Consider the following 60,948-nt stretch of genomic DNA (forward strand, 5'->3'; position numbering starts at 1 on the left):
GTCACGTTCATCTTCCCACCAGCAAAAGAATAAACCCAGAAAACAATCAGAGCTGTCAAGAATAGACGAGCATCGAATCGCTAAGGTCACGATCGCAATCGTCAAAGCGACGTCGTACGAGGATGAGCCGGCGAGCGAGAAGCACGTCCGTGAAATACCGACGTTGACGTCATCGTCCCGGGGCTACATCCACGCTTTCTGTCGGCCGTGTCGAAGCGTCTGCCGTCTGGTCCATCGCCTCCTGAACGATGGTGATCCGGTGTTCGTGAACGAGATCTCGTATGCAACCCGCAGGGTCTCTTTACCTATCGGATTTCATGGACGCACAGTCGAGATAGTTGAAAGGCAGATTGATGGGAGGGCATAATAGGAAGAGCAAATGTATTCCTGATTCCCTCACCATCCGGGAATTCAATTACCTCATCTATGGAGGGAGTCCAATTCCTCCAATTTGAGGAATTGAATTCCATTTTTCTTGTGGGTCCCATAAACTTTTGATTCCTCCCGATGTCAGTAAACACAAGAATGAACTGTAATCGGAATTGGATTTCTTGTTTTCATTCCGATTACGGGTTAGTAAACACTCCCTCACTGAATTTCAGTCATCAAGTAATGTGTGCATACGATTTAAATTTGATTTTAGCGAAAATCGAATATGAAACTAAACAATCATGTAATTTTAGAGCACAGGTAAAACGCAATCAAGCCTGGTAGCCCAATACGCTCGGCTTTGTTATTCCTTTATTTTCTTTAGGCCCAAAATCAGGCCCTGGAAGTTGGGTTTGCTTAAGTGGGCTATTATTAGTGTTGGATCCAATCCAAGTGAGCCCGAATGTTAATGTAATGGTTGATTCGTAATATCACTGACATGAAGGGGCTTTCCATAGTATAAGTCACAAACCCTAAACCTATAAATTCCAGTATTTAAACACAACCCTGCCTTGCCTTCGCTGCAGACGCGAAAACAGAATAGTTCCCAGCCTCCCAGCTTCCTTCCGTCTGCCTCCTCCTCTTTCTCTCTGCTATTTTTTTATTTTTATTTTTATATTTTGGTTCTTTTTTCGTGATAAAAATGGAGGAAAAGAATTGTGGTGAGTGCTATCGTGCGCCTCTTGATGAAGCCCGGATCCCATTAATTTGGATTTTAGGGTTTTATGTTCTTAATATAAAGAACGAGGAGGCAAATTTGGTGCAGGAATGTTGAGTCGCTTTGCCTTTGAATTCTTACCGGGCTCAGTGAATAACACCCTGCCAAATCCCCTCTTCTTTTTCTTTATTCTTTTTTCTTTTTTCATCCGGTTTTATTTTATTTTTTTGTTTCGTTTTGCATCTGATATTTTATGAAACGGATTTTATTGAAGAATTTTGATATGCGTTTGTGTGGGGGCTCCGATGATGGATTAAATCTTTGAGACCTGATCATCGAATGGATGACAACTATAAGCATGGTTTCTGAGGATCCCTTTTATAATTTTATGCAATTTAATTTAAATAAATTTATAGAATTTATGAGTATAAATGATGAAGTCAGCACTGGGCTCTGAGTACATTTGATGCACAAAAAATGCAGCCTAGAAAGCTATTTCTGATATAATATATATATATATATATAAACACTTTTCTCTTGTTCCAAATCTCTCACTTGTCTTTGTTCTTTTTTATAGGAACCCAAAAAAAAAAAGAAAAGTACGTTGCAGACCTTGGTTATTTACAATGGAAATGGATTGTCTGCCTTTCCCTTTCCATACATTTTTCATGCTCTCCTGTTTTGTACGATTATGGTTAAGTCTTATCAATATTTTATATTAATTTTTTTATAAAATAATAAAATAAAAAGTAAATATTGACGTGACTTAACAGTGACCATACAAAATAAAAAGTTATGAAGAGATAAAAAGGTGACCATACAAAATAAAAAGGTATGAGGAGATAAAAAGGTATGAGGAGGGGAGCCATTTACAACTGCTGGACAAAAGCGAAGATGTAGGGAATATTTAAAGATAATTAAAAATAATCTGAAAAGCGAAACGTTATTTGGATTGAAATGTTTTAGAACGAGAAAAACAGCAGAATGGTTAAAACATAAAACCCAAATGACATGTCTACTGATATGTAACAAAAGTGAGGGGAAACTGAATCAGAGGGTTTACAATTACATGCGACGAATACATCACTACTATGTCGTCTAGTGTAAATAACGAAATAACCTGTGTAAATTTTTGTCGACATTACAATGTACCAAATGTGCACAAGACGCCATTGATAAAAAAAATTACATATTTAATAAGTTATTTTTGGGGCAAAGATAGTTTTCTTAAGAGCAACTCCATCAGGACCAATAGCCTAATGGATCTGCGATTTTTTTTTACCAAATAGTCCCAACTCCTTGCTCCAGCCCCATGATTGGCCTGAGTGAGAGGCCCGACTCAAATCGGTGGTCTGAGAGCCTGAGGCCAAATGATGACGTCAGCCACGTTACAAAAAAAATTTGCATCAGGCGCATGTCGCACACATGTGTTGGGGGCGCATCACTGACAACTTTTCAGTTAGTGGGACAAGCAATGCACACGACTGAAAAGTTACCGTTGGTGGGCCACGTGGCACGTTCTTGCCCGTTGGATTTCAACGGTTACTTTTTCTGAACCGTTGGATTTCCAACGGTAAAAAAAAAATTCAAACCTTTTGCAATATCATCCATTGGATTTGAGATCAACGGTCTACGTTATTCGTCTTTAAATATTTTTTTTTAAATTTCACATTAAAAAATTCAGATATGTTACCGTTATGCCACGTGGCACAATCTAGAGGGTTGGATTTCAATTTTTTTAATCCAACGGCAGAAATTAATTAAGTTGATAAAAAATCCGAATTTTTTTTAAATTAAAAAAAAATTGATTTTACTTTTCTATAAATACCTTCTCGTTATTTTTTACCTTACACCACAATTTCATATTTTCTCAAATACTTTCAACCACATTCCAGTATTTCTCTCAAAGTTTCAATCTAAAGTTTCAATCTAATTGGTTTCCAACAAAATGACTAATGATGCAGGTACGAATTGGTCGCTTATTGAAGATGTTACGTTGTCTTCTATTAGGTTGAAGTTACTCATGATCCGGTTACGAGCAATGAGATGCAGTTGCGAGAAATATGGAGTCTTATTCATACCTTTTTTCTTGAGAAAATTGGTGGAAAAGAATGAAAGAATCGATGTCCAGTCGTTGGAGAATACTTAGCCAATCGTTTAGTCTTTGGAGAGACGCCTTGGCACAAGCTAGTAGTAATCTTCGAAGTGGGAAAAATTTAGTGGATCAAGTAACAATATATTATTTATTTGTTTGTACTATACCCAAATTTACATTAGCTACTTTGATTATAATTATTTCTTCTACCGCATTGTGTAGACACTTCAAGCACAAGCTTGGTATAATGCCAAAACTAAAAATCAAAACAAATCATTTACCCGGTGGGAATGTTGGAATATTGTCAAAGATTGTCCTAAATTCAGAGTTGTGCCTGTTGGTCCAGAAGTTGTCATGAACATCACCCTTCTACACTCTACATCCAATCATGCCTCACATGTTCATAAAACCGACACAGAAGAAGTGCCGGAAACGCCCCCTAAACAAGGGTCGGGGTCGACCCGTTATTCAATTAGGCCTCAAGGTAAGAAGGCTTCAAAGAGAAAAGGGAGTGCTTCCAAGAATGATTATGCAAAGTATATGGAAGAACTTGCTCACCAAGGTGAATTGACTTTGGCGCAGGAAATGGCTAAATTTGAGGTTGATAAGGTTAAAGATAAGGCAAAAGTTGCAGCTGTTGAGAGATTATTTCAAGCTAATGGAAAAGAAAGAGAGATACTTAGGTAAGAAAGGAAGAGCTTAAAGAAGAAAGAAAGGCTCAACAAGATCGTGACATTATGAAGGAGCCTGTTCTAAAGCGATCGTGGTGCGAATGAGGTGTGCAAGAGAAGCGAGATAAAGAGGAGATGATCATAGCACCACAAGAAGAGATGATCCTAGCACCACAAATTGGTTAGGTGATGATTTTCCATCCATGAGGGACTAGGGAATTTGTTTTTAATCGAAGCCCATAAATTTCCAATCACTTTGGATTGTAATTTATTATTTATTGCATAGAGTACTTTATGTTGTTTCCAATTTATTGAATTTAGTACTTTATTTAAACTAAGAGTATATTTATTTAATTTGGTAATTTATTTAAACTAAAAGAATCTTTATTCAAATGACATAAACATACCAAATAAAATTACAAACACACCAAATAAATAAATAAAACTCACTAAATGAACTTAAAAAACACACCAAATAAAACTAAATAAACACACCTTTTGATGCACAAAACCGGAGATCTTGGAACAACGTAAATCCGACCGTGAATTTGCAAGTAATGTAAATAACACAAGATGTATCGTGGTTCACCCCAAAGTTTGGGCTACGTCCACACTAATTATGTATTTCTGAGGGAGAGAGTACCTCTGTAATGTGAGAGGGGATCTGAGAGGATGAGGGAGCCTAAGGCCTAAGAATTGGCCTCTCCTAATTGTGAGGGTGATGAGTCATTTTATAGAATAAGGGCTCTTCGCTTATTACATATTTGCCCCTTCCTTTATCACATAATTACATTTAAGTCCCCCGAGTATTTGTACGAGATCTAAATACGAGGCCCTAAATATTGTATAAACAGTAGTCCCCCAAGTCTTCAGTCAAGAGAGTCTTTTGGCTGGAGACTTGAAATTTAGTCCATGTGTGGGTCGAAGTAACTAGATGTCGTCTAAAACTGATGCTCGACATGAGGTGATGCCTAATCTGAAATGATGCTCAATTAGAAGTAGCACATGTTGCGATGCTGCTCTGTTTGTGGCTTATGTTGCCTTGGTTGTCTCGGCTTATGGCGTTTGAAGGTGAGGGAGTCCTCTTTATAGAATAAGGGCTCACTCCTAAATACATAAATGATGGGCTAGAGTTGATGCTCGCGGCGAGGCGGTTGCTCTGTAGGCGGCGATGCTTTCTAATGAAGGTGAGGGAGTCCCTTTTATAAAATAAGGGCTCGCTCCTCAGTACATGAGTAATGGGTGCTCTCTAATGAAAGTGAGGGAGTCCCCCAAGTCTTCGGTCAATAGAGTCTGTTGGCTGGAGACTTCAAATTGAATCCATGTATGGGCCGAAGTGGCAGTTGTTCAGAGGCGGTATTTGTATACCCTGCACTGAAGCTTTGTAGGTGAAGCTTTGCAAGTGAAGTTTTGAAGCTAGAGCTCTGTAAATGAAACTTTTGAAGCTGGAGCTTTTGTAAATGTAGCTTTTGAAGCTAGAGCTCTGTAAATGAAGCATTTGAAGCTGATTGACATGAGTGATGCTCATGAATGTTTATGTTGATTGACATGAGTGATGCTCATGGATGTTGTCATGAGTGATGCTCATGAATGTTAACATGAGTGATGCTCATGAATGTTGACATGAATGATGGTCATGAATGTTTATGTATGATTGTCATGAGTGATGCTCATGAATGTTTATGTATGAATGACATGAGTAATGCTCATGTATAATTTGGAGTACTAGGCATACTTTTAATCACCTGGTTGGTGGCATGAAGGAGAGTACGGGTTGTACATTTCATCACCTGGTTGGTGGCATGAATGGCTAGTTGCCAAATGATATTTAGAGTACGGGTTGTACATTTCATCACCTGGTTGGTGGCATGAATTGTACATTTCATCACCTGGTTGGTGACATGAATGGCTAGTTGCCAAATGATATTAAAGTACGGGTTGTACATTTCATCACCTGGTTGGTGGTAATAGCGGCAGGTTGCCGAATAATTTTGGAGTACTGGCGTACTTTTGATCAGGTTGCCGAATAATTTTGGAGTACTGGGCGTACTTTTGATCACCTAGTTGGTGCTATTTTGGGCTTATGGGCCTTCGCCCTCTACACAACATTCCAGCCCATTTATTTTGGGCTTTGCCATTTATTTTATTTTATTTTATTACTATTACCCTCTGATGGGGTTTATACAGATGTTTCCGAAAGATAGGAAAAATACATTATAAAAATAAGAAAAGTAAATCATATCATTCTGGTGGGGTGTTTACTCATTGCTTTTGCTTTCCTTTTTTTTTTTTTTTTTGCTTTCTCCTTTTTTTATACTTTGCTTTTGCTTTTGCTTTTGTTTCTGTTTCCCACTGCGTTTCTTTGCTCAAGTAGAAATATCCTCTGGGCCTTCAGAAAGTGATTTCACATGGCTACCACCCTGTAAAGAAGATGCTCCTTGAAGCAGGAAAGCAAGAATGTTGTTCGGATATGGGCACATGCAAGCTTTGCATAGTTGCAGCAGATAATTGCAGTGGAGATAATATATATAACAGGTGAGTGCATGGTTGGAGTTTATGGAGGACCCGTTGGTGGTGCCTGTGCCACTGCTAGTGGATGATTGCTTTTGCCTGTTTTTTTATGATGGTGTCTCTTTCTTTTTGAGTTGGTGATCAACACATTAATTCGTCAGATTAAAAATTCTTATCTTCTTTCATCAGCTTTCTCTGTCCACCACAACATTGAACCTCAGCTCCATGATATAGGTCCGTCTGAAAAGCAACTTGGGATTGATTGTATGATCCGAAAGCTACGTCGTTTAAGTTGTGTGAAGCTTAGCGACGTGAACTGGATCGGAGAATCTGGGAGTTGAGGAGATCTGAGCAAGAGTTTCTGAGGGCGTGTAGATCAGAGATGTGGCGTAGATTCGGTATTTGAGTCGGGTTGACCCGTTGGATGGGTTAGACTTGGACGGAGGGAGAGGGTATATGCTGCACCTGCTTCATATATGCAGATCAGAGACACGAGATCAACTTCTACTTCAGGATCCTCTTCCCCCGACGTTGGAGGAACCTTCAACCTCGAGATCAACGCTACTATTTTCCATTGAGTAAATCAGATTTGAGTGGTTCCTTTGTTGAATTAACTGCTTCAAGTTTACGTGCAATCTGATCAACAGTTTGCTGGTCCTCTGAAGTGGCCTCGCGCCTTGATTGAGCGAAGCAATGACGTCAAGAAGCTCGTCCTTGATAGGCTAAGTGTCTTTGCGTTTGTTCAAAAATGCAGGAAAGAATGAAACTTTGGCTCTCCATTTCTGATAACTTGAACTACAGCTGAAGAGTGTGTGAATGGTGGTGGTGGTGGGTTTCCCAGGCCATAAAGAACATAGGTATCAAGACGCCGCCATCTGGGATTGCGACTACTTTGAAGGAATGTATCAAAATTGCAAATGAGATTGGGTTTCTCAGTGCAGTTATTCACAATCTCCTTCAAGCTCTGTACCATCTTCCGAGATCCCACCAGTATGTCGGAAATCCCAGTATTACCCTTGCCATTGCTGGCCACTCCTCCGCCGCCTTTCCCGCTCATTCTCTATCTCTTTCCCTCACTTTGTGAGAAAACCCTTATTAGATCTGAGACTGCCGATACGGCGTCGTATTGGGTTTATAGTTGTTCGCCTCTCTCTCTGTGGTTCCATCGCTGCTGCCAAACAGAACGAACAAGGAAGAAAAAGAAGATCATACATAAACAGCCACAGCTCACGGGGATGGAAGAAGCATGAGGCTTTTTCTAACTAGCTGCTGCTGTATGGCGCTGACGTTGCTGGTGCGCGGTCGACGAGTTATCGACCGTCTGATTAGGTTGGACCTCCATAGCTCACGATGATCAACCGCCTCCTGATCAACGGTTGCTATTCAATATCTGATTTAACGATTTCTAGTAGCGGTGGTGGCGGTGAGGCTGTCTTTTTGTTTTTTGTTTTTTGAATGGCAGAGGCATAAGAAGATCAGAGAGAGCAGAATGGAGAAAACCACTGCAAGCCTCAGCGTGAGAATTCTTTTTTTGCTAAAAGATTCTCTGAATTTTTGCCACACAGTAGAGAGAGAGAGAAAGCTGAGGAGTGTTTGAGATTTGGATCTTTTCTGTTTCTGGGTTTTTTGTGATTTTGCAAATTCATGATGGGGGTGAAAAAAATGAAAGAGAACCGACACAACTTTTCGTATCGATTCCCACAGACGGCGCCAAATGTTGATGCACAAAACCAGAGGTCTTGGATCAACGTAAATCCGACCGTGAATCTGCAAGTAATGTAAATAACACAAGATGTATCGTGGTTCACCCCAAGGTTTGGGCTACGTCCACACTGATTATGTATTTCTGAGGGAGAGAGAACCTCTGTAATATGAAAGGGGATCTGAGAGGATGAGGGAGCCTAAGGCCTAAGAATTGGCCTCTCCTAATTGTGAGGGTGAGGAGTCCTTTTATAGAGTAATGGCTCATCGCTTATTACATATTTGCCTCTTCCTTTATCACATAATTACATTTAAGTCTCCCGAGTATTTGTACGAGATCTAAATACGAGGCCCTAAATATTGTATAAACAACACCAAATAAAAATAAACACACTAAATGAACTTAAGTTTCTTGAGCTTGTTTCAATTCCTACTGGTGCTCTATCAAGTCAATTTGCCTGGCATTGTGCATATATGGGTCCTGAAGTGAAAAATCTTATTGAATGAGCTTTTCATTATAACGTCAATCTTTTTGTAATGGCTCATGTTGCACGGGTTTTTCGGTGGAATCATGAGCACAATATATTTGTGTTCTAGAATTGTTCATCGTATTTGGCTCATATTCATCAACGGCATCATAATCGTACTCATCTTCCACAATCATGTTGTGAATAATGATGCACGTTATCATGATGGATCAAAGCGACTCTAAATCAAACATTCTGGCAGTACCCTTGACAATCGCCCAACGAGCTTGGAGGATACCAAAACAACACTCCACATTCTTCCTACACCTCTCTTGATAGCTTGCAAAGTGTTTTTTCTTTGCACTTCGTAGACGTGGCACTGTTTTGACAAACAATGACCACCTTGGATAAATGTTGTCTACTAGGTAGTATAGCCCGTAGTACTTATGTCCATTAACCCAATAAGTGACTCTTGGTGCTTTTCCTTGCAGGACATCGTTGAACACTGGGGATTGGGCAAGGATATTGAGGTCATTTTGAGCTCCCGAAACACCAAAAAAAAGCGTGCCAAATCCATGTATCAAATTATGCCACCGCCTCCAAAATGATACTTTTTGCTCATTTTCTATCCCCATAAGCTCATTGCCATGCATTTGGACAGTTTTTCAGTCGATGCTTCCAATCATCCCAGGAAAACCTCGCATCTTGCCCTTCTTCAGAAGCCTTTGTAAGTCCATCTCAGTAGGTCTTCGGAAGTACTCTATGGTGTAAATAGATTCAATTACGGAGCAAAACCTAATCAGGGACTCAAGAATGGTTGATTTCCCCATCCTCACTATCTCATCCACTTGGTTTGCAGATGCTCCATATACAAGCATCCGCAAAGTAGCAGTAATTTTTTGCTCAGGAAGAAGACCCATAACACCAAAAACATAATTCTTTTGCACAAAGTAAGAATCATGGTTGCAAACATCAATCATGATTTTGTTGAACAAATGTCGTGTCTAAAGTACGTATCAGGGAATACACTGTTACGGACAAAATAATCGTCGAAGAGATCCGTAACTCATAGTTGCGGAACGGCTGGGCCTGAAGATCTGAGCCATAACTTCGATAACTTGACAGGAATGTGATGCTCTTTGGCTTTTTACTTCATCATCTTTCCTTCTACGTTCCTCATAGTCTTCCTCTTCCATCTCATTTTCGCCCACCTGAAGATTGAACATTTCTTCCTCTTGCTTAAATAATTATTTCTCTTGCTCATCGATTTCCCACAACATCCTTGAAGAAGACATTGTAAGAAGATAACAGAAATTATGAATAATGATAGAGATTTTGATTTTGGTGTATGATTTCTTAGGATGGATGATGGGTTATAAGGAGGAAAAAGAAAGGATTAGGTTGTAGATGATGCCCGTGGCATGCCATCATTCATTAAAAATCTAATCGAAATCTATCCTCAAAGATTGTAACAGATTGTGACACATGGTGCGACTTGATTGGTTAAAAATCTTATCAGAAATCTATCCTTAACGATTCTGAAAAGATAACGACACGTGACACGACAACATTGGATAAAAATCTTATCGAAATCTATCACCAAAAATTATCTTTTTGGATAATGACATGTGGCGCAACGAAAACGATTAAAAATCTTATCCGAAATTAGAAATAAAATTATTTTGTATTATTTTATAAAATAAAAAATACTAATATTTTATTGCATATTACCATGACTATTGAATTAGAGATGAAGATGCAAAAGACAATTACTGTTCATTAAAGGCAGTTACTGTTAACTAGAGGGGATTGAATAGGAAGTTGCCCTATGAGGCTTTTGTCACGCTAGAGTTGCTCTAATATAAAATTTGGAATTTAAGTACAAAAATTGAAGAGTTTCAAATAACTTATGAACTACGTGTATTGTTTGACTGAAAATCAATATGGTGTGCAGTATAAAGAGCACAAGTAAAAATTGAGAGAGAAATTGTGAAAACTTACCAAATACTTTTGACACTATTTTTATGCTAAAAGCGCATTTACGAATACATTTTACAGAGCACCTAATTGTTTCATAAAAAAGCTGATCCCTCTCATAACACAGCATAAACAATTTTTTTTAAAAGCACAGAAAAATACCAAACTTGCCCTAACTTAGTCCAGATGAAGTGGTGCAAAAATTTCAAGGTATCATTCTCCGCCTTGTGTTCCTTCTCCATTTTCCTGTTCTCGTGTGTCCGAGACATCTGTGCCTCAGGATTTGATTTGTAACCACTTTAGCATAAGGATTTGAACTAAACTCAGCGTACAGGATTTGAAAAGAAAATGACCACGAAATATACAACGAATCCGGCAATGAGAATCCCCCCGTAGATATAGGTTTGAGATGACTGCACAGGATACTTGTACTCAATATCGCAGCATTTCATCTTTTCCCTCTCAGTCGCCAGAACATGGTCTACATACCTGCACCACGCAAATGATTAAAATTTTGAGAAACCTGCTCCACAGATATACAGTTCAACAACCAGCTGATGATCTTTTCCTGCGCGGTAAACTTATAGTAAAATACCGAACTAAACTTTTGCAAATATGGAAACTTACTGCTGAGTAAATATGGAACTCTGGAGAATCTCTGAACTGTTTAGATGTGCTTCTTGTAAGCGATGACCATACAGTGATGAAGACAAGTCTACAAGCTGTTCCTCAAGGTTCTGTTGTTTAGATGTCTTAGACGTGTTAATTAGCTTCAAGATGTTTGCCAAACACATGAATTCTACAAGTAGGAGTGACTTACATCCAAGTAGTTCTCTAATCTCTCCACTAATACATGCGGGAAGGGTTCGGGCAAGTTTGTTGTTTTTTTGTAAAACTTCTCCACCCACAGTTCAGTGGTTGATTTGTTCTTCTTGCCCTTCACTGGTTCACCAAGGGGAGTTTTCAGATACTCTGCGGCAAAAGTTTGTACAGTCTGCAGAGGATGATCGAAACCATATAAGCACAAAATCATGCGACAAATAAACGGCCAAAAAAGACCAGAATTACCTCTGATGTTTCGCGAATTTTGCGGAGTGCAGAATCTACACGTGCATATATTGTGTTCCTCTGCCAAAAAGATAAACAAATACTTTAGATATCACAATGCTAAAAAATATGTGCGTACATTTATATCTGTTTGCGTGTGCCACCTAGTAAAGAATATGTGCATACATTTATATCTGAAGTATTATATATGATAGTGCACAATTTGGCATCATAAAACTAGCCTTACCAACGCAACATCCTGAAGAATTTGACTGACTTGAGAAGTATTAGAGAATGGTCCAAATGGATGACAACCAGCTGCCCAAAGCCAATTTACAACTGGCCTTTCATGTATATGAGAAGCCTTCTCATATGGTGCACTCAACCCACCAACAGCGGAGGCAAGCCCTGCCAATATATGGCGTTGTGCCTGAGAAGGAAAGTTGTGTCTTCTCTGTGTTTCTGAAACATAACTGCCCGCCAAGACATTTCAGCAACACAGTAAAAATGTGACTTCTTAAGGAACATAGGGAGGTGAAAGGAGAATGCCATCAAAATCAATTCCAAAAGAAAGTCATAAAAATATGAGAGGCATACTCTTTTATTTTTACCCATACACATGATACATGATGTACCAAAAACATGTACTGTTTTATATCTTTTTCCATAGTTTTGACCAACCAGTACACTGTAAAGAATGAACAGAAACAGTACATGTTCAGTGATGCTACGATGATGAAAGCCCAGGAATATTATATTGTTTCCTTACCTAAGAGGTATCTTCTCATTTTGGTGCTCAAGTACAATCACGACATCTTTGCTTGTCCATACAAGACTTTCGTCTTCCATCATAAGTTGTGGATCCACATCAGCCAATGATAGCACAAAGCTGTGGAAAAAGATATAAAACAAAAATTTACAGCAAACAATACATAATGATTTTATGAGTGATGCAGTAAAAAAAACGGGTCATGACACGAAGCATTACTTACAAACTTCTAGCTACTGCAGCTAGGTGACCATATATGTCATAAAAAAACCGAAAGCAAGCCCTAGAAGTTATATGCAACGGCTATCTGATGTAAATATTCTTAACTACAAGTTTCAATGATCATATTTTTATGCTAAAATTCTGGGTAGCACACTATATACTTAAGAAGGCAGATGTAGTTAAGCAAGACGAACTCAAGAAAAGTATCTTAGATGTAAATGTATGAAATAAGAATGAAGATGCACTATTATGAGAATAATACTAAAATTAAATACTGCAGGCAACTCAAGATGGCATGCTCACACAGGAATCACTCTTGTTCCATAAGTCCGGTAGATATCTCCTTGTTTCCTTTCTACTTTCTTCTTTTTCTTGCCACGTTTTGAGTCATAAGTAGTCCAAAGAGGTTTATGCTTTAGTATAGAATCACTTGAATTTTCAGTTCGATCTGCCCAATGCTGGCGGACGAAAAGTACAGATTAGGACATTGAAGACAAGAAGGAAAGAGAACTCAAATATACTTTAGAGCTTCCATAACAGAAGAAAAATGTCTCAGAAAACAAAAAAGAGACACTAAACATGTACAACTGTAGAAGATTTAGACAAACCTGGCGGATGAAAAATTTACTTGAAAGAGATGGGTCAGCCACTTCAAGTAAACCAGCAGCAAGCACATCGGCAGAACGTTCCATCTCCTGGAATGAGTATTTCCAAGTGGAAAAAAAAAATTAGAACGTAGATATAGCTTCACTTAAGTTCCATCTGATGTTAAGATGAGGAAAGAAGCATGACTTTTTAACTTTTTGACTAAAAAATGATGACATCTATTATGTATGGCCCTAAAGAAAAAGAACTGGGTAAAGAAACACATCCGTGAATATTTAGACAGAGAGTCTTTCACCAAAAATCTGGGAAAAGGTATAGAAAACAGAAACCCATCATTTGACACTAAAAATACCAGGACGAACAGTAGATAAATGAAGAAGTACCCACTTCTTTAAGAATAGCACCATCCAGATAAGTCTTGGTATGAACATGGAAGCGTCCATCATTCTTAGTTTCTTGCAGCGAATGGCTTCGCATAGCTTTTGAAACAGCAATAGACAACTTCTCATGGCGATGCAATGAATGTGAACCCCCAATGATCACAACTTCTTGGCCAACATGAACCATTTTCTTCACCTGAAGAGGGACAGATTAAACGATCAAACAAACATGGAAGTGATTTTGGGTTTATGTATCTCAAAGCACAACAATGCAATTACTATAGGAGGAGAGGGTTGCTGTAACGGAACAATCCTAAAAGTGCCTCATTCTTTCTTCACATAGTCATCATAGGCAATCTAAAGGTGTTTGAGTTATTCCAGAAAAAAAAAAGAAAAAAAAAAAAAAACTTACCTCTGCCTCAATTGCTTCAATATTTATGCTGTAGTTGTGGCCTTTGTCTATTATATTGTACCGATTGTGATTTTGCAGGACAATTATTGGTAAAAGCAGCCTTGTTGTCAAGTCAACAGTTTCAAATCTGAGTTAAGAGCATAAATAATAGTTAAAGACCACTAATAAAAAATGTATAAAAAAGGTCGTACCCAGTGCACAAGGCTCCCGCTTTACACAGGGTCTGGGAGAGGTGAATGTCGGCTAGCCTTACCCCCATTTATGGAGAGGCTGCTCCCAAGTCTCGAACCCGAGACCTACCGCTCATGGGCGAAGGCACTTGCCATCGCACCAAGTGCGACCTCTATAATAAAAAATGTATGAAGTATTAAAAAAAAAAAATAGCAAGCTTGTTGTCAAAGAAAAACCATAGTCCTGATTTAGTACGTTCTACTTTGTGACGTACAAAAAGACCAAAAAAATCAAGGAAAGAGTAAAATAGTCCCAGTTTCAAATCAACATGTCAAAAAAATACACTTATTACCTAACATCTGGAGCTATAACATGCTCAACTGTGGTGGACACTAAAGACGCAAGTTGTCCAACAAATACATCATGTGTAGGATGATCACTAGCTGCACCCAAACCTCTTGGAACCATCACATTGCGAAGTCGTGGCAGTGACCTAGAACTGACGGTTCCCTCTTCAGTTTCAATCTTTCCATATGTGCATGGGCCTGCTGAGAGATCGATCACAACAAATCTGACAGCATATGCAGGAAATTAGTCCCTTTTTTTTTCTCAATGGAAAAAAAAATACCATAGTCAGATATAGAGAGCATAAATTGGTAACAATACATAGTCCCAAAAAAGCACAAAATTGATCATTCAATTTGATACCGTCAAAAGCTAGAGTACCTAGCAAAAACGTGGATTAAAGGAACGTTTCTAACCACCATTAAACTGCAAAGCATAATGCCATTTTTATTCATATTCTATAACACCAAATAACAACTTTCCTACATATAAACTACTACCTCCTACAAATAACTCCGCAACAGAAACAGATAACAGACGACAAGGTAACACACTAACCATAACTCAAAACAAGCCTAAAGACTTCGAGATAACCTTTGTAACATACTAACCATAACCTCACACGTTCAAGTACACCAGTCCATGTATTTGAAGTATACTTGCTACATGTTCACACGTTCACTAATCCACGTTACTCCATGTACTTTCAGGCTAGGCTTCCCCCTCCTTGTGGTCTAACACAGAGCACACTGGATATGTTCGTAATAACTACATGGATATCTTACACCCCTAAAGTAGTGTGTAACTTATTCTAGCATTTGCTCTTGGAAAACTAAAAGGAGGTTTAATCTACAAATAATACTATGTTAACTGTACCTGCCAGAGCCAAGCCAAACTTGAGAGGCACCTCCTCCATTGTATCGATAGCGATAAATGTAGTCTCCCTCTTGGTTTTTCATATCTTCCTCAGTTAGCTGGCTAAGTTTTCCATACATTAAGCTGTCAAGATCAATGTCCTTATTCCTAGGATCCATCCTTACCTGTAAAACAAATATAAACACCCAAATATAACAAGTACAGTTGAGAGAGACAATTAACGACTGGTTTGAGAAATATTAGCAAGCACATTCCCTTCATGTATGCAAAATCATATGGTAAAGGTAAAGTACCATGCAATTAAATGACTAATGTTGAATACAAACAGAGACTAAGAACTGTGATGATTTCAGACCATACCTTATCGAAATTGACGATAAATATTGCACTCGGAATTTGCCGATCCATATTCGCAGCAGAATTAGCAGAATTCTCTATGTCAAATATGTAGGAATATAACTTCTCAAACATCGGCTCCACTACAGTTGCGTCCACTTCATACAGAGGTACTTGCCTTCCAAAATCAGTCTAAAATATTGAAGAACGATTTAAACCTTAATTCAATGACAAAATGATACTTGCAACTTTCTCAAAAGACAATGTACAGCATACAAACAATGGGAGTCACCTCTCTTGCATTTCCTGCAGCAACCATAGCTTCTTTCAGTGCCTTCTCAAGAGCTATTAGTTCTGGCTGCCCAGCCTGTAATTAGAACAAACACAAAACCCAATCACCGGACAAAAATGTAGCCATACATAATCAATTCAAACATCATCGAACACACACATGTACATATTATGTATATTGAATGCACACAATTCAAACAATGTAAGAATATAAAAAAGATAATGCTACGGTTGGATATGAAGCATACCGGAAAGGCATTATAAACAATTTGATGCTCGATATCGAGAGGCTCTCCTGTCTCAAGGCAGGAAGGCCTGTGCGATGGGAAGCTGATTTTTAGAAAATCTTCCAATTTGTGCGAATCGACGGAGTACCTATAGCCTCCATCGCCATTGAAGCCAATAAGAACCACATTCACTTCGAGAGGAACCTGAAACGGCACCTACACGCACACACACACACAATCACTCCCAGTCACGATCACACTAAAGTTTAAACCACATGTAAAAGAACAATTTCTCAAAAATTAAAACCTAATTTCGGAATTTTGTGATTTATTTTCGTTTTTCTCGGCAACCAAACGGAATTTCAATTACTTTTAACGAAGAAATAGACAAGGAGGAAAGTGAAATTACCTCGGCGCGAGAGTGGAGCATGCGGCGGACATCGGATCGAACGCTATCTCGAACGTCGTGGAAGGCGCCGTGGTGCCACTGGGGGTGACCGGGATCTCGCCGGAAAGCCTGAGGCGCGGACTCGGATTGAAATACGAGCAGGCTCAGTGCAAAAACAAAGGCATGTAATATTGGTGTTCGATTTGATTTGGCAGCCATGGCTGCAGCTCGGTTCGGAGAATCAGGTAAACAAGAAGGAAATGAGAATTGGGGGCGAAGAGTGTGAGAATTACTACTGGTTGAACTTGGACTTGGGCATGGCCGGGTCAGCTCGCTGAGACTCGGAGAGAGACTCTCACACTGAGAGAAGCAAAGAGAAGAAAATGCTGAATTACGTTAATTTTTCAAAACTGTCACTGTATTTGAGCGTAATTGCGGTAGCGGACCCTCGAACCGTGATTGGGTCAGAGGAGCTAACACAAGTTCAGTTCATGCTACCGCCAATCCCTCGACACATGTCAAGCCCACCAAATTATAACTTATTCCAATTCTTCCAAGCCCATTGATAGCAGGAGGACTTACACGCCACCGTTATATACGTTACGTTCTAATAATACAACGACATATTATATATGTAAGTTCTTTTCTCACCTAACATTGTATTTTTGGCAAGATATGCCGTCTGCATTATGTAAATTGTTCTCGTTAGTAAAAACGTTGTTATCTCTTTTCTTATAGAGTGCTAGTTTGTTCACCCATCCTTTCTATTTTTTGAATAGATACGATATTAAATACATTACTCTTTTTATAACGAGTCATTCATCCTAAACTGTAAATATGAATGATCCTACGGTGCAACACGTTGTATATTTCCCTCTCTCCCTCATAGGTAACTAGGTCATTAGATAGAAAAAGAAGAATATACCATCGTATACACCAGATTTTGCCCTAAACCAGGGAACGAAGAAGCTGGTGAATTTTATTTTTTGGGGTAAAGAAACAGAGAATACAACCAAAAACTAACTCGCAACATCAGAGGAAACAAAGCGAGTTTGAAAGACTCCAGCAGTATCATCCATGAGCGATGATCCAATCCAAACAAGACGCTGATATCCATATTAAAACTCCAGTTTACCAAATAATCTGCCACACAGTTCTTCTCTCTAGTGAAATTTGTGGAGTAAATGAAATCGTAGGTTATGAAAGTGGTTTTGTTTACAAGCAGTCATGCTGTCACCAGAATTCCCTGGGAAGCTAATTCGATAAATAAACCCAGGGGGGGTGCAGCTGTAGTTGGGAGTTTTGAAGAAAAAATATATATAAATAAACATGGCAGCTCTCGCATTCTGTATCTGGGACTGGGAGGCAACAAATTACAACGTGCTTTTAAATATGACATAACGGAGAATTACACGACTCCGTAAATACAGTAATCTCTTCTAACATTAAAATTCTCAAAGCCTCTTCAAAATCAAGCATTATCTCCGGATCCGGTGGTTTGTTATCGCCTAGTATGATCGTTCACGCGTGTATCAAAATCAGGGGCAGGCAACCGAGACATGTTTGATGTCGTAAACTTATCCTTGGTCACGGGCACTTTTTATTGAGACTGGGGGCTCTTCCACTCTCCCTCTGGATATTAGGTCATGGTTTAAGAATAAAACAATGACAGTTATATCATCGTGAAAATGGCGTCGGACCTTCTTGTCAATTTTCCGAAGATCTGAATATCGCATCTCTCTTTTTCTTGCAGCTTCTTGGAGAGCCGTCTTAACAAGCCGCTTGGCGCTTCCCTGCAACACGGGTACTAATCAGCACCAGAGATCAAGAATAGAATCTCACTAAAAAGAGACAAAATAAGCATCAGATACCAGAACATGTTTAAACCATTGGCTCTAAGCCAATGCTTCATTTTTCTTCCCTAAGTTGCAAATTAAAAGGCCGAGTATTTATCCTTAGATCTATATTTCCCTTGATGGGCAATGCTAGGGAGACCAACTCAGAGCAAATTTTGTACACCATATGACATGGTTGTTGATGATTAGATTATTACTTAAGTGTTGATTAATGTGCTTTTATCCGATTGGCATCACATGGTTTGTAAATTCGGTCTAAAATGTTGGCCTACCTAGCATTACTCTTCCCTCAATAGGTATTCAAAACTCAAGTCAGCACAATCACCAAAAATCTCTTGTTATCAGACAAAAATGTGGCAGTGATGAATAAAGATAAATATTATCAAGAATACTGAAACCTAAATGTTTCGTCCGGATATCCAGTCAAATATATTTCTTCATTTGCGATCGTTCTTTAAGGTCATTTGATCTACACCAAGGCAGTTAAGTAATTATGGCACGAATGTGAATGCAAATAAGAGTTGCTAAACATGAATAAAAACTGAAAAGATCAGAATCTTACCGCATGTGGATGATTGTGGACAATTTCAACAGCTTGTTCATTACTCAAGTGTTCCCATAGACCATCAGAAGCAAATATAAGAAAAGAATCATTTGGATGGAGAGGATGAGAAAGAATGGTTGGTTCGGCAGACAAGATAGGCATGGTCATTGGTTCGGGAAGTCTGAATTTTGCACTAATCGGCTCCCTGTTAAACCTTGCATGTTTCATATATGCGTCACCTATAGATTTAGATACCTACATCAAATAAATTCAAGGTGTTATCGCAAGACATCAACTATTTAAGAATGAAAAAAGTATGAAAATTTATAAGGAAACATTTCATATTATATCCCAAAAATCTCATTCAAGAAAATTTCTAGCAAAAGATAAAAGGCTTATGCAGACCTAAGAAAATGTGAAGTATTTATACATTTAACTTCCTTTATAAGCATCTAAAAAAAAACTTGGTACCATGGAAAATTTTAACTTGAGTCTTCTTTAAACAAATTAACAGCGTTTAAGTTCATCATCTCTATCAGACAAACAACCAAATAATACATGCAAGTCAGGGAAAAAGTTAACACTTCAAAAATAACCACAGCAACCATGATTTCAATTAGACCTTGCAAAACAGTCCATTTTCCTCACAACTTGGTTTAATCAGGTAAAACCATAAAATCAAACTATTGAAGCTATTCCGAATCAGCAAGGGTATCTCAAGTTAACCCTTGTAAACAGAGCTAGAAGCTAGTGGATATATTAGACTTCTATCTTGGTTCAAAACGCTTATCAAAGGGCTTTCTAAACCTTCACAATTATAAGTTTTCAGTAATTCTTATAGCTGGACCCTAAACGGTACGAGCATAAGATGCAATACAGCACTGCATATGCATGACAGACATAGGATAGAAATGCTCAGACTTTACACTACATGCACAATACCGATAGGCTAGGACTGGGGTTCTAGCACCCTTTCAACAAATATTGGCTTCATAAGTAACAGGTAGGAGAACAGAAACACCAATGACATAACTGTAGGTAGTTACAGATTAATGCACACCTTAATTAATGGGCTTTTAGATGATGTAATTAAAAAATACCTGGATAATGCCTTTTACTCTCCAAACTCCATGCTTTAAAACGACAATTTGAGGATCATGTGGGTGCAAATCTTTCAGCTCATGCCTAACCTCCTCGAGATTTGCATTGTGTTCAGTGGATAACTGGATCGCAGCAACTTCCCCAGTGTTGCCCACTTTCTTTCCCAACACACAACGGGAATCTCCCAGGTTTGCCACAAATAGGGTCCCCTGACATATAACTCCAACCAGACAGCACGACCCAACAGTTGCTACTTGGGGTCTAGTACCCCACAGCTCCGAAACAAGGGCGATAAACCCTTCCTCTGTTCGGAGAAAAGCATTTTGAATGGTCTCCGCTGTCACAACACCTTTGGACTCCGCTGATATTGCTGCATAAACACAATGCCTAAGATAGCCAACATAAGAGCTGCTCATTCTTCAATAGTTAAACAGAAAACCGACCCCAAAAACACCCAACTATAGTAAAATAAAAACGATAGGAAACGAAAATTGTGCATTACAACGAAGAACCCGGCCAGTGCCCCACTATTTTTAACTCGAAGCACGATTAGCAAATTATATGCACAGGGATATATTCAATTTTCTGAGGCATTGTATGCAGAGATAATCCATGATCCAAACTCAAAGACCAATTAAAATCACAACTTTAACAAAAAGCTCACAGCTTTAACAAACATCACGACTAACAATTCCAATCCACATATTAACAATCACACATTCTACACCGAAACGTGGCGAATTCGAAACCACGCCATCCAAATCCAAAAAGCATATATATATTTTAAGAGGGTTGGGGATCACGAACCTTGGAAATGTTTGAATAAATTGTCGCAAACGTATCGAGCGGTCTCCGGGCCGCCGTGTCCGTCGTATACGCCGACGAAGGTCCCAAAGGGTCCAGACTCGATCTGGCTCTGATCCTCGAGCACCTGATTGGCCTGGACCACCGCCATAGAGAAATCGCCCCACGCGTACTTTCCAAAATCTCGGAACCAAAGCAAGTTATCTTTGCCATCTCGCCCTCCTCCGCCGCCTCCGTTATTCGCAGCGCCGACGATTCCAACAGAGCTGAGTCCCTCACCGTCGCCGCGCCCAAATGGCCTCCAGCAAAGAGAGAGCAGATTCATCAATGCCTGAAGCATCCCACATCTCTCAAAAACCCTAACCCCAAAACCCAAAGACCCTTAAGGACTCCGAATTTGGGGGAAGAGGCTGGGAGAAGAAGCCTAGGATTTAATGGAAATTGGGAGGGGAAGGTATGGGGGAAGAAGATGCGCAGGATTAGGGGTGGGGCGTAGGTTACGAGGGGAGGCGTAGGATAGAGAGAAGTAATGGGAGGGGGTTGTGTTCGGTGGTAGAGGAACAGGGAAAGACTCGTCCTCGGCTGTCTTGTGGGCAGAAGATGGTGTGGGGAAGCATTTTGTTGGGTGTCACCCCTTAATGTCCTTTTCTTTCTTTTCTTTCACTATTTTTTAAAGTAATGTTACATTGGTTTTTCCACTAAGAAATTAGGTAAATGTTTGTAAATGTTTCTTTTTTAAAGAAATTAGGTAAATGTTTGTAAATGTTTCCACTAAGATGTAAACGTCATAAGTCATTGACGGAGCTACAAAGGTGGCATTGAGTGCCCATTATAATAAGTGCAATAACAATTAATATTTTGTAAGTGATCTTTAGAGCATTTTCAAATGAAATGCTAAAAAGTTTATATTAGTAATTATAGTTAAAAAAATATATATTACTAGTGTTTTCCAATCAAATGACAATTCCTATGTGGCATGACATGGAATGGCAGCTGGGGAAATTGTTGTCAAATTTTATAGCAGTTTCAAATCTATTTTTAGTAATTAATAAATGTTTTTCATAATTCTATTCTTATCTTTTGTTTTAAGGATACTAATTACAACTATAAAAAGTAAATCATGTAATAGATAATAATTTAAATTTGACATCTCAGTTGTAGAACAAAATTTAATAAAAGATCAATGTGCTACATAAGCCTTCAAATTTAAATTTTATGTTTAAAATTTGACATCTCATTTGGAGATATTCTTAGCATTGTTTGGTCACCCTATGCCACTCCAAGCTTATTTAATCTCAATAGTTCTTAGCACAACAACTCCTTACTCTTATCTCTTCTTCTCGAACTTGAATTAAATCTCAATTAAACACAATACTTGAGCTAAATTTTATGATTTATCTTAGTGTGAACTTAGTCTCCTTTTGAACCTTGTAAGAACTAAGAAAGAACGTACAACATGCTACATTTTTATTTAAGGGGTATTTTAAAATAACTCTCCATCTTTGACAAATGATTTCCTGTGTTCTTCTTTGTTGTCTAAACTCTTAGTTTCTCTACATTTGTCTTTTGGTGTAATATGACGTTTCTAAAATATAAGAACACATTAGTAACAATACAAATGAAAGTGTAATCAATTTTTAGGAACTTATATTATGACCCATTATTACAAAATTCTGATTCTGCCACTATATTGACTTAAAAAAAGAAAAAAAAAAGAAAAGAGATATGCATATCTTTTATCTGTAAAACTTTTGATCTCACATTTAGTCATTCATTCATTCATTTGAGACATGTTATACAAAGGTAAAGTACAATTACGCATGTGATACTACTCAAACTATTAGAAGCACAAAATTTCATAAAGTTCCAATTCAAATGGTTCTAAATATCGTTGAAATGGTGTCATGCTTGCATACTGACATTATTTTTGCCTAAAAATTATAAAATGAGTAATTCTACTATTTGAGTTACAAGCTCTTACAAAATACGTTCTAGTCATTTACGTTTGGTTTAATTTTCACATATTGGGCAACTTTATATTTGTTGCTTTCTTTTTGAACAAAAGTATTTTGTTCCTTTACACTTATTTTTTGTCCTCTCCTCTAAACGTTTGAGAATGTGGATTATTTCTAAGAGGCAAAAGTGTGTATTTTTCTTTGGAAGAGTATGTACCTATGCGATTTATGTACAACTTAAGTTCAATTTGTCTTTTCCCACAATGTATAGCCCAACCATAATGATATTCACACATTACTGATAACATATTAAGATCGAACATTTGATCTATAATCAGGCTAGTCCTATGTAAAAAAAAACGAAGAAATATCACTACACTAACAACTTGGGAGCTTGTCTTACACATTTTGCAAGTGGAAGAGTGTTTCCTATAGGAATGTTCATCAATTGCCTTCGCTTTCTGTCTAACTGTGGCTGAATATGAGGAGACATGATAACCAATTGTAAACTCCACCATGCATAATACTCCAAAACCATCGTGCTATGTTAATCCAAATTTCTCAACATTGCATGTTGCAACAAAACACCGCATAGCGATGCGAAAACTGGGTCCGATTCGATAACGGTTAGGGTAGCAAAGTGTCAATCAAAAACAAAATCTACATGGCTGATATGGTTCGAGGTGTCATACGGAATTCGTTGTGGCCGGACATATGTCTTTCGAGTGGCTCGGTATGTTTGTTGCTGGTCTGGTCTGTGGTAACCATGGGAGCCCCTACCTTCTAGCATGCATGTTAAGATATTACCAAATAATGAGACATTAGCTAGCCCCGCTTTCAACACTTGCAGAAGATTGTGTACCTGTAATTAATGTAATCGTGTTGACCTAAAAAATTATAGGAACTTGTGTGACACGCAACCGAGTAACTATTGAGCTAATTACATCATTCTTGTAAATGTGGGTGTGCCAACTCGCGACCGAGCTCGTTCGGATGAGTAGAATAGATATGGTGGGGGTGTCGAATACGCTGTTGACTTCTACACTTGAGCGACTACGATAGAGGAAAAAAACACGTCTCGGCCTTGGGTTCTAGAACCTGAAGAAAATGTTGCTTAATTCATTGTGAAGTTTAGGATCTTGTGCACCTGATTCGGTTGCTTCGACTATATTCGTGAGAATATAGGTGCGTCTAATTGGTTTTAGGCTATAGTGGGAAAGGTACTCAAAGGAGATGAGTGTCTTTATGATAAATGTGGTTCGATTGTTTGAATGTTGAACTATGAAGTGCATATTAAAGTAACCGATCATAGAACACTTAATGAAGTGCCCTCTTTAGGCAAAAGAATTAAGAACTCTTCGTTGGCCGAGACTTGAATAAATAACCAATTGACCAGGAACAATGTTGTTTACTTGATTTTCTCATAGGCGTGAGAAGGTTTTTCCGTAGAACGAAAATTTTTGCGTAGAGCATTTTGAGTTGTTTGCTAAGTTGAACAGGCCTTTCGTGTTGAAAAACCTCTTCTATTTATAGGAGTGGGACTCGTGATAAACAGATCTGCCAAGATAGAGTTCTGATATGACTGACCTAGATATTCCCTCATTATCCCTTCATTAGCGGAAACCCAATCTCTTTATACACTTGATTCGTCCTCATTTGATCAAGCATGAATTCTGATTCGTAGAATAATTCGCATCTCATCAAAACTCATCATGATCATTGACAATTCTAACTCACCTAAGACTCGAGTGAGCCACGCTTGAGCTTGATCCTTTCACAATCCTACTGCTATAGGGACTTGATCGGATTAGTGCTTTTTAGGAGGATGAAAAAAGCCCACTGGCCTGCGAATTATGGCTTTCCAACTTGGGTTACTCATCCTCAGCCCAAACCTTTATTTTAGACCCAAACAAATTGACTAACCAATTGACCCAGTTATTTGTCACATCTTTTAATAACCTGTTATTGCACATCAAGCATCTAGGCCGAAGCTTGCGTTGGTCTATGATCCTGCAATGAAAAAGGGAATTTTAACGAAAAGCACCCGGTACTATTCATTTTAACGAAAAATCATATTTTTACACTAAAAAGTCAATCCTGATACTATTCATTTTACCCTTTATTTTGTCTTTATCATTAAAACTCAAAGTTTTCAAGCCCTTTTAATTAGTTTTCCTAATGAAAAATCATACAAGGCAAGAATGTTGATAAAGAAATCATATGATATAAAACAATTATATAAATCTACCCATGTTTTTCTTGGGTTTAAGCATAATTCGGTCTGCTGAATGTTATATATCAAATGTTGATGATGACTTCTGATTTAATATGTTACATTTCTTTTTTCCTACACAAATTTGCAGGATCATAGATCAAATATTTGGTTCAAGGAAAACAATCTAGCTACCTAACACCTCATGTTTTGTCTAAAATACGAGCATGGAAGCAAGAACAATTTCACTATTTAAAAAACAAATTATATACTAGCTTTTAATTGTAATAAAAAAAATAGTCAGAGAATAAAATGGTCAATTTCTGAAACACAAATGTATGCTAGGATTGTTTAATAATCAGATATTAAGATTCCTACCTTTTTTAGTGCATCGTACGATAGAGCTGAGTAGCTTTTATTTATTTATTTTTTAGGTGTTACATTTATCATATTTTTCATCATATTTTTTAAATTAATATTTGTATCGTCTTTATAATAGAGATACCATTCACGTTTATTGATAGGCCGTATAAATTTTAAAGAAGTGGTACAAATATGATAAGTGTATGCCCCGCTGCGATCAGCTACCTCACCACCTCAATGGAGAAATTTCTAGACACCCACATCGATAAGCAATAAAATGGGGGTTACGGGTTAGGGTAGAGATTCATTTAAAACCCACGAGCAAATTCTGGGTTTCAGAAAATACAAATTTAAAGAACATCAAAGTTCATTACCACAAGTAGATTTTGGGTCTGAAATTGATTTTAGGTCGCTCACAACATTCCTTCTATATCACAACACAGAGATCGGGGCGTTTCATTGGTTTTGGTTGCTGGGTAGCATTTGGGGGGCTTATAGACAGAGATTGGGAAAGGGATGAGGCGGTGGGTTTGGGTATCAGTGGAGAAGGAGATTGAAAGGTGGTGGTAGCTGATGGGTTGCGAGTTGAGGTGGGTGGGCAGCTGCGGTTTGGTTGCTGCCAGTGACTGGAAGTGAGTCGTGGACGAGTTGCCGGCGGTGGAATTGGGTGGTTAGGACGTGGGGGAAGAAGAGAGAGGGGGGAGGAAGCTGCGAAGTTGACAAGGCTAGAAGTTGATTTTTAGAAAACTGTAGTGCAAGAGAACCAAAATTTTAAACTAATGATAGGTCACTAATAAAAAATAAGTACTTTAATAAATGTTTAACTAATAATTTAATCATCAATAATCATATTATTTGATTTGTAAATTTGATTTATATTATAGTGTCACCAATAAGAAATTAGCATTATTTTTAGTAAAATCGATTCTAATTTTTTTTTTTAACAAACGGTAGTATCTACACTAAGACCTATTCTAACCCTTGAAGCAAAACTTAAATTTTAGGTTCTAAACTTACCCTAACTTGCTTTAATCCTTGGGGAAAATATGAGTTAAAACCCAAAACCATTTATGAGTTAAATTCATTGAATCCAACGGGTAAGATCTAATTTGATCAAATTCAACGGTAAAAAAAAATATATCTAAATGTCCAAATTTAAATTTAACGGCTAAAGTAATTAATTAATTTTTTTTATCTTATGTGTTTCATATTCTTTTGTAGTGTTCTACGAGTTTCATGGTACTGGTTTAGTAATTTTTTAATATTTATCTAAATTTAAATATTTTAAGTTATAATGTTAATAAAATTAAATTAGGATAATCTATTTAAGACCTTTCACTTACAAGTGAGTGAATACCACTAGATTGTTGTACTTAATGACAAGTTGATTCTAATTATGTTTGGTCCCAAATTTACACCATCGGCCTAAGTAATTGAGGCCGTCGGATGATTAGAGATTTTTCTTGACATTACTATTGTTTTTTTTTTTATCATAGTAATTATCTTGAAAATATCCATAAAGTGTACAAAATTGTGATACGCATAAAGCTTCGTGCAGAAGAGGTTATGTGAAATGCCGTGCAACATTAGAGTCCTATCTTGCATGCGAACCACAAGGAACAATAGCACAAGGATGCAATTAATATTGGATGATCAGTATGTGGATATGCCATTTAGAGTAATCAAACGATGTGATGGGATCAGTTGGTTTTGCAGATAATGCAAAACTATCAACCATGATATTTTAATTACCATGCATGCATGGATAAAGCTTGTGAAGAGATGGTGGGATAAGTAGCACCATTGAATATCCTTGGCACAATCTAGTCACACAGATTGCATCGGGTTGCTACAAATCATCTCGACCATTTTGAACGATGGTGATGACGTAATTAGATTGGATCTTTGAAAATGAAGGTCATGATAAAGATGGTGATGACATAATCCCATTTTGGGAGATGGGATTAAGCTTTGATTGATGTGATAAGGCCTAAGGCGTGGACTTAGGTGCATAAAAGATAAAGTCTTAAGAGTTTCATTTATTGTGATTATGTATGGGATAGGTGCGTGGTCAGCAGCAACAATTAAAGATTTGGAGTCACAGTGCAATTGGGATTGTTTTCCATGACTTAGGTATGCATGTCTCTATAAATACTAAGCGGCAGGAAACATTAAAAGGCCCCCTCCAATTCAACACACAAACTACCATGTGCAAACTCTCGCTCTACATGAAACCTCTCAACAACCTTGAGATTTTTTAATTTTCTTTTTCGCCGACACATCTTCAATTTGGATAAACAACACTGTGAAGGTAATCGGCGAACATCTTCAGTTTGGATATAAAACACTGTCGCCGTAGAATAAGCCGACCACGAAGCACCTTTAGTTTGGGTAAATAACACTGCGTTAAGGCCGACTGGTTATCTATCCAAGTCTCGGTCGAGAAGGGTTTTCGAATCCTTATTGGCAGAGGTCATCTCACGAACCTTCTCGGCGAAGTGAGGTGTTACGAATCACCAGACTCGGTGCATTGAACGCTGAGTTATTTTATGATTAGATACTCACAAGTTGGATTTAGAGTTCGGCATTCTGACGACCAAACCACATTTACGATTAAAACATACATCTGCTTTGAATACTTATGTCCATATAGTCTGGTGTCGATTCGACGTGCTTATACTCTTACAAATATAATCATCGTGACCGAATCTGACGCTGATGATTTGTGAACTTCGTAGAACTAGCAGCCTTGTCTTTAGGCTCTAGAACCTGAAGGCCGAGACGTGTTCCTTCCTCGGCTGTAGTAGCGAGATTCAGAAGTCAGCACCGCACCCAAAACAACATTAACAAATTTTACTCACCGGCCGAGCTCGGCCGACGAGTTGGCATGCACCGCATACAACCAAATGACGTAGTTAGCTTATTAGTTACTCTGCCTACGCGCCACGTAGGCTTGGTAGTTTTTAAGGTCAACAAATTATTAAAAGAATAAAAATACAAGAGTTGATCTTTTGGCATGTATATATCAGTTGCCACATTAGATAGCTTAAAGATTTTGTTCAAATAAGTTGGTTTTCGAGATTATGTCTTTGGATTATATTTTGTAGACTAAAGACGTGATGATAGATAATTGCATACCGTTTATAATAATTTAAATTATTATCAACTGTCACATCATATGGTCTATTAAATATAAATTAACTTCGTATATCCAAGACGTTGTATGACTTTAATTGAACTTTAGAGTTAATAAAGTCTTAAATCATAAGATCCTCTTGTAGTGTTCAGCAACCATCCCTCCCACGAGAAATTGAGAAATTTTTAAGTGTGACGGGAACGCAAGTGGTACACCACGTGTTTTAAGAGGAATGGTGGAAATTTTTATTTTTTAGTTATTAACTTTTTAGTACACATATCTCATCATTTGTATAGTGACACGTGATGTACCCAAAATAAACCCTAATAAACCAAATAACCAAATTAAAGAAGCATAAACCAATCCTAATAAATTCCCATTAGTTTTTATATACCCAAAATACCCCTAGAAACAAACAAAAATCTCGAATCTGCCTTACTCAATTCACACTAGCAGCCACTTCAGCATGGCGTTTGGAGCTACTCCCGGCCTTCTTCTTGCTCGTCACTTTCTTGTTATTCTACGATCCACATCCCAAAATATTTTTTCAATTTCTCAATAACCCACCCGACAATGCCACTCTCGTTCCCATCCTTCTGCACGGACGGTGGCGTTTTGGGCACCTCGACTTTCAAGTTCTCGGCTAAACCCTCCAAACAAGCCCCGTTGCTTCGAAAACCCTCAAACAATTGTGGGTACAACAACTTCACCGACTTCCTGAATTTCTTCCTAACCTTCCTCGCCAAACCAGCACCGTTCGCATGACCCTCATTGTAGTAACCCACTGCCACGCGCCCGTTCGCGTACGCGACGCACACTCTCAGTATCACATTTGCTCTTTGCCGAAGGTGTTTGCTGACTAATGCCTCGAAATTTTTGGGCGGCCTTCGCAGCAGCTAGTGCGTTGTTTTGTGAGTCAACACGAACTTGTCCTCGTCGTACTCTCGCGCCACCTTTGCCCAGCGAATGTAGGTGCCGGGGCCCGTGCCCATGCCGGGTTCATTGAAATAGGGCCACTCGTTGAGCATGAGGCCCTAGATCGATACCAGGACCTGGATGATTGTCAACTGAGACGGATCCCACTTCTCCCGCTTCTTGTTATGCTAGGTGTTGAGTAGGCTCAGGCAGACAAACCCACTATCATAGAGATTTGGGTTGACCCTGTTCCCGAAAGAGTGGTAATAGACATGTGGAGGGTGGGTCGAGTAATTTGACGGGAATGCGATGTTGAATAAGAAAAGCGCATCGTGGTAGGGAATGCCAGCGACGCCGACGATAATGGCTCGAAGGAGGTCGATGCGGGTTTCGTAGATACGCACGTAGATGAAGTCCGGAAGGTGCTTCTCGAGAATCTTCCACTCCTGCATTATTTTATGGTGGACCTTGTTACCGAAGCAAACTCCTCCGCCGCTTTTTCAGACGACGTTGAAATGGTGGTCTGAGATGACGTCGAATTGCTTGAACCCGTTGGGCTCTCCTCCGGTGCCCGCCATTGTTTTCTTTCGAGGGCTTTTTGGTTATTGGAAGGACTGTGGGACTCTAAGACCATCTCCAATGGTGATCTAAAACCTAAAAATATTTAGCCTATAAAATTTAGGTTTTAGCCTAGAAACAATTTTTCTGCTCTAACCCTTTTGGCCTAAAATTTTAGCCCGAGATTATCAAAGAATGAATTAAGGCTATTTTAAAAAAAAATAACTTTAAAAAAAAAATTATGTAGACTATCCTAAATTAATTATATGAACATTTTAACCTAAAAATATTTAAATTTTGATAAATTTAGAAAAATCTCTAAATCAATACATGAAAATCATGATAAACCACATAAACTTAATACAAACGACATTTAATAAACCACATAAACTTAATACAAATGACAATTAATAAACCACATAAACTTAAAAAAAAAAAAGACAATTAATAAACCACATAAACTTAATACAATCGAAAACTCATAAACTTAATAATGATATCCACCATCTTGACTTGGTGATGGACTTGGGTGATAGTCTTGAGATGAATCATCATCTTGAAATATACTTCTTATGGCATTCCTTTGTAAAATGTCATTTTGCTTACCACATAAGTATTTCTTCCTCTATAGAGCGTATTTGTCGAGGTCCTCCATCATCAAATTAATTTCGAACCTTTCTTGCTCCTTATCCCCTTGTTCCTTCATGGCCAAATGCATTTGGGCCGAATCTTCTTACCGAGAGATATGATTTTCATTCATTCTTACCATTTCGCTAGCAAATTGTGCACGTATCGAATCTTGGGATTTCCCTTTTCTCTTTGATTCCTTTTGCTTATCTCTACCTGGGGGCCTTGCAAAAGAAGAAGTTGGGGTCATTTGTTCGACACCTTCATTATCAGCAAAATTCACACCTTCATTGACATCATTTGGGGGTGAGGCTTCACTATGAAATAATCTTCCACATTGTTGGTCTGCATCGGTTCCCCACCTCAGACAATCCTTGAGGATGTTCCAAGCATGATGCAACTTAAAAGCTTGATTTTTTGGTGTAGTTCTTATCTTGTAAATTGCCATTGCTTTGTCACCCTATGCAACAAATACATAAAAACAATTAGTTGCAAAATACTATTATGTACATGACAACTAAAATATCAACAAAGAAACTTACAATTTCTGAGGCGCCCCTTCTACTAAGCATGTCAACCGTGGCTCTCTCCAAGCTTCCCTTCCACAAAGTGCACGCTTTGTTGATAATCTTCCACCGATTATAAACACCACAAACTTCCCTTCGACCGGCGTTGAAGTTTTCATGAAACTTATCAATGATTTTACCCTACAAAACCTTTCTATTTTGATTTGTGCTGATGACACCATCTTTGCTGATAAAGATAATACATGAAGTAAATTGATGGATAGTGTTTGTACCATACTTAGGGCCTCCGTATTTAGACCTCGTATAAAAACTAGAGGGACTCAAATGTAATTATGTAATAAATGAATGGGCAAATATGTAATAAGTGAGGAGCCCTTATTCTATAAAAGGACCCCTCACTCTCCTCATTAAGGGAGGCCAATTCTTAGGCCATGGGAAGAGCTCTCTCACCCTCAGAAGCTCTCACTCTCTCATCGTCTCACAAACAGAGAAATACAATATCAGTGTGGACATAGCCCAAACATTGGGGTGAACCACGATACATCTTGTGTTATTTACTTTCTTGCAGATTCACGGTCGGATTTATCTTGTTCCAAGACCCCTCCGATTTTGTGCATCAACATTTGGCGCCGTCTGTGGGAATCGATACGAAAAGTTATGTCGGTTTTCTTTCATTTTTCACCTCCGCCGTGAATTTGCAAAATCACAAAAACCCAAGAAACCAGTTTCATCTTTCTCTCTCACTCCCTCCACTTTCTCTATCTAAAAAAACCAGCGCATACAATTAGATCAAACCCATTTTTCTAATTTCGTATTTGGAAGAGTTGTTGATCTTCCCTGACAGTGTTCGATTTCTGCTGCTCATTTGATCCAACGCAGGAAATGAGCTGAAAGGAGCTTACTTTTTCTTATCTGCAACTGCATATTCATGAGGAATCTCGACGACTTCAGTCCGCCAAACCCTGAAGCGGACTTGACACCGATGGTGGACTTAGACTTAAGGCTGAACTCATTCCTGATAAACCTCGACAGCAAGTTGGACTTACCGATGCTGGAGACGCCGATTAGCATCACCTTGAAAAGTTGGGTCGCCTGGCTTTCTGCCTCTGGGCGTACGTTTTCCCCGCGTCTTCCGTCCTCGTTGAAGAAGCACATCAATTGGATCTAATGGGTGAATCAACCACAACCGCAATCGATGGCAACCAGCTGATCGCCAAGGCCTTTGCCTGGTTCGGCGTCGACCGCATGTTCGGAGTCGTGGGAATTCCCGTCACCTCGCTCGCGAACCACGCGATTTCGCTCGGAGTCTGGTTTATCACCTTCCATAACGAGCAGTCGGTGAGTTACGCTGCCTCTGCCTACGGGTATCTAACGGGTCGACCCAGAGTCCTCATCACGGTCTTGGGGCTTGGATGCGTCCACTGGCTCACGGGTCTTTCTAACACCATGGCCGATGCTTGACCCATGGTGATGATCTCTTGTTCGTGCGACCAGAAAAATTTCGGTCGTGGAGATTTTAAGGAGCTCGATCAGATCGCCGTCGTCGAACCTTTTTCCAAATTCTATGCCAAAGCTAAATCAATTAAAGAAATACCGGATTGCGTGTTTCAATCTCTTGCAAAAGCCGGTTTGGGTCGACCTAGATTCGTGACTCGCTCAAGCAGATGAGTAACATCCAGTTGCAAGAAACTGAGATTTGGCAACATCAGCTGCCTCGACCTATTTCTTGAGTTCCATCATCTTATGGAAATCATCCTCCACTTTGGCAATCCTATTTACAGTTGCATGGAAAATGTAGCCAACAAGCAATGCAATCACAAGGATCCCAATAGAAGTTGTAATGGCTAACCACGGCCAAGGTGGCTTCTATTTGAACCTGCACCGCATCTCATGCATGACAGTGAGGAGCCCTTATGTTTGACGCTATAATAATCGATGTTCTTTTCCAATACCTACTTTAGTACAGGGTGCACATGCATGACAGTTCAGAGATAGAAAGAGAGGAAAATGAAAATAAAAAGCAAAAGCAAATCTGATTTTGCTGTTCCTCAGGCTCGCAAACCATCCTTGGTTCGGTTTTTGGGAGAAAAGAAGAAAGCAAAAGCAAAGCAGAAAACGAAAGCAAAAGCAAAAGCAACGCACCAACGATCTGTAACTGTCGAAGCTTTTGTGTCGAAACCTTTGTTTTGAATGATGTAATTTATTTTTCTTATCTTTCGCAGACATCTGTATAATCAAAGGGTAATAAAAAAAAATGGCAAGCCCAAAATAATGGGCTGGAATGTTGTGTTTAGGGCCAAGGCCCATATGCCCAAAAGAGCCAGGCCCTATGGCTTCAAATTTATTCGGTGCCATGCCGCTATTATCACCAAGCAGGTGATCAAAAGTATGCCCAGTACTCTAAAATTATTCGGCATCCTGACGCTATTATCACCAACCAGGTGATCAAAAGTACGCCTAATACTCCAAAATTATTCAGCACCCTGCCGTTATTATCACCAACCAGGTGATCAAAAGTACGCCCAGTACTCCAAAATTATTCGGCACCCTGCCGTTATTATCACCAACCAGGTGATCAAAAGTACGCCCAATACTCCAAAATTATTCGGCAGCCTGCCACTATTATCACCAATTAGGTGATCAAAAGTACGTCCAGTACTCCAAAATTATACATGAGCATCACTCATGTCAATTATACATAAACATTCATGAGCATCACTCATGTCAATCATACATAAATATTCATGACCATCATTCAACATTCATGAGCATCACTCATGTCAACATTTATGAGCATCACTCATGTCAATCAACATAAACATTCATGAGCATCACTCATGTCAATCAGCTTAGAAAGCTTCATTTACAGAGCTCCAACTTCAAAAGCTTCATTTACAAAGCTCCAGCTTCAAAAGCTTCACTTGCAAAGCTTCACCTACAAAGCTTCAGTACAGGGTATACAAATACCGCATCCGAACAACCGCTATTTCGGCCCATACATGGATTCAATTTGAAGTCTCCAGCCAACAGTCTCTATTGACCGAAGACTTGGGGGACTACACTATGTACCATATATTGGGCCTCATAAAAAATACTTAGCGGACTTAGCCCATTATTTATGTATTGAGGAGCGATCCCTTATTTTATAAAAGGGACTCCCTCACTTTCATTAGAAAGTACCCATTATTCATGTACTGAGGAGCGGGCCCTTATTTTATAAAAAGGACTCCCTCACCATCATTAGAGAGCATCGCCGCCTGCTAAGCAACCGCCTCGCCGCGAGCATCAACTCTAGCCCATCATTTATGTATTGAGGAGCGAGCACTTATTCTATAAAAGGAACTCCCTCACCTTCAACACCACAAGCCGAGCCAACTAAGGCAACATAAGCCACAAGCAGAGTAGCCTCGCAACATGTGCTACTTCTCGTTGAGCATCATTTTAGATTGGGCACCACCGCATATCGAGTATCAGTTCAAGACGACATCTGGTCACTTCGGCCCACACATGGACTGAATTTCAAGTTTCCAGTCAAAATACTCTCTTGACTGAAGACTTAGGGGACTACTGTTTGTACCATACTTAAGGCCTCCGTATTTAGACCTCGTATAAATACTAGAGGGACTCAAATGTAATTATGTAATAAATGAAGGGGCAAATATGTATAAGTGAGGAGCCCTTATTCTATAAAAAGACCCTTCACTCTCCTAATTAAGAGAGGCCAATTCTTAGGCAATGGGAGGAGCTCTCTCACCCTCAGAAGCTTTCACCCTCTCATCCTCTCACAAACAGAGAAATACAATATCAGTGTGGACGTAGCCCAAACATTAGGGTGAACCACGATACATCTTGTGTTATTTACTTTCTTGCAGATTCACGGTCGGATTTACGTTATTCCAAGACCCCTCCGGTTTTGTGCATCAACAGATAGGATTGTGACACTTGTAATGAGATTAGAAAAGTTAGTTATGATAGTTGAGATGTGGAGGTGTGAAGATTCTTGTATATATACCCTTATGATGTAATAGCTTAGATGCTAAGAAAATAAATAACAAGATACAGTTTCTCTCTCTCTCTCTTAACTTCTTTCGAATCCTTTCTTTCTCTCTCTAGAATTTCTGCATTCAAGCATATCATTCTTCTTGATTAACATGGTATCAATCGCCATGATTGTCGCTGCATTTCTCGATCCGTGACTCGGCTTCCGCTCGTCGTCTTCTTCTTCAACTTCGTCTTCTCCGATCGTCTTCTGGTGATCGATGATCGCCTTCACTCAACTTCGATCGCATTGGCTTTCAAGATTTCTTCGTCTTCTTGGTGCTTCTTTTTTAAGTTTTCTAGGGTTTCAAGCGAGTGTTTTTCTTCCAAGATTCTCCACTACTTGCGGTTCATAGTTTGATTTATGCAAAAATGGTAACTGTTTCTCAACTTCAACTCACTCAATCACCCATAACTGCTGTAATCTCTACGATTTCTACGTCTGTTAATGTGAAACTTGATGATTCGAATTATCTCAATTGGCATTTTCAAATGCAATTATTGCTGGAAAGTAATGGTATCATGGGATTTGTTGATGGTTCAATCCCTTATCCTGCACGAATTGAGTCGAATTCTAGTGAATCTGGTCTCAATTCTACCAATTCATCATCCGTCATAGACTCCAATGCATATGTTGTTTGGAAATTGCATGATCGTGCACTAATGAAGCTCATTATTGCCACATTATCTCTGATTGCTGTGTCATGTGCTATTGGGAGCTCTAGTTCCAGGGAATTATGGACTAGACTTAAGGAACAATTCTCTACTATGTCAAAAACTAGTATCTTTCAGATGAAGTCTAATTTCCAAACAGTCAAGAAAGGGTCAGATTCTGTGACACAGTATTTGCAAAAAATTAAAGAAGCTCGTGACTATCTGTCAGCTGCTAGTGTGTTTCTTGATGATGAAGACATTATTATCTTGGCTCTCAATGGTTTGCCTCCAGAGTACAATACATTTCGTATTGTTGTGAGAGGTCGAGAAAATGTCATAACCATGAAAGAATTTAGGTCTCAGTTGCTTGCTGAAGAGGCAATTGTAGACAGTCACAACAATGGTCCATTTCTTTCTGCCATGATTGCCAATTCATCTCCAGCCATGTCTAAAGGGTCTAACCTTTCTGGTGGTGGTCAATCATATCATAATAATGGGGGTCAATTCTATGGAGGGATCAAATCTTTTACCAACAAGAACAAGGGCAAAAATAAATTTCATGCGGCACAAAGATACCATAATCCTCAGCCAATGTACCCTACACAAACACATGTATTACCCACACTTACTCCACATTTCCTTGGTCCTTCTCCAAATCAGTTTGGGAGCCCTTCTGCACCTCCATTGCAGACATGCCAATTATGTAATGCAAATGGACACACTGCACCATATTGCTTCAACAAATCTTCTGATCGACAACAATGTCAAATCTGTGGTAAATTCAATCATACTACATGGTATTGCTTTTACAATGAGAAATGGCTTTCTTATATGGAACCTCAGTTTGCTTCAAAGACAGGTGCTTCAATGCATGACTACTCCTATCATGGTCCTCAAGTGATGTCTCATTCTTAGTCACCTTCAATGCAAGCACTGAGCACTGTATTCCATCCATCTTCTCAACACTCATCACTGGGATCTGTAGCTTCTACATTTCAGTCACCACAAGTATGGCTGACAGATTCAGGAGCCACTAATCACATGACAGCTGATCTTCAAAACCTGTCTTTGGCTTCCCCTTATCCAAACAGTGAAGTTGTTCAAGCTACTAATGGTAAAGGTTTGCAAGTCTCTCACGTTGGCAGTTCTATCCTTACAACTCCTCTTCATCCTATCAAATTAAATTCCATCCTCTATCTTCTTAAACTGACACAAAATTTACTACCAGTTCATAAGATTTGTTTGGATAACAATTGCTGGCTTATTTTTTATGCATTTTGTTTCTGGATTCAGGACAAGGCCACGGGGATAATTCTATACAAAAGGCTATGCAGTAATGGACTTTATCCTATTCACTCACTCTCCACTTGAACTCCCATACCCCAGTCCTCTCAGTCTTCATCAGCTGATTATCTTGGTCAACTTGTTGGTTCCAGCCTATGGCATAATAGGTTAGGACATTCCTCAAACAATATAGTGTCATTGCTACTTAAACAAGCGAATATTACTTGTAATAAAGGCACAACTTCTGCTATGTGTTGAAGTTGTCTAGAGGGCAAGTTTACAAAGTTACCATTTCTTTCTTCTCATACTAAGTCTGCCATACCATTTGAAATTGTCCACAACGACCTTTAGGGTCCTGCACCATGTACATCGATTGATGGTTATAAATACTATGTTACCCTTATTGATGAATGCACTCGGTTTTGTTGGCTATTTCCCTTATCTCACAAGTCAGACTTTTATGATGTGTTTGTCACTTTCTGTGCATTTGTTTCCACTCAGTTTTCAACTTCTGTCAAAACCTTGCAGAATGATGGGGGAGGTGAATACATTAGTCATATGCTTTATACATTTCTTAAATCCAAGGGAATTGTGCATCATAAATCTTGTCCCTATACACCTGAACAAAATGGGTTGGCTGAGAGGAAATATGGACATATTATTGAAACTACTGTCACATTGTTATAGTATGCTAACCTTCCTTCTCAATTTTGGACCTTTGCTTGTCAAACAGCCATCTACTTGATTAATAGGATGCCTACCCCAGTATTACAAAACCAATCACCCTTTCAAGTCCTCTATGGAAGTCAACCAGTTATTAGTCACCTTAGGGTAATTGGATGTTCCTGTTATCCTTTACTTCGACCCTATAACTCTACCAAACTTCAAACTAGAACAACCAAGTGTGTTTTTCTTGGATATGCATCTAAATATAAGGGTTACATATGCTATGAAGTACAGAAAGGAAAATTCTTTGTCTCTAGGCATGTTGTTTTCGATGAAACTAAGTTTCCTTATCTCAACTTACTTAAACTAACAACACAATCTAGTCACCCATTTATCTTACCGTCACCATCACCATCATCTCATTGTCTTACACCAGTTCCAAATGCTAATAATATACTAGTCGTACCTATGTCTCATTATCCCTCTTATTCTCATACTTCTGATATCCCAACTCCAATTTAACCTTCCATCACCTGATGTCCCAACACATGTTGTTTCAACATCTGATGTCTCACTTTCACCCTTACCATCTCCTACTTTTCAGTCCATTACTGCAACAGTACATGATCCCATTCAGCTTCATGTGGATCCTGAATTTAGTCCCGATCATTTGCAAGTGGTATTACCTATTGAACCATTAAACATGCATCCCATGCAAACTCGAAGTAAAAGTGGTATTATCAAACACAAGGCATTCTTGAGTACTCTAGAGACATCTGGTGAGGTAGACATGTCTCTTACTGAGCCAGCCACCTATAAGACTGCTATGAAATATGTTGTGTGGATGAATGCTATGAAGGAGGAAATTGAGGCTCTTCATTCTCAGGGAACTTGGTCTTTTGTTCCTCTTCCATCTCAAAAGAACTTAGTGGGGTGTAAATGGGTGTTTAAGATCAAGAAGAATGTTGATGGTAGTGTTGCGAGGCACAAAGCTCGATTGGTTGCTAAGTGGTTTAGTCAAGAAGAAAGATTGAACTATGGAGAGACTTTCAGTCATGTTGTAAAGCTTACCACAGTGAGATTAGTTTTGGCATTAGCTGCTCAGTTTCACTGACCTTTAAGGCAACTCGACGTTAAAAATGCATGGTATATTACATGAGGAAGTCTATATGGCTCAACCACCTGGATTTAAAGATCCCAAGTATCCTCATCTAGTTTGTAAGCTTCATAAGTCCTTATATGGCTTAAAACAAGCACCACGGGCCTGGAATGAAAAATTCACAACTTTTCTTCCTTCTCTGGGGTTTCAGTCTACATATTCAGACTCCTCTTTCTTTGTGAAGTATGTTGGTTCTGATATTATGGTTCTCTTCCTCTATGTTGACGATATAATCTTAACTAGAAGTGCCACAGGTTCCATTCAACAGGTCATTGATTCTCTCCTTACTGAGTTTGAGATCAAAGATTTGGGACCACTCAATTATTTTTTGGGCATTCAAATATCTTACACACCTACTGGTTTGTTTCTATCACAAACTAAATACATTCAAGATCTACTTAACAAGACAGAAATGAGTGAGTGTAAACCCTGTGACATTCCATGCTTCCCTATAATCAGTTATTGAAGGATGATGGGGTTCCATTTCCAGATGCTTAGACATATCGCAGTATAGTTGGTGCGTTACAATATCTTACTTTTACTCGTCCAGATATTGCATTCGCAGTTCATCAAGTGTCTCAGTTCATGCAACAACCTATGCTTTCCCATTTTGTTGATGTTAAATGCATTTTGCATTATTTGAAAGGCACCATAACTTCTGGACTCACTTATGATGCTGGTGAAGTTTGTTTAAAAGCCTTTAGTGATGCAAATTGGGCAGGAGATCTTAATGATTGAAGGTCTACAATTGGCTTAGTTGTTTTCTTGGGCTCTAATCCAATATCATGGTCCTCTAAGAAACAACAAATTGTTTCTTAATCGTCTATAGAAACATAATATCAAGCTATGTCATCCACTGCAACTGAACTTGATTGGATTCAACAACTTATCCATTTTTTATAGGTTAAAATGGTTTCAGCTCCTATGCTTTTTTGTGACAATTTTTCAGCCATTGCTTTCTCTTTTAATTTAGTTCAACATCAAAAGACCAAGCACATTGAGGTTGATGTTCATTTCATTCGTGAACGGATTGCTCAAAAGTGCATGTTTGTGCAGTTTGTGTCTTCTCGGGAACAGTTCGTAGACATTCTCACAAAGGGGCTTAGTGCTCCTCTATTTAAAACTCACTGCAGCAATCTCATGCTTGGTGCCTCACCATGCATGAGTTTGAGGGGGGATGATAAAGATAATACATGAAGTAAATTGATGGATAGGATTGTGACACTTGTAATGAGATTAGAAAAGTTAGTTATGATAATTGAGATGTGGAGGTGTGAAGATTCTTGTGTATATACCCTTATGATGTAATAGCTTAGATGCTAAGAAAATAAATAACAAGATACAGTTTCTCTCTCTCTCTCAGCTTCTCTTGAATCCTCTCTTTCTCTCCCTAGAATTTCTGCATTCAAGCTTATCATTCTTCTTGATCAACATTCGCTAACAGAAATCCATGCCAAACATAAAGCAATATCTTCATCAAAGGTCCAATTACGACCTCTAACATGCTCTTTTGCCATCTTGAAAAATTTGGAAATGAGAAGAAATGGTAGAAAGAAAAATTGGAAGAATTGTAGGAGAAAAGTGAGTTTTGTGTGGATGTTTAACAAATACATAGGTATTTATAGAGTTTTTGGTTGAATTTTAAGTTAAATAATTTTTTAAATTTATTTTAGCCGTTGGATTTAAATTTGGACCGTTAGATCTTTTTTTTTTACCGTTAAATTTGATTATATTCGATCTAAACCGTTGAATTTAATAAATATATAAATATAAAACTAAAAAATAATAATTTGAACCTGGACCGTTGGATTAACCAATGGCCCATTTAAATGGAGTCATTGGATGAAGAAAAGTAGCCCAACAACTACTTGATGGTCTGACAAAGGGGGAACAACTCCACGTGGGTTGGTACAAAAATCTGAAAGAGCCTAGCATGTGCAGCACGTAGGCAAGTAGGGATTGGGCAGTGGGCTTCACAACCCTGGTTTCAGTCTCAGTTGGTAGGGTCCATTTTGCTTTATGGCCTAAAATTGGGCCGGTATTTGCCCTCAATTTGGGTTTTAGGTTATCTTTAGGTCATGGATTTGAGTGGATTTTTTTGTTTGGGGGGGGGGGAAGGGAAATTTTAGGTTTTAGCCCACCATTGAAGTTGGTCTAAGGGGGTGTAGTTAGATAAGGATTTAGAAGGATTTTAAATTTTTTTAAAAGACTTTAGAATCTTGGTGTAGTCAACTAGGATTTTACAAGATTTCAAAAGAATCCATTCAAATATAGGGGTAGTCAATTAAAGGATTTTAAAAGACTTTAGAATCCTGATGTAGTCAACTAGGATTTTAAAGGATTTTTATAGAGTCCATGAAAATCTATAGGTATTCAAAAATTTATAGATTTTGAAAGATTTCCTTCGATAAAAGATTTTGTAGGATTTGAGAAGGAATGATAAGCATAACAAAATCCTACCTCCACCCCTAGGATTTCTTTTCAACCTCTCACTTTCTTTCTCTCTTTCTCCACACTGTAACTCCAGCTTTCTTTCTCAATCTCTATTTTTTCCGAGAAACCCATCCTTCCTTCCTTCTGACGTCTCAGCCACCCACCCCATCCTCTAAATATACAATCAATATTCCATTGTATACAATTGTATACACAAGATAGCAAAGTTGATCATACCTTTGGAGATAGGACTGGAAGAAGGCGAGAGAGGGGGTGTGGATAATTGAAGGGTTTGAATTTCATTTGCTGATGGACTCCATTTTTCCTACCTTCGCAACATCCATTATTCTCTCTCGCATTTGCTGATGGACTCCTTCATTTTTCCTACCTTTGCAGCATCCATTCCTCTCCCTCTCTCTCGAATAAGAGGAATCACTTTTTAGAAAAATTCAAAAGCCGAAAGTGCTTTCATGAAGAGGACCATGGACATGGAGGATAGGGGTTAGTTGGGAAAACTGGGCATAGTTCTTCATTCACTTTCAAGTTTAATCTTATTTTTTATTAAAAATAAATTTTAAAATGGCAAGAGAGTCTCTCAAAATCTATTCAAATCTTTAATCAAAGTCCATAAGAATCCTTTTAAATCTTAATCAAAATCCATAAGAATCCTTAAAAATCCATTTGAAAGTTGTAAGGATTCTACAATCCTTTGAAATCTGTCACTTAAAAAAATCTTTTAAAATCCTGTGAAATCCAAATTGACTACACCCCCTAAATATTGGCTTGTTATATTAACACCCCATATATTGTTGAATACATCCCACATACTTAATACTTCCACAATTGCTTTTTCAATTAAAAATTATCTTAAAACACCCCACATAATTCTCCAAATACCCTCACACCCCATAATCTTAACATACACCTTACATTTTTTACATACACTCCACATTTTCTACATATGCTATACACATTTTCTACATATGCTATACACATTTTCTTTGAGTTCTTTAAGCAATCCTACTGTCACATCCCGGCTCGGGTCCACCACATCCCGGGCTCGTTCCACTATCGTAGCACGATATTGTTCGCTTTGGGCTTACCATTCCCTCACGGTTTTGTTTTTTTGGGAACTCACGAGCAACTTCCCAGTGGGTCACCCATCATGGGAGTGCTCTGGCCACTTTCTCGCTTAACTTCGGAGTTCCGACGAAACCTGAAGCTAGTGAGCTCCCAAAAGGCCTCGTGCTAGGTAGGGATGATAATATATATTTAAGGATCATTCCCCTGGGCGATGTGGGATATTACAATCCACCCTCCTTAGGGGTCCGACGTCCTTGTCGACACACTTCCGGCCAGGGATTCGCTCTGATACCATTTGTCGCATCCAGGCCCGAGTCCACCACATCCCGTGCCCGTTCTACCACCGTAGCACGATATTGTCCGATTTAGGCTTACCATTCCCTCACGATTTTGTTTTTTTGGGAACTCACGAGCAACTGCCCAGTGGGCCACCCATCATGGGAGTGCTCTGGCCACCTTCTCGCTTAACTTCGGAGTTCCGACGGAACCCGAAGCCAGTGAGCTCCCAAAAGGCCTCGTGCTAGGTAGGGATGATAATATACATTTAAGGATCACTCCCCTGGGCGATGTGGGATATTATACCTACACTGACGACAATTTCAAAAATACTTAGACAAGCATTAGCCTCTCCAGGGAACGCTCTGATTTATTGAGTGACTCAACATTTATCAACATGAACTCATTACAAAAGTTATACATTTTTATCAATTAGTATGCAACTAAATTCTGCAACATGAATTAGTTAGTAGCTAGTACCTATTGACAAGCTCAAAACCCTCTCTGAGCAACTGAGATGACCATCTCAGAGCCAACGAAGACCATTTCAATTAGTTAGTAGTTAGTACATATTGCAATTCCATACATTTCCAAAGTGTGGTTTCCAAAATTTAGACATATTTTCATTTATGTGGTCTTAAAATAATGGCTATCTCAAAGCCAAGGAAGACCATTTCAAAGTCAAGTAATGGCGATCCACTGAGGAGATGGAACATCTTAAAATGGCGACAAGAGAAGGGAACAGAAAACTATCACTTATAGCATTAATAACATAGGTATTTTGGGAAGCAAAAGTAGGCTTAAATAAATATCGATGTCGTTAAAATCACTGAAGTAATGAAATATGAAGTCTTACTTCATGTGAATCTTCTGAAACTTGATCTTGTGTTTCAATCAACGTGTTTGTAGTTTTATTGGTTAGAGTTTTGTCCTACAATGGAGGTGAGAGTGTTTTGAGAGTTGAATATGCTAAATAATACGTTAAAAGTAATTTGGGATGTATTTAGATTTTTTTAACTTATAAGGTTGAAATTGTCATTGCATAGTAGGGTACATAAGTCATTTAAATTAAATTTTAATGTGGGGTGTATTCAACATTATATGGGGTGCTACTAAGAAAAACCTATATATTTATTTGTGAGAGTATTAAAGTACATATAGACTTACAAGAAATTAATCGCTACTTACAATTGAAAATTACACTCTTATAATTTGGATAATTATCAAGAAGATTTAAATTAATTAATTTACAGCTAACGCCTCCCCAAAATAAACGAGTTTGATCGGACAAGTTTGAAAGAACAACAGCTGAAAATTACATTTTTATATTTCTTATATGGAAAATGAGTGGAGAGAATTCTCTAGAATCCCAACAAAGAAAAAGTTCTAAACCCCTAAACAGAGTCACACCCCTAATAAAATTCCAACCCTTGACTCCAAACACCACACGAAAAACTTCTAAAAGAATTCATACATAAAATTTAGATATAGATAATAGAGTCGATTTTTATTTGAAGTTTAACTTTAGGTAGCCCTGGATACGCACACAAATTTTAGTGGTGATTTTAAATTAGTCCTAACATTTTAAATATCTTCATAAAGTTTTTTTAAAAATAAACATTTATTAGGTTCACTAATGTTAAGTAAGGACATTGACAAATACTAAAGCGTGTTTTAACTCTCAAATCATCTATGGAGTTTTGAGGGCTGGTTTGGATGTGCTTTTAAAATGATTGAAAGCGCTTTTAAAGAAAATATTTTTGAATTCCAAAAGCACTTAAAATGCTTTCTGAAGGAAGCACTAGTTATGTGCTTCTTCCAGGAAACACTTTAAGTGCTTTTCCAGGATTTACTTGCATTTTTACTAAGGATTGGTTCCAAAAATATTTTCACCAAAAGCCCTTTCAATCATTTTAAAAGTACATCCAAATGAGTTCTGAATCTTCAAATTGACGCATTTTAGCTAAGCAAATTTACAGTTTAATTTGGCTAAATGGGTCGATTTGGTGGATTAGAGCTCCAAAAAGGGCGATCAGTGAAAACCATTCATTATCCACCTCATCATTTAATGTTAGTAACATCATCATTTAATGTTGATAAAATCCTCATTTAACGCCGATGACCTGTCAATTTTTCAAAACGTTGGGTAATTATTTGAAGGGGCTTTTAGATCTAGGTCCAAAAACATAGATGATTTTTAGGGGTGAGTCCAATTATCTAATTACATGTTTTTATTTCTTTTATACTCATTTTATATTTTAAAAAAATATTAAAAATCAATTAAAATCTTCTAATATTATGCATTTTTCAACTCCAAAAAATCTTATTAATATCTTACAACAAAAAAAACTAATATACTAACATAAATTATCTACAAAACATTCTACCTTAACTCAAGTAACAAATATATGAATATATATTATACCTGTAAGCGAGATATGAAACCTAACTAAAAGGTAGGAAAAAACATAATATACCTACAAGCAAGACATTAATGTGGGACACATTGATTATAAAAAAGAATATGTCATATAGTACATAAAAATAATTAACATGTGATATAGGTTGATTATAAAAATTAAAAATAAAATCTATAAATGCGGTTTAAAGCAGGACGAAGAACAAGAAATAACAAAAAATAAAAAGAAATAATCAAAGAGATAATTAGGAAGAAATTTGATTTCTATAATAAATCTTGTCATTGAATAGATAATTATTGATAATAAAATAATTAAATTTACGGAATTGGACTTATTTTAATAAATTGGACTATTCCTACTATTGGCTAAAAAAATTGGACTTATATCAAGTTTTCCCATAATTAAATTTACGGAATTGAACTTATTTTAATAAATTGGACTATTCCTACTATTGGCTAAAAAAATTGGACTCATATCAAGTTTTCCCATAATTAAATTTACGGAATTGAACTTATTTTAATAAATTGGACTATTCCTACTATTGGCTAAAAAAATTGGACTTATATCAAGTTTTCCCTTTTAACTTTATAAGCAAATTGGGAATGAAAAATAGAAACATTTATTAACACCACACGTAAAAGGAAATTTGTCATATTTTCTAAAGTTGGCTTTAATGAAGTGCGTGTAAATCAAATTTTCTAAAGTTAAAAAGAATGCTTAGCTACTTTGGCCTTTTTCTCACTGAATGAGGATCCTCTTTAGATTTTCTTTGTGAGGATTTCGAAGATCCTCCAATCACATATGTTCATCGTACATTATGTTGTCAGTTTTCGTCAGACACTGTTTATATATTTAATTTTAAATAAAAAGATTTATAATGATTTCTGACCGCACGATATACGATGAACGAATATGATTGGAGGATTCCCGAGATCCTCACAAAAAAGATCTGAAGAGAATCCTCATTCTTTTTCACTAACCTTTTACTGTGCTTTTATAAAACAATAAAAAGACTAGACAGATTAGTTTTGGAGTCCCGGTCAAGAGTTTGGACTCTCATGTAGGGAGGGCAATTATAATTTGGACGTAGATGATAGAAAATACCGTATATAACCAACTTAGCTAAACTTATATTGACAAAGCCTATTGTTTGATTGGGAGGATTGTAATTAATGGGACTAGCTAATTGACAAGTTTTTTCTTTTCATACCAAATATGACAAGATAAGGTTATTAGGTACAATTTGTTTCGAATGCAATTTATGCTTGGGCTAGTGATTTGCGCTTAGTGACATGCCTTGTTTCATATTTTTGCATATATTTGACAATTGCTTGAAGTATTTGCTTACGTTCTACATTACTCTTTAGATTTTGAATTGTGCAAGATCAAGAAATACCACTTGGACATGTAACAAAGTGAGAAAGAGTAAAAATCTAGACTAGAGTTATAATTGATGCAATCAAAACTATTCAAAAGCTTAATTGAAAGATAAGCATGGAAAAGAAAAAGAAAGATAAGTATACTAGAAGCAAATTTGGTGATAGCTAGTACTTAGGAGAATTAAGATGTATATAAACTGATATGGTACTTATGGTGGTGTAGTTAGGATTTCTAAATAATGGGGTTATAATATCAATAAAAAAACTTTATTTGGCCATTTCGTCGAGCACCTAGTAGGCAGGTGCCAATTCTTGCCAACATCATGTCTACAATTACTATTATTTGTAGAGGCTTGCACAAGGTAGATGCAGGATACTGCAGAGTAATGTTGAAAATTGTCAAGACTTGTCAACTAAAGTATTTCATCAAGCACATGGTGATCACAATAGAGTCGCACACAAGAAGAGATAAAATAAAGACAAATTGATAGAAGAAAATAAAAGAAGTAGGAGAATGAGATTATAATTTAGTTTGCCTTAGTTGTTTAAAGGGTCAAATACAATACATAAACAAATATACATAAAGTTTTTGAAGTTGTTGAAGTCAAAGACAATCAACGACCCCATACTAACTTCGCCACTAGATACTTGCATTCGAAGACGAGTTTTTTGCCGGCAGAGGAATATGATTTTGAGTTCCTAAAGTTTACTTACTTGTAAAAGTACAAAGTATAAATACATAGATGCCCGTAAATATAATATAAAATAGTTTTGAATTTATAAAAAAAAAATATAAGTTTAAGTTGACCATCTTCAATCCTGGGCTAAAAGCCAAATTACCCCCCAAATTACCCCCCCCCCAAACACTCTCCAACCCATGCTAAAATTTTAGGCTAAATGCCAAATGCTATTTCTGGGCCAAATACCCCCCAGCTTTCCCCCGGGCTAAATGCGAAATGTTTATCGGAATTTAAATTTTTTTAGATTAAAATGTTCATAAAATTAATTTACAATAATCTACATATTTATTTAAAAAAAAAAATTGATTTAAGAAAAAAATTTAGGCTAATTTCATTCTTTAATAATTCCGGGCTAAAATTTTAAGGTAGAAGGGTTGGAGCAGAAAAGATGTTTCTGGGCTAAAAGCTAAATTTTTCGGGCTAAAAAATTTGGCTTTTAGCCCAAGGGTTGGAGATGGTCTAAAGGTTTTATATTTTATAAAAAGTATAGCGATATGGTTTTTATTTATTACGTAAAGAAAAAACAAATCATAACATCGTCTAACAGTGTTACGTTACGTAACCATCGCACCAACAAATAATCCAAATTAAAAAAGAAAACCACTGATCCTAATCCTAATAAAATTCTAAACCCTACCAACAAACGAAAATCTCGAATCTGCCCTCGGAATCAAAGACCCTAATCCGCGGCGGCAGCAGCCACTCCAGCTTTGCGCTTCGATTCGCTCCCGCCTTTCTTGCCGATCTTAGTTTTAGGTCCCAATCCCAAAACCTTTGTCAGTTTCCGAAAAACCCTCCCAACAATACTACCACTGCTTCCCTTCTTTCTCGGAGACGGCGTCGTTTTGGCGGCTTCCACCTTCAGCGCCGACGGTGTCGTTTTGGCGACCTCCACCTTCAGCAGCTCGGGCAAACCCACCAAAGAATCACCGTTCCATTTGAAATCCTTGTACAGTTCCACGTACAACTTCTCCAACGCCTCCCTGAAACTTTGCCTTACCTTTATAACCGAAACGGCACCGTTTTGTTGACCCTCCTCCTTCTCCTTGTACTCGCCCACCGCTACGAGCCCGTTCGCGTATGCAATGCACGCTCTCAGTATCGCACCCGCTCTCTGCCGAAAGTGCTCGGCCACGAACGCCCTGAAATGTTTGGGCGGCCTCCGCAGCAGAATGTGCGTCGTTTTGTGAGTCAACAGGAACGCGTTCTCGCCGTAGGCTTGCGCCGTGTTCTCCAACCAACCCCGGCCGAATATTCCGGTGCCCGGTTCGTTGAAAAAGGGTTTCTCGTTGAGCACGAGACCCTGGATCGAGACCAGGACCTGGAGGATCGTCGACTGAGACGGGTCCCACTTCTGCGCCTTGCTGCCGGACCACGTGTTGAGCAGGCTAAGGCAGACGTAGCCGCTCGCGTAGAGGTTCGGGTTGACCCGGTTCCCGAAAGAGTGGTAATAGACCTGGGGCGGGCGGGTCGGGTAATCGGTCGGGAAAGCGATGTCGAAGAAGAAGAGCGCGTCGTGGTAGGGCGTGCCGGCAGCGCCGACGATGACGGCCTGGAGGAGGTCGATGCGGGTGTCGTAGACGCGTACATAGATGGAGTCCGGGAGGTGCTTCTCGAGAATCTTCCATTCCTGCATGATCTTCTTGTGGACCTTGCTGCCGCCACTAGTGAAGCAACCTTGGCCGGCGGTATTCTTCGGGAGGTTGGAGCTGTAGAAGTGGTGGTCCGAGGGGTCCGAAACGACGTCGAATCGCTTGAACAAGTCGGGCTGACTTTCTGCGGCGTCGTTTTCGGGCGTCTTTGGGGTCAGAGAAGGAGCCATCGTTTTGGAGGACTTATTGGTGATCGGGCGGAGTGTGTGAGACTGACGGGGGACTGCTAATATAATATGATTTGGAGTCTTTGATCCAAGCCTTTCCTCTCAGGATCGCATTTTCAATATGATTAGCTAACTTATTAGTGTTTTTCGTCCGTTCACGTGGATTAATCTAACAAAATTAATTATTTTTTTAATTTTATACCAAATTTATTAAGGTTAGGCTAGGTACAACACTACAATTTATACTTGGTTACAATTGGAATCGGGATACAACAACGTCTTCAGCCAAAGGACTACCGGGTTTGCTACTTGTAACTAATGTTCTAAAAGACGTTAAGCGTTAGTCGGGCGGCGGGCTGGGGTCTAGTGTCTAGGCGTCTAGGTGGGACATAGGCGGACACCTAGCGGACTAGACGAATTTAAGTAAATATATTATATTTCGTGTAAATAAGTGTCTGCTTATACTTAAAATATATATAATTTCATTATAAACTACAAAATATAATGACATACATATTATAAAATATTGGAACATAATGAAAACATGGAGAATAAAGGTATAATGTGTGTTTATTTAAGCATGCAACACGTCTTTTACAATTTATTGAAAAAAATAAAATGTAAAATAAAAGATATCTATTTCCTATTTAAGTGAAGCGGGTGCCTAAATGGTCTAGACGGACGCCTCAATAGATTTAGACGTAATTTCTTAATTTTTAAACACCTCTAATGCCTAGGCGGCACTGGGCGAAATTTTTTAGAACAGTGCTTGTAGCTGGCACTTGGGCTGAAATGATCCGCAATCTTTTTAGCCATCTCTTGTGCGGATTAAAGGTGCGAACATTCTGTGTGGACCATATCTAACGGGTGTGACTGCCTAAGTGTAGTAATAGAACCAAACTTAAAAAAGAAGGGGAAGGGAGCTGGCGGAGCATCAGAGGAAAGGAAAGGAAGCTGGCGGAAGTTGGTCGGCGAGGAATGAATGATTGGATTTGAGGGACAAGTGGTAGATCAGCAGCACCAAAGTGATGCACATATGCAATCTCCAATGGCTTCGAGGGAAGACACGAGGCAGCATGGTAGTACTGAAAAAGATCCTTCTGCCAACTGCTTCGCGGGTGGACGTGGATATATTTTCATGTAATGTAATACCTGATTTAGTTTGGTTCATATTTTAGCAAATGCTTCAAGTAATGGCAGACCCGCATTAAAAAAATAATTGGAATACCAATAACAGCTCCCGTAAACAACCTGTAACTGTAACTTGAACGAAGAAAAATATGTTATTACGTGCCCAAATGCATTAATTAAACAAGTGTGATGAGGAATGGTGTCTACTTGAAGGGAAAGATGAAGTCATTCCCACCAGTTTGACAGCCCAACTTTCTTACGCTTGCAGTGGAAGGGAAGCGGTATGGAAATTCTACAACTTGGAAGAAGGCTTTTTCGAACTCCGACCTGCTATGAACTCTTGCATCTTCTTAAACTGGCCTTTGGTCATTCCCTTGTAATACTCATGACCCCTCTCCTGAAATTTAACAATCAAAACATGTCCATACATCGTCATGAATAAGAACAAACACCCGCTAAAACAACATTCGTAGCATTACATACTAGGACTTGGAGTGCAGAATTTGAGCTAAGTCACGCAATCTATCGACCATAATAATTAAATTCCCAACTCCCCGATCATAAGACCTATCACTTACGAGTGCAGACGGCAAATCTAAACCAACATTGTTAGTAAAAGGTATGTTAGTGGTAAAATGGGCACCTTTTCAAGCGTAAGAGCATCGGCCAGGTCCAGCTTAAGCCCGTCATTGATAACAGCCTTGTACCTCAACACCATGTCATGGTTATTTTTCGCAATGGCCTCACCTACTTCACGAGCTTTTTTCAGCAACTCACTCTCTTCCACAACGTGGTTCACGAACCCCAACTTTTCGCCCACCTCCGCTGTCAACGGCGTCGCCGCCAGCGACACTTCGCGCGCTTTGTTGGGCCCTATGATCCTCGAAAGCTTCTGGGACAAACCCCACGACGGAAATATCCCAAATCTATTTTCAAACCAAACAAGCAGAAACGGTTAGAGATATTGCGTACCAATTCGGACTTCGATTCTAGATCCGAAATCTGAAATGAAAGAAGGGATTGATACGGACCTAGCGTGAGTGTCCAGGAATTTAGCTCCTTTCGTCGCGATGATGATATCGCAGGCGAGCGCGATCTCGAACCCGGCGGTGACCGCGAACCCGTTAATTGCTCCGATGATGGGCCTTCGGCACCGCTCCATCTGGGCAACGGGGTCGGACTCCACGTCCTTCACATCGCCTTTGAAAACGTCCTCGGCCGAGGTGAGATCGACGCCGGAACAAAACGCGCGACCGGACCCAGACAGAACGATGACCCGGACCGATTCGTCTTGATTTAGGGCCTTGAAGGCCTGGGCAAGGTCCGTCATCATGGGCCGGGTCAGCGAGTTGAGCGACTTGGGACGGTTGATCGTCACGAACGCGATTCCGGTCGGTTCGCGGTTTACAAGGATGAGATTTTCCGGCGACGATTGGTGGCGGGCCATCTTGGGAGGTAATACGGCGGCGTTTAGGGAGAAATGGATTTGGGTTTTGGATTGGGGCTGAATCGGATGAACTCGGATTTGAATGCGTGCGGATGGTGTCGTTTTTGCTTTGGAATGCGTGGAAGAGTCATCGTGACGATTTGTTTAGTTGACACTAGCCGCCACGGTGAAACTGACAATTCAGTGTGGCGCGGGCCAGCCAAATAATGGACCATGGGCTTCACGGGCCTCAACTACAGGCCTGAAGAAATAGATAAATGGGTCTGAATACACTTTGAAAGCCCAACCCAATTTCGCTTTTATTTGGTACATTCTTTTTTATACAAACGATACTGGACACGACAAGAGCAAAGCCGAGAGTGGAGAAGTTGTATTGTGTCCTCAAAGTCAAATTACTTTTGTGGAAAGCCATTCATCAGCTTCTCACCTCTCGTGGCAAAGAGCCTTTATGACGTAACATCACTAATGAAGGCATCACGTCTTCTATGTGGACATGGACATCAATATGACTATCTACAAGATGAAACAGTGACAATGAATCCATTGCACACAAGTTTACTATCATCATGGCGAGGAATGACTCGAGAGAATTAATAGATTCTTTGGTTTGCCCATGTGTTGGACGTTTGTCGTCGAAAGTGACAGAAGTAGTGGCAGTTATTGATGGGTCATGTGGTAAAGAGAATTAAACATCGTAGTTAGTGGTAGTAATTTAATAATTCGTTGCATGGAAACCATCATTTTCGTCGTGATGAGGAAAGAATAAGGAGAATTAACTATTTTTTGGGCTTGCCCATGTACTGGATGTTTCTAGCGGAAGGTGATGGAAATGGCAGTTAGACATCTTCAGTTTATGTGGAAGTGGAGACTGATGCTCAAGCTTGTGCAGTGAATTCTAACACATGATGGGTTGTGCTAGGTTTTATATGGTACCCCTATCGATGACATCAAGCGTTTAGACTTTAGCGACTCAATTGTCATTCATTTCGTCCAATCCGAAATGGTATCAAGGTTGCCCATCAGTTGGCTACAATAAGCTATGTAAAAATTCAGAATGAACCGAGTTTGAACGCAATGAATTAAAAAAAAAGAGAGGTCATATTCACTAAGACAATCCACTGCGTATCTCTCATTTATTCTTCATGAAGCTTATTACAACAATATTATATAATCAGGAAGCTCTTCTGGGCACATTCTTTTTATGCACTCTTTCTTTCCCATCTTTTTTTTTTTGTTGCAACGATGCTGGCAATTACTACCCAATAAAACAATGAGATTTATATATTAAGAACCCAAAAGAAGAAGAAAAAAGGATAATAATTAAATAATAATTACTAAATTCTTTGTAGAATAATTAACATTATTCATTTAACTGCACTTTTGTTCCAGCCAACAGATTTAAGACTGAATGAGTTGCAGAACATTGATGGGTGAAATGTCATTGGAGTCTCCATACAAGAGACGTCTTGCTATGATTACATTAGCAGCATCAGAAGGATGGTAGGGATCCCAGAACACATACTTTGATCTCTCCCTGCAAACTTTGGACGGAGGACCGCACGGAATCAGACCCCCGAAGCGCCCCGCCACATGACAGCATGCAGAATTTGCGTTCACAAAACCTGCATTTAACATAACCAAAAACACTCAAGCACTGCATCGCTTTGATTCGTAAGAAAAAATTGTTATAAAAAATTAAAATTCTCTTATGCCTTCTCATTCTCACCAAATGATATGTGGTTCCGAGTAATGTCATTTACAATGCCATAAACATCTGCATACACAAATTTGGATCCCTCAAGGTTGGCGTTAAGCTCCGTGAGAAGGCTCTTCAACTCGGGGTTGAACAATTGCGCTAACTGATTTGGTTTTTCGACACAGGAATCTCCTGCATCAAGATTTGTATCCCTCTCATAGGGTATGCACCCAATTGGTCCTACGTTTGTCACAAGAATCTTCCTTGCTCCCAAATTGTACAGTCTCTGCAAGGGTAACGCGTCTATTAACTAAACCTGTAATGCCGAATATTCATATGTACAAACTAAAGGAAAACGAAAGTAAATTTACTCTGAGTTGTAGTCTGTATCTTGAAATCAGAATTCCCACAAATGTTTCCGGAGGTATAAATTTTTGCTCAGGAGCTGAGATCACCGGCGTCAAGTAGTTGTTAATGAAATCGTTCGAGCCCATTGTTACGGAGAAGAGAGCCTTGCTTAATAGCTGCAGAGCTGCAGGAAGGCCAATGCTGGAGATAATGTCTTGCCTGGTATTAGCAAAGAAATCTAGCTGTTCATCCATGTTTAATCGACCTCCCTATCAAATTACACGAGGTTTTTACGTCACATCAAAGCAGTGTATGTACAAATAAATAAAAACTCCAAACATTGAGTATATATCACAAGAAGCCTTACAAAAATCTTTCCTGTGTGATTAAGAATTCCACCTCCACCTGAAGCATAATTTACACCCTGCAGAACTTTCGGCACAGCAGTTGTTGGAGACAAGTAAGGAGGACTGAAACCCTTGAAGCCAAGTTGCTGACCTGTTAAAACTAAAATCAATTAAAAAGAATGAAGAAAACCAGAAACAAAATAAATTAAAAAATGGAGAACTTGCCTATGATGTCGATAATTGTTCTTCCATTTGTGTATCTTCCAGTTGGCTTTCCGAAATCGATTCCATTAGGAAGATAGTTGGCCTTGGAGAGTGACACAAGGTAGTTGTTATTTCCGGCATCGACCAGAGAATCCCCAAACACAAAATTTGCAGGAACATATTTTGCCAAGCATATTCTCCAAAAAAACACAAAAATTGTTGAAATTTGGAAGAAAATGCCGAGCTTAGTAACTGTTCTATTTGATAGGCCACCCATTGCAAAGGATGTGAAGAAGGTCAATACAAAAGTTTCACACCTTAAAAGGAGGCAATATCAGCAGCTATTCATACATGAAAATTGAAAATATATAATGAGAGGAAATTTGATTAGTTGCAGGCTGCTAAGTTAGAGTGCTTTGACCAGCTTTCAATTTTAAAGCAAAAGCGCATCTCAAAATACCAAAATAATAACTAACTAAAATGAAGATAAACTCATAAGCTTCAAAGGAAGAAATCGCAGAAGTTTCACCATAAAATTAATTGACAATTCAACTATTTATTAACATATATAAGATTTGATAAACTTCCGATGCGAGATATTTCTTCACATTTTCACATTTGATAAAATCCAAAATATGTCACACCATTTACAATTTACAAAAGAAGATTTATTAAACCCACTTTTTAAGTACATATACCTGGATGATAATAAAGATCATGTATCATGATGATTAAGGATTGCGTGAGCTTTGTGTGGAGTAAAACAAAAAAGTAAAAAAAGATGTCAAGTTTGTTTGTAAGGGAAATGATATGATTAATCGTGCACGCGTGCACATGCTAAAACATAAAGTTTGAACGGTCATGATCAACTTTGCGCACAACTGATCCTAACGAAAATATTTTTGTTCACCATTTTTAAGTGATGGTGATTCATCATCATATTTATCACCGTTAAATAAGTTTAAATTTCGAAAGCTGTATAGAAAATAAACACAAATCTCAAACTTCAAACATATCCAACAATGATAAATAAAGTGGTGATCATTATCACCACTTGAGGGTTGTGACATAAATGCACCCGATCCTAACACTCCTCTTGTTTGTAAACATTGATTGCCCTACAAAATTAGCAGCAACCACCCGTGGTGACAATGATGGTGTACAGTTTCAACGCCACAAGAAGCACATATTCAAGTGACTAAAGTTCCACTTGCATATATCAGACCAAAAATAGAAAAAAAAGTGGCCAAAGTTGGAACCCTAGTGTGAAGTCCGTGCACTAGTTATTTCTTTCAACTACTCAAAGTCTAGCCTCATACAAATTTGCAACGACTCAAAGTCTAAACCAAAGCTTTTACAGGAAGAGTAGTTTAGGCAATACCTATAAACCAGTCGGCATTATAAGCTGCGTGACTGGCCGGTGCCAAATGGGGTCATGAGAGAGTTACCGGCAACGGGATACAAATGTTTCTGTATCAACCCGTGGCTACTATATATAAGAATTTCCTCTGACATGATGTTTCTGTATCAACCCGTGGGCTGATCATCTCTTTTTCTGTTCCTTGCAACTGTTTCCCAACATTCATAACCATGGCCCTCACTCTCAGAGATGGTCTTAAAACTGCCTTGCAAAGGTATTATAGGAATATTTGTGTCGAAAGAGAATCCAAATTGGTTATTCTCTGCCTACTTGAAAGATGATGACTGAAGCTATTAGCTTATTAGGAAGCTTGGATCCAGCATACAAGTTTAATCTTATTTCTTGGCAACAGGTTTTCTGGAAGCGAAATTTGGAAAAAGAAAATTTTGTACCATAACCATTGGCATTATTTGTTATGCTTTTGATCGTACATATTCTTATTGCAATAAATTTATAGCTCAAGTAGTTAAGAGTAGTAGCGGAGGGAGGGTGAGTGCATTGGGTTTCGTTGACCCCAATAACTTGCTTTTCCACCTAGTTCTAAACCGCAAAAAAATTGAAAGAATCCCGCTTCATTTTATATATTTCCAGGTAATTAGAAGTCTCCACTAACCATTATGTGTTTAATTTGAGCATTTGATATTTATACAGTTAAAAAATAATACGTGTGAAGTAATCAAAAGGGCTTAATGTAAAAAATTCGGTGCTTGCATGTGGGTTTTCTGAGCTGCTTAATTGAGTAATTGAAAAATAGCTTCATCCAATTAGTCTTGGTATTCTTTGATTAAAGCCGTAGATAACTCAGGAAGTACAAGAAGTCATGAACTTCGTGAAAGCTCACTCAGTCTTGGTATTCAACTTTGCCCAAGTTGTCTTAAATTCATTGGTGACATATAAGTTAAATCACCGTCCCTTACATGTTTTGCAACAATGAGGTTAGCAGCCTCTGTTAAGTGGAATGGATCCCAGTATACATACTTGTTGGGGCTTAAAAAGACTTCAGTACTTTGGAGATGTTTATCTCACAAAGAAGAATGTAACGCAGCGGAATTGATAGGCAAGAGAAAGAAATAACACTCAAAGTTTTTACACAAAATTTTTTATTCACTCACAAACTAGTACAATAGGAAACACTCAAACACTCAAACACTCTTAGAAGCTTTGTTGCTTCTTCTCACTTCTCACTACTTGCTCTCTTGGTTGTTTCAAATGGTGTGGATGCCTTCTCCTTTTATAGGCATGGATGGAACCTTGGAGAAGCATGGAAGCATCATGCTATAGATATCTAGATAATTCCACTACCTTCCTATGCTAGAATTATCTACACTAATCTTGTATGTTGGTGGAATCCTCAACATTCTTCTAGACTCTTCCACCAACTTGAACTTTGCTAGAATTCTCTAGCATGCGCATAGATCTTTCTTTGTGTATGGGCCGGATCAATTGTCTTGGGCCAAGACAAGATTACATTTCAACATCCCCCCTTAATCTTGTCTTGTGACGCCGATTGATTTCCTCAATCTAACAAAGTCTTCTTGTTTGAGTGGCTTGGTGAATATGTCGGCGACTTGGTCTTGAGACTTCACGTATTCCACTTGCACATCCTTTCTTGCAATACACTCTCTTATGTAATGATAGTGGGTATCTCTGTGTTTGCTCCTGTCATGGAATACTGGATTATTTGCTAGAGCTATTGCAGACTTGTTGTTAACATAGATCTCTGTTGGCTCTTCTTGTGGCATGCTTAATTCTTTTAGTAAGTTTCTCAGCCAGATTGCATGACAGACACATGAGGTAGCAGCTACGTATTCAGCTTCGCAGGTAGAGAGAATGACAATCGGTTGCTTTTTCGACATCCATGTGAATGCAGTGTCTCCCATGAAGAACACAAATCTAGTAATGCTTTTTCTATCGTCGGAATCTCCTGCCCAAGCACTGTCGCTATACCCAACAAGTTTGTAGTTATCAGAACTTGAATAGAACAAGCCAAAGTTAACAGTATCTTTAAGGTATCGAAGAATTCTTTTGGCTGTCTTCAAGTGTGTAGTTGTGGGATTCTCCATGTAGCGACTGACTAATTCGACGGCATAGAGAATGTCTGGTCTTGTGCATGTCAAGTAGTGCAAGCTTTCAACTAAACTCTTGAAAAATGTTGGATCTACACTTTCTCCTTCGTCATACTTGGTTAGTTTGAATCCGCACTCCATTGGTGTGCTTATGGGCTTGCAGTCATCTATTTTGAACTTTTTCAGTATCTTCTTTGTGTAGCTTTCTTGAGAGATGAAAATGCCTTCTTCGTTCTGCTTGACTTCAATGCCTAGGTAGTATGCCATTAGCCTGATGTCGGTCATCTCGAATTCTTTGGTCATCACTCTCTTGAACTCTTCATACATGCTTGGATTACTTCCGGTGAAGATTAGATCATCTACATATAAGCACACAATTAGAATATCTCCATCTTTGACTTTGACGTATATAGCATGTTCATGAGGGCACTTGATGAAGTTGTTCTTTTGGAAGTACTTGTCAATGCCACTATTCCATGCTCGTGGCGTTTGTTTTAACCCATATAGGGCTTTCTTTAGCTTTAGAACTTTGTCTTCATGCCTTTTGATTTCATAGCCTGATGGTTGTTGAATGTAGACTTCTTCTTCAAGGACTCCATTTAGGAAAGTGGACTTCACATCCATTTGTTGAATCTTCCATTTGTTTTGAGTAGCCAAAGAAATTAGTAATCGTATAGTTTCCAACCGAGCAATGGGTGCAAATACCTTATCATAGTCGATTCCGGCTCTTTGACTATAGCCCTTCGCCACTAGTCTCGCCTTGTGTCTTTTAACCTCTCCGTTGGTATTCTTCTTTGTCTTATACACCTACTTGACTCCGATGGCTTTGTGTTATTTCGGAAGAATAGTGAGTTTCCATGTATCGTTCTTATGGATTGCTTCAATTTCTTCATCCATTGCTTTCCTCCACTTAGTATCTTGCACTGCTTCTTGGAAGTCAACTGGTTCACAATCAGCAAAGAGACATAAAGGTGTAGGATTATCAAGTCTTTCAGTTACCTTATAGAGATCTTGTAGACTTCTTGTGCATGATACTTCTCTTTCATTTAGGTTCCCACTTGACGATGCTAATGCTGGTGAATTGCCATGATTGGTTGATGTTGGTGAAACAGGTGGAGTAGTGGATTCTTGTTGAACCTCTCTTGCTTGCTCCATTATCCCTTGTTCATTCTCTTATTCAAACTGAGGAAAGAAACGAAGATCACTTGCATGAGAGCCAAAATCCCATTCTCCTTCTTCATCGAACATCACGTTTCGACTGATCACCGTTTTCCCATTGTTTGGATTATACAGCTTATAGCCTTTTGAATTTGTATCATAGCCGATGAAGATGAACTTCTCACTTTTGTCATCGAGTTTGGTTCTCCTCTCGTCTGGTACATATACATGGGCTATGCTTCCAAAAACTCTTAGATGAGAGATACCCGACTTTCTTCCACTCCATGCTTCTTGTGGAGTCTTTCCCCACACACTTCTTGTTGGAGACCGATTAGATAGGTAGACATTACATGATACAACTTCTGCCCACAACTCCTTAGGTAATCTCTTACTTTTAAGCATGCTTCGAGCCATGTCGAGGATGGTTCGATTTTTTCTTTCCGCCACACCATTTTGTTGAGGGGATCTTGGAACCGTCAAAGGTCGACGAATTCCATTAGCTTCATAGAATTCTTGAAATTCCTTTGAAGTGAATTCTCCTCCTTGATCAGATCTCATGACTTTTATCTTGCAACCACCCTCATTTTCTATAGCGGCTTTGAATTTCTTGAATGCTTCAAAGACTTCTGATTTTTGCTTCAAGAAATATACCCAGGTTTTTCTTGAAAAATCATCAATGAAGAGAAGGAAATAATTATTTTTACCCAAAGAACTTGGTTTTATTGGACCGCACACATCGATATGAATGAGCTCGAGTGGCTTCTAGGCTTTTGTGGTTGACTCATTTGGAAAGCTTTTCCTGAATTGTTTCACAAGTAAACATCCTTCGCAAACTTGATCAGGGCGACTGATGCACAGTAAGCCTCTCACCATCTCCTTCTTGGATAATAACTCCAGTCCCCCAAAGTTAAGATGCCCAAAACGAAGATGCCAAAGCCAGGATGTGTCTTTGTAACATGTTTTGAGGCACTTTGCAACATCATTTTGAATATTCATAGGAAACATCCTATTCTTTGACATTTTCACCTTGGCAATTAATCTTCCTTTGTCATCTCTAAGAAAAAGGCTATAATTTTTCATGTGAATATCATAACCTTTTTCTAAGAGTTGACCCAAGGTCAAAATGTTGCTTTTCATATTGGGCACATAGTAGACATTTGAAATTAATTGGTGACCGCCATTTTTCAAGGGAATTAGGATGTTACCTTTTCCTTTAATGGGCATTTTGGATTCGTCTCTAAAAGAAACGTTGCCACTCACCGATTCATTGAACTCTACGAACATGCTTCTTTTTCTGCACATGTGGTTGCTGGCGCCGGTGTCAAGGCACCATGTATAGAGACGAATCCAAAATGCCCATTAAAGGAAAAGGTAACATCCTAATTCCCTTGAAAAAAGGCAACATGTGGTTGCTTGCATACTAGTAGCACAATGCCATTATCTTCTTTCTCTTCTTTCACATAATTGACCTTCTCATTAAGTCTGTTGCTTGGAGCTCTACATTCCCAAGCATAATGCCCAAACTTTTGACAATTGTAGCATTGAACTTGAGATTTTTCATACCTCAAGTTTGAGCGTCCTCTTCTATGACCATTTATTGAGCTTCCTCCTCTTTCGTAGTTGTTATGATTGTTGAAGTTCCAACAACGTCCACGTCTATGTCCACGTCCGTAACCTCGACCGCGACTTCTTTCGTACTGGCTTCTCTCGTTGTCCAAGCTTTCTTCTTTCTTCTTTGGCTGGACACGCGTCTTGAGGAGCTGCTCATCATTCCCTTGCCTTTTCTTATGTTTCTCTTCATATGCTTATAGCGAACCCATTAATTGCTCTACACTAATTTCTTCCAAGTTTTTAGTTTCTTCAATCGTCACAACAATGTGCTTGAACTTGGGGTCCAACGAGCGTAGTATCTTCTCCATAATTCTAACATCTTCTAACTTTTCTCCGTTTCTTTTTAATTGATTGGAAACGGCTAGGACTCTTGAGAAATAATCAGAGATTGA

The 60,948-nt window shown here is 38.6% G+C and overlaps 5 protein-coding genes, 2 non-coding genes and 1 pseudogene across 8 annotated transcripts; 2 read left to right on the forward strand and 6 right to left on the reverse strand.

Moving 5' to 3' along the window:
• Nucleotides 1-1,388: 1,388 nt before the first annotated feature.
• Nucleotides 1,389-1,460, forward strand: LOC126609454 (small nucleolar RNA R66). Its single transcript, XR_007618168.1, has one exon. It is a non-coding gene; the product is annotated as a small nucleolar RNA R66 (small nucleolar RNA).
• A 54-nt stretch (nt 1,461-1,514) lies between these two features.
• On the forward strand, nt 1,515-1,592 carry LOC126609476 (small nucleolar RNA snoR118). The gene has a single exon (XR_007618190.1). It is a non-coding gene; the product is annotated as a small nucleolar RNA snoR118 (small nucleolar RNA).
• An 8,927-nt stretch (nt 1,593-10,519) lies between these two features.
• On the reverse strand, nt 10,520-16,975 carry LOC126606734 (uncharacterized). The gene is made up of 16 exons (XM_050274122.1): nt 16,601-16,975; nt 16,213-16,407; nt 15,966-16,040; nt 15,698-15,865; nt 15,338-15,501; nt 14,469-14,687; nt 13,946-14,072; nt 13,541-13,729; nt 13,156-13,242; nt 12,851-13,005; nt 12,326-12,445; nt 11,804-12,029; nt 11,578-11,637; nt 11,330-11,503; nt 11,137-11,246; nt 10,520-10,998 (listed from the first exon to the last, which is right to left on the reverse strand). The coding sequence occupies exons 1-16, from the start codon at nt 16,796-16,798 to the stop codon at nt 10,833-10,835; spliced, it is 2,433 nt and encodes an 810-aa protein (XP_050130079.1). The 5' UTR covers nt 16,799-16,975; the 3' UTR covers nt 10,520-10,832.
• A 904-nt stretch (nt 16,976-17,879) lies between these two features.
• On the reverse strand, nt 17,880-21,518 carry LOC126606735 (probable protein phosphatase 2C 42). Its single transcript, XM_050274123.1, has 4 exons — nt 20,888-21,518; nt 20,080-20,450; nt 18,998-19,234; nt 17,880-18,372 (listed from the first exon to the last, which is right to left on the reverse strand). The coding sequence occupies exons 1-4, from the start codon at nt 21,222-21,224 to the stop codon at nt 18,157-18,159; spliced, it is 1,161 nt and encodes a 386-aa protein (XP_050130080.1). The 5' UTR covers nt 21,225-21,518; the 3' UTR covers nt 17,880-18,156.
• Nucleotides 21,519-29,065: 7,547 nt separating this feature from the next.
• On the reverse strand, nt 29,066-30,043 carry LOC126609100 (putative ubiquitin-conjugating enzyme E2 38; annotated as a pseudogene).
• A 17,732-nt stretch (nt 30,044-47,775) lies between these two features.
• LOC126608141 (putative ubiquitin-conjugating enzyme E2 38) lies at nt 47,776-49,222 on the reverse strand. The gene has a single exon (XM_050275942.1). It carries the CDS (start codon nt 49,129-49,131, stop codon nt 47,989-47,991), a length of 1,143 nt encoding a protein of 380 aa, XP_050131899.1. The 5' UTR covers nt 49,132-49,222; the 3' UTR covers nt 47,776-47,988.
• Nucleotides 49,223-50,335: 1,113 nt separating this feature from the next.
• Nucleotides 50,336-51,828, reverse strand: LOC126608142 (probable enoyl-CoA hydratase 1, peroxisomal). 2 transcript variants are annotated; one of them, XR_007617754.1, is made up of 4 exons: nt 51,291-51,828; nt 50,903-51,185; nt 50,495-50,656; nt 50,336-50,385 (listed from the first exon to the last, which is right to left on the reverse strand). XR_007617754.1 is itself a non-coding variant. In XM_050275944.1 (3 exons), the coding sequence occupies exons 1-3, from the start codon at nt 51,704-51,706 to the stop codon at nt 50,552-50,554; spliced, it is 804 nt and encodes a 267-aa protein (XP_050131901.1). In that variant the 5' UTR covers nt 51,707-51,828; the 3' UTR covers nt 50,336-50,551. The 2 variants fall into 2 exon arrangements, 1 of the variants encoding a protein (XP_050131901.1); XM_050275944.1 differs by having other exon boundaries at nt 50,336-50,656.
• Nucleotides 51,829-52,807: 979 nt separating this feature from the next.
• LOC126606429 (GDSL esterase/lipase At4g16230-like) lies at nt 52,808-54,746 on the reverse strand. Its single transcript, XM_050273825.1, has 5 exons — nt 54,323-54,746; nt 54,118-54,248; nt 53,774-54,019; nt 53,433-53,688; nt 52,808-53,328 (listed from the first exon to the last, which is right to left on the reverse strand). Exons 1-5 carry the CDS (start codon nt 54,576-54,578, stop codon nt 53,105-53,107), a joined length of 1,113 nt encoding a protein of 370 aa, XP_050129782.1. The 5' UTR covers nt 54,579-54,746; the 3' UTR covers nt 52,808-53,104.
• Between the last annotated feature and the right edge of the window lie 6,202 nt (nt 54,747-60,948).

Source organism: Malus sylvestris, chromosome 16 (assembly GCF_916048215.2).
Source record: "Malus sylvestris chromosome 16, drMalSylv7.2, whole genome shotgun sequence".
Taxonomy (NCBI): Eukaryota; Viridiplantae; Streptophyta; class Magnoliopsida; order Rosales; family Rosaceae; genus Malus; species Malus sylvestris.

What these genes read in the sequence shown, in the direction of transcription:
- LOC126606429 (XM_050273825.1), bottom strand. Translation starts at nt 54,578, where the DNA reads ATGGGTGGCCTATCAAATAGAACAGTTACTAAGCTCGGCATTTTCTTC. An exon ending in AACAATTATCGACATCATAG is followed by an intron (nt 54,249 to 54,322) that starts GCAAGTTCTCCA and finishes TAGTTTTAACAG; the next exon opens with GTCAGCAACTTGGCTTCAAG. An exon ending in ATCACACAGGAAAGATTTTT is followed by an intron (nt 54,020 to 54,117) that starts GTAAGGCTTCTT and finishes GTAATTTGATAG; the next exon opens with GGAGGTCGATTAAACATGGA.
- LOC126606734 (XM_050274122.1), bottom strand. Translation starts at nt 16,798, where the DNA reads ATGGCTGCCAAATCAAATCGAACACCAATATTACATGCCTTTGTTTTT. An exon ending in TTGAAGCAATTGAGGCAGAG is followed by an intron (nt 13,730 to 13,945) that starts GTAAGTTTTTTT and finishes GTCCCTCTTCAG; the next exon opens with GTGAAGAAAATGGTTCATGT. An exon ending in AGTTCCATATTTACTCAGCA is followed by an intron (nt 10,999 to 11,136) that starts GTAAGTTTCCAT and finishes TGCGTGGTGCAG; the next exon opens with GTATGTAGACCATGTTCTGG.
- LOC126608141 (XM_050275942.1), bottom strand. Translation starts at nt 49,131, where the DNA reads ATGGCTCCTTCTCTGACCCCAAAGACGCCCGAAAACGACGCCGCAGAA.
- LOC126608142 (XM_050275944.1), bottom strand. Translation starts at nt 51,706, where the DNA reads ATGGCCCGCCACCAATCGTCGCCGGAAAATCTCATCCTTGTAAACCGC. An exon ending in TTCCTGGACACTCACGCTAG is followed by an intron (nt 51,186 to 51,290) that starts GTCCGTATCAAT and finishes GTTTGAAAATAG; the next exon opens with ATTTGGGATATTTCCGTCGT. An exon ending in ATGCTCTTACGCTTGAAAAG is followed by an intron (nt 50,657 to 50,902) that starts GTGCCCATTTTA and finishes GTTAAATTTCAG; the next exon opens with GAGAGGGGTCATGAGTATTA.
- LOC126606735 (XM_050274123.1), bottom strand. Translation starts at nt 21,224, where the DNA reads ATGCTTCAGGCATTGATGAATCTGCTCTCTCTTTGCTGGAGGCCATTT. An exon ending in TTTATTCAAACATTTCCAAG is followed by an intron (nt 20,451 to 20,887) that starts GTTCGTGATCCC and finishes GTGTTTATGCAG; the next exon opens with CAATATCAGCGGAGTCCAAA. An exon ending in TCCACAATCATCCACATGCG is followed by an intron (nt 18,373 to 18,997) that starts GTAAGATTCTGA and finishes CCCGTGTTGCAG; the next exon opens with GGAAGCGCCAAGCGGCTTGT.